Raw genomic sequence first — 72,089 nt, 5'->3', positions numbered from 1 at the left:
TTTATGCAGGTCAAGAAGAAACAGTTAGAACAGGACATGGAGAAATGGACTGGTTCCAAATTGGGAAAAGAGTACACCAAGGCTCTATATTGTCACCCTGCTTATTTAACTTATTATATGCAGAATACATTATGTGAAATGCTGGGAAGGATAAAGCCCAAGCTGGAATCAAGACCACTGGGAGAAATTTCAATAACCTCAGGTATGCAGATGACACCACCCTTATGGCAGAAAGTGAAGAGGAACTAAAGAGCTTCTTGATTAAAGTGAAAGAAGAGAGTGAAAACGCTGTCTTAAAGCTCAACATTCAGAAAACTAAGATCATGGCTTCCAGTCTCATCACTTCATGGCAGATATATGGGAAAACGATGGAAACAGTGACAGACTTTATTTTCTTGGGTTCCAAAATCACTGAAGAAGGTTACTGCAGTCATGAAATTAAATGATGTTTGCTCCTTTAAGAAAAGTTATGACCAATCTAACCAGCATATTAAAAAGCAGATACATTATTTTACTGACAAAGGTCCATATAGTCAAAGCTACAATTTTTCCAGTAGTCAAGTATGGATGTGAGAGTTGGACCATAAAGAAAGTTGAACGCCAAAGAATTGATGCTTTTGAACTGTGGTATTGGAGAATACTCTTGAGAGTTCCTTGGACTGCAAGGAAATCCAACCAGTCCATCCTAAAGGAAATCAGTCCTGAATATTCATTGGAAGGACTGGTGCTGAAGATGAAGCTCCAATAATTTGGCCACCTGATGTGAAGAATGGACTCATTTGAAAAGACCCTGATGCTGGGAAAGATTGAAGGCGGGAGAAGGAGATGACAGAGGATGGTTGGATGGCATCACCGATGTGAAGGACATGAGTTTGAGCAAGCTCCAGGAGTTGGTGATAGACAAGGAAGCCTGACGTTCTCCAGTCTATGGGGTCACAAACTGTCGGGCACAACTGAGTGACTGAGCTGACTGACCATATGCCAAGACTTTCCTGGTGGCTCAGTCAATAAAGAATCTGCCTGCAATGCAAGAGACCTTGGTTTGATCCCTAGGATGGGAAGATCCTCTGCAGAAGGGCATGGCAAACCACTCCAGTATTCTTGTCTGGAGAATCCTCATGAACAAAGGAGCCTGGCAACATGCAGTCTATGTGGTCACAAAGAGTCAGGCACAACTGTGTGACTCAGCACACACACCATATGCCAGGTACTAAGCACTACTTAATATATTAGTGAATAAAACACTGTTTCTTTTTTATTACAGAGCTTATAGTCACAAAATGCAGTATCCAGAACCAGGGAGGTGATCAACAGTAAATATGTAAATTGACCAAATATTAAATTATTCCAAATCAGTCACCTAGAGCTAGACATGTTAGAGTGTGAAGTCAAGGGGACCTTAGGAAGCATCACTATGAACAAAGCTAGTGGGGGTGAGTGAAATCCAGCTGAACTATTTCAAAAGCTAAAGATGATGCTGTTAAAGTGCTGCACTCAATATGCCAGCAAATTTGGAAAACAGCAGTCTCCACAGGACTGGAAAAAGTCAATTTTCCTTTTAATCTCAAAGAAGGGCAATGCCAAAGAATGTTCAAACTACCACACAATTGCACTCATTTCACATGCTAACTAAGTAATGCTTAAAATCCTCCAAGCTAGACTTCAACAGTGTGTGAACCAAGAACTTCCAGATGCACAAAAGTGAAAGTGAAGTCACTCAGTCATGTCCGACTCTTTACGACCCCGTGGAAGGTAGCCTACCAGGCTCTGCCATCCATGGGATTTTCCAGGCAAGAATACTGGAGTGGAAAACCAGAGATCTAATTTCCAACATCTGTTGAATCATAGAAAAAGCAAGAGAATTCCAGAAAAACATCTACTTCTGCTTCATTGACTACACTAAAGCCTTTGACTGTGTGGATCACAACCAACTGTTGAAAATTTTTCAAAAGATGGGAATCCCAGACTACCTCATCTGCCTCCTGTGAAACCTGTATTCAGGCCAAGAAGCAACAGTTAGAGCTGGATGTGAAACAATGGACTGGTTCCAAATTTGGAAAGGGGTATGTCAAGTCTCTATATTGTCACCCCACTTATTTAACTTATATGCAGAGTACATCATGCAAAGTGCTGGGCTGGATGAAGCATGGACTGGAATCAAGATAACTGGAAGAAATATCAATAACCTCAGATATGCAGATGACCCCACCCTTATGCTAGAAAGTGAAGAGGAACTAAAAAGCCTTTTGATGAAGGTGAAAGGGGAGAATGAAAAAGGTGGCTTAAAACTCAACATTCAAAAAACAAATAGCATGGCTTCCAGTCTCATCACTTCATGGAAAATTGACGGGAAACAATGGAAACAGTGAGATACTTTATTTTTGGGGCTCCAAATTCATTGCAGATGTTGACTGCAGTCAGGAAATTAAAAGACACTTGTTTCTTGGAAGAAAAGCTATGACAAACCTAGACAGTGTATTGAAAAGCAAAGAAATTACTTTGCCTACAAAGGTCTGTATAGTCAAAACTATGGTTTTTCCAATAGTCGTGTATGGATGTGAGAGCTGGACGATAAAAAAAGTTGAGCACTGAAGATTTGGTGTCTTCAACCTGTGGTGCTGTAGAAGAGTCTTGAGAGTCTCTTGGACAGCAAGAGATCAAACTAGTCAATCCTAAAGGCAATCAACTCTGAATATTCATTGGAAGAACTGATGCTGGAACTGAAGTTCCAATATTTTTTCCACCTCATGTGAAGAACCCACTCACTGGAAAAGACCCTGATGCTGGGAAAGATTGAAAGCATGAGAATATGGAGATGACAGAAGATGATATGGTTGGATGGCATCATCCACTCAATGGACATGAACTTGAGCAAACTCAGGGAGATGGTGGTGGACAGGGAAGCCTGATGTGCTGCAGTCCATGGGGTTGCAAAGAGCTGGACATGACTTAGCAACTGAATAACAACAGCAACAGCAACAACTGTGAAGGAAGGGCTTTCCAGATAGTTCTAGTGGTAAAGAACCCTCCTGTCAATGCAGGAGACACAGGAGATGCCAGTTTGATCCCTGAGTGGGGAAGATCTCCTGGAGGAGGGCATGGCAAAGCACACCAGTATTCCTGCCCAGAGAATCGAATGGACAGAGGAGCCAGGCAGGCTACAGCCCATAGTGTCAGGAAAATCAGACACGAGTGAAGCAATTTAGCATGCATGCAGACACTATGAAGGAAATCAGTAAGATTTTTAAGGTGTGAGAGCAAAAGCATAAGGACAGCTACTTTAGCTTGGATTGGAAGGGAGGATATTCCATGAAGAGGTTATTTCAAGTTAATACCTTAGAGCCAGAGGTGTATATAGTTCATCTGACTAGGGTTAATAGCCATCTGGAGGCAAAATAGTATGCAGGAATGGCACTAGATGCAACCTGAGGAATCCCTTTTAAATGGCACAGAGAGGAACTGGCATGTACTAAGTGTCTACTATGAGCCAGGCAGGAGCTAATCTCTTTCCCATATGATTCTTTTTAATTTTGTTCAGTCTCAGCATTCTCATCTGTATAAAAAGGAAGTGAAGATATTTGTCCTCTCAGTTCAGTTCAGTTCAGCCGCTCAGTCGTGTCCCACTCTTTGCGACCCCATGAATCGCAGCACGCCTGGCCTCCCTGTCCATCACCAACTCCTGGAGTTTACTCAAACTCATGCCCATCGAGTTGGTGATGCCATCCAGCCATCTCATCTTCTGTCATCCCCTTCTCCTCCTGCCCCCAATCCCTCCCAGCATCAGGGTCTTTTCCAATGAGTCAACTCTTCACATGAGGTGGCCAAAGTATTGGGGTTTCAGCTTCAGTATGAGTCCTTCCAATGAACACCCAGGACTGATCTCCTTCAGGATGGACTGGTTGGATCTCCTTGCAGTCCAAGGGACTCTCAAGAGTCTTCTCCAACACCACAGTTCAAAAGCATCAATTGTTTGGCGCTCAGCTTTCTTCACAGCCCAACTCTCACATCCATACATGACCACTGGAAAAAACCATAGCCTTGACCAGATGGACCTTTGTTGGCAAAGTAATGTCTCTGCTTTTTAATATGCTATCCAGTTTGGTTATAACTTTCCTTCCAAGGAGTAAGTGTCTTTTAATTTCATGGCTGCAATCACCATCTGCAGTGATTTTGGAGCCCAAAAAATAAAGTCTGACACTGTTTCCACTGTCTCCCCATCTATTTCCCATGAGGTGATGGGATCAGATGCCATAATCTTGGTTTTCTAAATGTTAAGCTTTAAGCCAACTTTTTCACTCTCCTCTTTCACTTTCATCAAGAGGCTTTTTAGTTACTCTTCACTTTCTGCCATAAGGGTGGTGTCATCTGCATATCTGAGGTTATTGATATTTCTCCCGGCAATCTTGATTCCAGCTTGTGTTTCCTCCAGCCCAGTGTTTCTCATGATGTACTCTGCATACAAGTTAAATAAGCAGGGTGATGATATACAGCCTTGATGTACTCCTTTTCCTATTTGGAACCAGTCTGTTGTTCCATGTCCAGTTCTAACTGTTGCTTCCTGACCTGCATACAGGTTTCTCAAGAGGCAGGTCAGGTGGTCTGGTATTCCCATCTCCTTCAGAATTTTCCACAGTTTATTGTGATCCACACAGTCAAAGGTTTTGGCATAGTCAATAAAGCAGAAATAGATGTTTTTCTGGAACTCTCTTGCTTTTTCGATGATCCAGCGAATATTGGCAATTTGATCTTTGCTTCCTCTGCCTTTTCTAAAACCAGCTTGAATATCTGGAAGTTCACTGTTCACGTATTGTTGAAGCCTGGCTTGGAGAATTTTGAGCATTACCTTAAGGACTCTTAAAGATCGGAGATATTAACTAGTCCGTGATCCCATCTTTCTGCTAGAAAGTGAAACCTGTTGATATGGACCACTTTTGCCTCAGGTTGTCTGATGGATAAGTACATCATTCTTCAACCCTAGGTCTGATCAACTTGGGCTGAGACAGTTTTATCTGAAATAAAAGCTAAAAGGGCACTTCAGGCTCTTGACACTGTCCAGGAAAAATTTGTGCATGGGGGAACTCCAACTTGGATGCAGAGGGAGGAAGTCATCTGTGAGTCCATTTACAGTATGGTTTTAGCTTTGAATGACAGCAAAGCTTTTCTTAGTGTCAGATATTTCCAGTAAGAGCAGAAACTGCAGTTCAGTGTTTTGTGTAGATAAAACTTATCCTGGTTGTGGCAGACGTATTGGAAGAAGGTTAGATATTAAGTCCAAAACCTTTATGCTTTCGTGAAAAGAGATCTGATGAAAATTTCAAATGTATTTTCATTTCTTTTCTATAGCTCTCTTTTTTTCTTTCTCCTCCTCCCCATCATGCTTCTGCTTCTCCTCCTTATTGCCTTCCCCTCCCCCTCTATTTATCCCAACTCCCAGATTGAAGGAGAGGATAGAAAAAGATAAAGAAGAGGGAAGAAGAAGGAAAAAGAAAAAAGGATGAGAAGATGGGAAAGAAATGAGTAGAAACAAAAAAGTAAAGTAGAGGAGAGCAGTGCAGGGGAAAGAAGAAGAGGATAACTTCTTCTCTTTGACTAGTATGCCCACCGATCCTGTCTCATCATGAAAGTAATGTCAGTGAAGCTTAGGGCTTTCCCCATGAAATAGTATTTCATCTCGATAACAATGGGCTTCCCTGGTGGCAAAGAATCTGCCTGCAATACAAGAGACTTGCAGGAGACATAGGTTCTTCCCTGGGTCAGGAAGATCCCCTGAAGAAGGAAATGGCAATGCACTCCAATATTCTTGCTTGGAAAATCCCATGGATAGAGGAGACTTCCAGGCTACAGTCCATGGGTTGCAAAAGAGTCAGACATGACTGAGTGACCGAACAATAAACTTGATAACAATGCAACACTTTGGTTACCAAACTTCTCAAATCAATAACCTCAACAGAAATAAAGTGCATCTGAAAATTCTCTCTTCCAGAGTCCCTTGAACTCCCTCCAATTTCTATCATAGGAGAGGGTGTATCTCTTTGTACATAGGAATATGGACAAAGTGAGATCCTCTTCCTCTTTCCCTCTGCCCAAAGGAAAATCTCTGCTCCTCTGGGATTTTGCCCAGTAAAATCAGCATGTAATAGGTCACAGTAAAATCAGCATGTAGTAGATTACATGGAAAAGTCTTTAAGGGGAGAGAGGCTCTCACCAATCCATGTGGGAAAGAACAGTGCCTAACAGAAATCAGAAACCTAACTAAGGTGGAATCTTAAGAGGTCTGAAAAGTGAAAGTCGCTCAGCCGTGTCCTACACTTTGAGACCTCACGAACCCCATTTAGTCCATGGAATTCTCCAGGCTAGAATGCTGAGTGGGTAGCCTTTCCCTTCTCCATGGGATCTTCCCAACCCAGGGATCAAACCCAGGTTTCCTGCATTGCAGGTGGATTCTTTACCAGCTGAGCCACAAGGGAATCCCAAGAATGCTGGAGTAGGTATCCTATCCCTTCTCCAGCAGATCTTCCCAACTCAGGAGTTGAACCAGGGTCTCCTGCATTGCAGGTGGATTCTTTACAAACTGAGCTATCAAGGAAGCCCTAAGAGGTCTGATGGGATATTAAAAGGAGGATCATGGTTACTCATTTCTTTTCTCTGTCCCTTAGACATTACTATGGATAAAATGACCACTTTAAGCTCTTGGTTCTGTTGTGTTTTGTTTTGTTTTTTTCCCCAGTGTTCATACAGAATCTCCACTTACCCCTCTGGGTTATTTCTGCAGATGAGTTAATCTTGTTGATGAGGGGGAAATCAGCTATTTAGGGATTATATTTGCTCTAGAATTAAAAATATAACAAACAAGCAAACACAAACCCCTTTTTATTACATCCATTCTCTGTGAGTTTGGCTTGCATGAGGTAGTTATAGACTATAGTCAAGTCAACTCCAGGTGTTTTCTCAAAAATGGTTTTTAGAGGTCAGGCAAAACTGAACCTTGTGCCCCAAAATGATAGGTCTCTGCTTAAGAAGTGTATGGTCAGGCCACTCAAAGTGGCTGTTCTCTTGCTCTCTATACATCCCCAGCTTGACCACTGCCTGCTCTAGCTACACCCTACTCATATGATTGACCTTCCTATATACTTGCCCCATGTCCCAGTTAGTGATTATTCTTATCAAAGAGGCAGAGAAGTATGTGCCCATGTTCTAGTTTCCCTGGTAAATGATGAGCGGACCTGACATAAATGCCTCCTACAACTGACAGACTCTCTTCCCCACTAGGGCTGAGCCTGAGACTCTGACCTGCCTACCTTCCACTCCACATGGTGGGGTGCTGCTCCAGGACCTTACTTCAGACATGTAAGATCTTTCATCTATTAAACCATTGATGTCTCTGTCGTTGACTTTGGGCTCTTTATTTGGTCTTGAAGCTGTGCATGCACAGAGGCTTGTAGGCCTGTGGAGTGTAACCTAATAAGAAGAAAGACCTTATCCTTGGAAAGCATTTTTACCCCATTCTATAATGTCAAGAAACCAATTTATTTGTTTTGCAAATAAGGAAAGATAATTGTTTTGCAGATAAGGAAAATGGAGCCCAGACAGGCTAAGAATCTTGCCCAAATGGGTCAATGACAGAGCCAGGATCTAGGTTTAGGTCATAACCTTGTTCTACCTTGGCTCTTGTCCTATACCACTCTATGTCTGCATTCTGTAATCTCTCTCTTACCCTGTAAATAAGAATCAGGAGTTCTGTGAAATCTCAGAAAAGTAATCATTGAATTAATTGAACCTAGTTACTTTTCTGTTAAGTGGCCAGGAGAGAGAAGTTTATTTATAGATTTTCTCCTTTGTCTTTATATGATAGATATCTTCCTTCTCCTCTCTACTGGGGTTTCCCTTTCTCTTGGATTTTAATTTCCTTCTCTTCCTTACTTAAGGTGACAGAAATGTAACCCTGATTGAAACTTTGTTCAATTCTTTTCCAATTTTCTATCAGTATGTCCATAGGAAGAAAGTAGATATTTGCAAGAAAACCTAATTGCTGTATAATCTTATCTTCACCTTCAGCCAGAATCTGATTCTAGGTCTTTCATTAACAGCCTACAGTGTGTTAGATGTGGAGCCTAAGAAAAGAGACAACCCTGCTATTTGAAGAGATTTTTGACTGGGGTAGGATTGCAGTTGGAAACTGAACATGTGTGGAAAGGATCTTTCAATAGTTATTTTAATCAGATTTAGCAAAAATTTACAGAAAGTCTGCTTCATGCAGACTTACCCTAAGGTTCTGGGAATCCCGAAGCAAATAAATCAAGGTCCCTGCGTGATTTAATCTTAGGTATGTTAACAGATAACTTAAATGTAATGTGATCAGGCAATAACTGCAAGATCAAACCAGTCAATCCTAAAGGAACACAACCTTGAATATTCTTTGGAAGGACTGATGCTGAGGTTGAAGCTCCAATACCATGGCCACAAGATGCAAAGAGCTGACTCATTGGAAAAAAATTCTGATGCTGGGAAAGTTTGAAGGCAAAAGGAGAAGAGGCAGCAGGCAAACTCTGGGAGATAATGAGGGACAGGAGACCCTGATGTAATGCAGTTCATGGGGTTGCAAAGAGTCAGACATGACTTAGTGACTGAACAACAATATGTAGTATAGGAGACTTCGTCTATGGAGCCAAGAGTGGTTTCCTAAAGATAATAATTGAGATAAGCCTGAAGAATAAACACAAGGCCACCTTCCAGGATATATGTGAGGGGGCCAGGAAACTTTTCAGGTCTATAGAGAGGCATGTAGAAAGGTCAGAGATGTACTGCTAGAGTATAGGGGATGTGATGTTGTAGTTAGACTACAGGATAGGTGGATAAGGATGAAGACATAGGTTGTGGACAAGTTGTGAAGGGTCCTGGCTAACTGGTTGAGTAATTTTCAACTTTTAGCTTCAGGCAATGGAAAGCCACTGATCCTTTTTAAGCACTGGAATAAAAGACCATCCTGACAATAAATTCCAAACTTTAAGGAGAAACACATCATTGACTGAAAATAAGCATCATATTCATATGTATATTTTTGTTTTCATCTTAATCATTAAGAACAAGATTATCCTCCCCCTTAAACAGGCACTATGGGAGCTGACCTCATTACCAGGTATCATTTCCTAAATAGTAACTTACTTTGTGCCTCAAACTGAGGATACAGAAATTATCCAAGAGACCCTTATCCTTGAGGGAACTCCAGGCTATAATGAGAGAAAGGCAGGGGCATGAAATGTCATGATAAAAAGAAGTGCTCAATGAGTATTAATAAAAATTTATAATTATAGTCAAAGAAGACTGATCTCTCTATCTTGGATTCCCTTTCATAGGGATATGGATTCCCTTCAGGATTATGAAAAGGTTTGAGGTATAGGGTCAGGGATATGAGGACTTTGGCATTCAGGGGGATATGCTCAATATTCAATTGAATCTACTAATGTAGAAGTGGGGGAGATTTAGAGTGGGCAAGCTGTAGACACAGGCACATACACACAGAGAAAGATACAGCACTCAAGGAAACACTTAACATGTAATAAGGAGCAGGAAAATAAAGGAATTCATAAAGAAAACCAAAAAGAGTGGTCAGGAAGATAAACAAGTCAGAGAAAGGTAGGCATGCCAATTCAACTATTCTCATTGAATACTACTCTGGATTGGGTGCTGGGTTAGGCAGCAGGGAAACAAATGAAGAGGACAGTACCTGCCATAAGCTATGATCTTCTGGCAGAAAGTTGATCTTTATATCTCATCTGAACCATGCTTGTGTGACTTTGATGACAGAATTCATTTTGAAGAGGGAGGTTAACTTATAAACCACAGGAATTTGAGAAGAAAGGAATGGCTGACAGCATCATCAATTGCAAAGACATTGAAGGGAATGGGAGCTAGTAGAGAGGCTTTTGGCTTTGTTGAGAAAGCATTTGTGGTAATTTGGTGACACCAGATAACAGGGTCAGTGCAGAAATGGGGATGGAAAAGAAAAAGCTAAGTTATAGTGAATTAGGAAGATAAACAATGAGACAATTTTTTTAAACTACTTAAAAAAAACTTTATGTAAAGTGAATAATGATGAGGTGAGCATTTTTTAAAAGTTGACTGTGATCAGCATATGAAACACCAAATAGAATGGCATCTGAGAAGAGGCCATTGGGTTGGTAAGCTTTGTGTAAGCAAAGTCAGTGGAGTAATGGAAGCAGGTAAAGTGAGAGTGGCCTTAATCTGAGTTCAGAAACCACTTTGTTTGGCTTAAGAGTCAAAGTGGGAGGTTCAAAAGGGCATAAGAAGTTGGAGACTTGCAACACAGGGACAAATATTTGGAGGAGAAGTAGGATAAGGGGAGAGGAAGTTGACTTAAACCACAACAGGCATGGTTCAGATGAGATGAGAGGATCAACTTCCTGCCAGTGGAGCATGGCTCATGGCAAAAGAAGTGAGAGAAACTATATATTTCCAGTCCCCTCCCCAAATTTATAAATAATTCTCCCTATACTTTGCAATAAAAATTGTTACTATCCAACCGGGAGGCAGTGGAAGTTACAGAAGTTACTAAAATGACTCTTCCAAGAGGCATTTGGTATAGAAGAAAGTAAGAGAATTGGTTTGATCTTCAAGTACTCAGCTGCTAACTGAGACTTGACATGAATCATTTTGAGCACTCTGAACTTCATTTTTCTCATTTATGGGAAAGGAAGAACAATTCCTACCTCCTAGAATGATTGTGAAGTTTACATGAGAGGATGCGCATAAAATATCCAGCACAGTGCCTCAGACATAATAGCCATTGCCCAACTGTTAGCTCCCCTCCCCCACTTCTTCTGTTTCCCTAGTCCTATCAACACAGCGCTGGAGTCTCCAGATGCTGCTCCCCCTTTCTTCTCCCTATTTATATTTGATAGATAATGAAAACATGAGAAAACCTGTGGATGCTGGGAATCCATGCCACAATGTACAAGAGCTGAGATGTCTTGGATAGAGTCAAACTATCCAGAGGGGCCCACAGAGCACCCCTCATCCCACCTCCTTTACCAAGCATTGAGACAAACCAGGCAGCTTTCCAAGATATCTGAAAGCATTAGTGGGTCAGAGAAGAGGGCCTAATTAGTAGTTAGAGACTCTCAGGCTTCTGAATAGGTCTTTGCCTGTCAGACAGATGGCATTTGCTTTACACTACTAAAAGTAACAGCAGATCCCCCTACAAGTCTCATGGAGGCTCAGGTTGAGCCTCAAAGGGTCCTAGAGTAAAGTTCCAAAACAGGTCCAGAGAAATCTCCAGCCACATGAAAAATGTCATCCCTCACATTCTTAGTATCATTTTACAGTTTAGAAAACTTATTTCACATGTTAGGTTAGGATTTATGTGTATAGGTTTGTGTTTAATATAAATATTGTTTATAATAAAATTGTAAATTATGTAATATATATATAATATATATAGTAAAGAATATATACATGAGATAATTCATTTTAATGTATATGTGTATATTAAATAAGGACTTCCCAGGGGGCTCAGTGGTAAAAGAATCCTGCCAATGCAGGAGACACAAGAGATTCCAGTTTGATCCCTGGGTCAGGAAAATCCCCTAGTGGAGGAAATGGCAATCCACTCCAGTATTCTTGCCTGGAGAATCTCATGGACAGAGGAGTCTGGCAGGCTACAGTCCACAGGGTTGCAAAGAGTCAGATATGACTGAGCAGCTGAACACATACACACATGTATATTAAATAAACAAAACCCAGAGAACTTTACTTAGTCTGGGTCATCCTCGAGATCTCAGTTTTAGACAGTTTGGAAGGAAGACTTACCTAAACTCATGCAGAATGAGATTTACTATTATTTTCTCTTATAAGGCTCTATATTTATCCTACATAAATCTTGATTTTTTACTGTGAGGTTGTTTGGTGAGTGCCTTTTTCTCTCACTAGAGCAAGAATTCTGGGAGTGTAGTGCCCTGGTCAATTGTATTATCTTTGATATCTCTATCACTCAGACCATTTGACAAACTCACAAATGAGAAAAGAGGGTTCTTGAAGACCATATGTGCTTAGTTGCTCAGTCACGCCAGACTTTTGCGACCCTGTGGACTGTAGCCTGCCAGGCTCCTCTGTTCATGGGAATTCTCCAAGCAAGAATACTGAATTGGGTGGCCATGCCCTCCTCCAGGGGATCTTCCCAACCCAGGGATCAAACCCAGGTCTCCAGCACTGCAGGCAGATTCTTTACTGACTGAGCCACCAGGGAAACCCTGAAGATTATCTAGTCTACCAAATTTATAAACAAGAGTAAAGAAGGGAATTCCCCAAGTTCATACTAGAAGCCGTAGCATGGTTGAGCCTGGAACTCAACTCTCTTGCCACTGTGTCCAGGGCTTTCTTCAACGACTCTTTAATCTTGATTAAAACCCCAGGTCATTAGGGTCAAGGGATGGTCAAGACATTCAGTATTTACATGTCACCTCATTTTCAGGCTTGTGCAACAGAAATAATTATTTTCCATTAACAAATATTTATTGAGCATTTACTATAAGCAAGACACTAGAGCTATAGCTGTGAATAAGTTAAAATCACTGCCCTCCTAGAGTTTGGTAGAAGACACATACAATGAACAAAAATATAAAATGTTAGAAGCAAGGTCAAAAGACAAATGGTAAACTATTGAAAGCATCTGCAATTCTTATTACATACAAAGGGAGAAATCTATCTAATATACAAAGAACTCTCAACCACAGGAAAAATAAGTCAGCAACTTTATAGAAAACTGGGTATTACAGAGACGGTTCTTGACCTCAGGGAACTTGTAATCTAGTGAGAGAACCCTCTTTTCTTAAAGGTTAGGTAGAGTGGCTGGACTGCATGGTTTTAAGAGACCAAAGGAGATGGTGAGCTTTGAGTAGCCCTTCTCATGTTTTCTTAGGTGCACATCTAATAAGACTCTAAACCTCAGCTCTGTCACTTACTAAATATGTGACTCTAAGGAAAATTGCTTAATTTTTTTTTGAGCTTCTGTGTCCTCATTTTGTGAACAGGGAATGATTCTAATTCTACAAGTTTGTTGACAGGAATGATAAAATAGATGTGAGAGTATGAAGTATATAATAAGCACTCAACAATACTTTTTTCCTTCCATTTCCCACATCTCATTCTGCCTAGAACTGAGAATAGAGGAGCAGTGCCTTTTCTTCCACGAATATTTAGCTTCTTTTTCTTCTTACCTTGTAATGTCTGGCCTTGAAGTAATTCTCAGCTATGTCATTCTACTGAGTCCCATGAAGTACCTATTTATTAGTTCCATTTTGAGATGGGGAAATGCATAGTCAGAAACATTAGTAATTTACCCACAGCTGTAAAGTGGCAAACTGAAGTTCAAATCCAGGTCTTTGAACTTCAAACTCAATGCTCTTGTCACTATAGTACAAAGCTTTGGGTGACAATCTGCAATGCCTGCCACCAATCGAGTGCCCACTTTTAGCATCTTTGTTATTTGTCACTTAATCTAACTGTAACACTATCAGCAAAGACATTTGACCATCTACATTATAGCACCTTTGTAGGGGTTAGAAAATTTCAGGATATACTTTGTAGATTCTGAACTACCTATTGCCATACTAATTGCTGACTCTCCTTAGATGAGCCTGTGGAAACTAACATGCCAATATAGGACAGGAACAATAAGGAAAAGGGTTCATGGTGATTATTAGCTGTGGTGTAAGCACAAAGGTTTGGCCTAAATTCTTTTTTTCCCCCCACAAATGCACCATTCTTGCCCTTTGTTTAGTCAGAGGAAACACTAGGAAGATGAAAATGGGATGAACATGGTTTGCATGCCAAGTCAGTGATACCAGGGGCACCCATCCCAGTCTGAATTTAGGGAATATATATTTTAAAGAAATGCAATTTTATTCCTTCCAAATATATGCAATGGGCTATGACAAGTTTTTCCTCCTTCCTTCCTTCACTGTCCACAACTGTTGCCTATGGGATTTTACCTTTAGGTGAACCATTGTAGGAAATAGGGGTATTTGGCTAGTTTCTTCAGATAGTTTTGTCATAAATGGAAGCTTCTGAAGAACTCTGATTGGTGGTAAGGTATCATCACAATAATGTAAAGTAATTATCCACCAATTAAATTAATTAATTAATTTTAAGAAGAAGAAGTGAAGAGTACAACCAACTTGCTTTTCTAAGTCTTAAACAACTCTCTAGAACTCTTATATTATTTATTTTTTTTGGCTGCACTGCTTGACTTGTGGAGTCTTAGTTTCCTTTTCAGGCATTGAACCTATGCCCTAGTCAGTGAAAGCATGGAGTCCTAACCACCAAACCACCAGGGAATTCCCATTCATACATTTAGTTTTTCCTTTCCAAGAAGCTAAGCAAAGGTCAGCTCAGACCCTTTAATAGTCATAAATTGGAAATTAATTGAGATTTTTCTGGATAAGACTACCTTGTAGACTGAGATGATAACTGACTTGAGTTTGCTGTTTGTCAACCAGAGCCATATTAAATATTTTTGTAGATTTCTTTAAAAATCTCACCCTTCATAAATTGTCACATAGCCTTTGGGCAAGTGACATGACCTTGAACTTCAGCTCTTCATATGTCATATGAAGTTAATTTTAGTGTCTTCCTCATAAGGTTGTTAGGATATTGCATAAACTAATACATACAAAGGGCTTTAGACAGTGCCTGGCACTTAGTGAATTTTCTTGGTAAGTACAAGGCCTTTGCCTTGTTTCTCCCAGAACATGTTTGACAGTTGGACAGGCTTTGCGGCTGCTCTTATTCTAGTACATCTATAGATATTCAAGGATATTCTTGGGCTATATTTACCCTGTTATATCAGTGGTCCCTCCGTTCATACAAGCTCACCATGTTCTTTTTTACCTCTGCAATTTTGCTTGTGTTCTTCTTTCTGCCTGGAATGTCCTTCTCTGACTATTGATCTTAGTTATCTTTCAAGGCTCTTTTATTTTTATTTTATTTTTACTGTTCACAATATTTTTTCTTTTTTCCATTTATTTTTATTAGTTGGAGGCTAATTACTTTACAATATTGTAGTGGTTTTTGTCATACATTGACATGAATCAGCCATGGATTTACATGTATTCCCCATCCCGATCCCCCCTCCCACCTCCCTCACCACCCGATCCCTCTGGGTTTTCCCAGTGCACCAGCCCCAAGCACTTGTCTCATGCATCCAACCTGGGCTGGTGATCTGTTTCACCCTTGATAATATACATGTTTCGATGTTTTTCTCTTGAAACATCCCACCCTCGCCTTTTCCCACAGAGTCCAAAAGTCTGTTCTGTACATCAAGGCTCTTTTAAAATGCTGCCTCTTCTGTGAAGTCTCTAGTCCAAGCAGTTGGAATTAATTTTTCTTTCCACACCCTTGACTCCAGAGTTCCTTGTCTTGAAAATGAAAGAGTACTGCACCACCTGTACCTTCTCTGGTTTCTCATGCTTCATTAGATAAGTTTCAAACTCTCAACAGTATATAAGGGCTTCTTCAGTTTGATCTCCTCTTTGCTTCTCTTACACTGCTCTGAGCTAGTATTTCCTTCCCTTACTCTATTCTTGACCACATCAACCTCCTTATCTTCTTGGAATATGCCACATATTTTCCCACCTTAGAGATTTTACATAAGCTGTTTCTTCTGTCTAGAATAGCTTTTCACAATTATTTGCTTGGCTCATTCCTTCTTATTCTTCAGTCTCACTTCAAAAGTTACTTCTTCTGAGAGATTTTCTTGACCTATCCAAGCCTTGTGCATTAGGTTCCATGTGTCCTAACTTTCTGAGATTCCCCATTTCTTGTCATATTTACCTGTAACTATTTGTTCAACAACTATTTTTCACCACACTGACAATGCCAAGAAGGGAGGTGTGTTATGTGTCTTGTTCTCTGTATTCTGAGTGCCTCGCATCATGCTTGATATTAAAAAAAAAAGCATAGTTGTTGAGTGAAAGAATATAGTCCAGCCTCATTTTAGATAAGGCTCATAGAGAGAGAGGGTTTTACTCAAGATCACATAAAGAATCAGTGGCAGAGAAGACTGTAGTCTACACCTCCTGACTTCAGGTGCAGTGCTCTTTTCCTTATATTCACTCCACTATAATACTTGTTCTTGGTATGAATCTGGATCCTAGGATAGGCTGTAAATTCCTTGAGAGCAGGGACTACATCTTGTACTTTTGCTGTCCAAATGTGATAGCTACTAACTACATGTGGTGATTGAATATTGCCATGAACTGTAAGTTTAAAATGCACACAACATTTTAGAGTGTAGAATACCTCATTAAAACATGTTTTCATTGCTTACTGGTTAAGAAAACATCTTGGATGCACTGGGTTAAATAAAATATACTATCAAAATTGCTTAATCTATTTTTTTTTCAAATTTCTAATGTGGTTATTTAAAAAAAAAGAAAGAAATGTGTGGCTTATGTTATATTTCTATTATATGTATACTACTGCTCTGGTGTGTGTGTGTGTATTGCCCTTGGTACCAACTATAGAGCTTTGCAGCTGATAAGTACTTAACACACGCATGTTGAATAAACTTGAGCTATAGTTGGTATTAATTGCTACCATGTTTCTTGTCACTCTCACTGGGTTTTGGGGAACCTCACAGTGAACCCTCTGCCCTCAAGCTTATGAGTACATGAAGTTCTTCAATCTTGGCCTGAGGGTGTCCTATGCATTGCATCAGCCTTTGGGTTTCCTTTCGGAGGAAGCCCCAGTGCAATCATATACACAATAATCACCAAGGTTGAGGTGGAGTGTGTGGACACTGGCTTCTTGCACAAGAAGTGGCCTCAGCATTGCAACTGTCCCTGGGGCCTTTTCTTGACAGGCTTCCTATAGTGGGTGGGGGTAAATGAGCAGGGAGTTGAACTCAGTGTTGAGAGGGGCTTCTCATTTCTTTTATGGGGGTGATGTAGGCTAAGGAATGTGGGGGTCTTGGGACCCTTCATTTGCTTATGCACTAATGCATTCACTTATTCAACTCACAGTTATAGAGCAACTATTTCGTTCTTGGTCCTGTGAAGAAAGGAGGGGATCAGACATAGTCTCTATTTAGCAGTTCTTGGTCTGGCAAAGAGGCAGGCGAAGCCAGGAACAATTAATTTTGTCAAGAGATGGGTGGTCACAGAAGGCTTTCCAAGGACAGTAATCATCATCATTTTCTCTATCCATCTTTAAAAATATAGGTAAAATCCTTCCTTTCTAAGAAACTTTCTAATCACCACCACCTTCTCACTCCCTGCTCTGGAAGAATCATGGCTTTCTCACTCACTTTTCTGATAGCACTGTGTACCTTCATCAAATCGCTTGTCTCACAAGTAGAAATATTTATTTCCTTGGATGCATGCCTACAACCCTCTCCTCTCTAGCTTGAGAATTCCTTAATATGATGTGGTGGCTGGTGCTAAAACAAGCTGTGCATTATTTTTCAAGGACATATAATTAATGAGTTTCAGAGCTAGATCTATAACCCAGGGGCTATAACACAGCATCTAAGACATAGGAATTCTGACTCAAAACTCAGTGTTTTTTACTTTTTCATTCCAGCACTGAGTGAATAAATGAATGTGCCTCCAGTGTGAGACTACAGCGCCTTCTGCCTGCTCCCCTTATCCACCTCTCTTTCCCCATATCTTGGCTCATAAGTACAGTCAAGCCAAAGAACATCCAGAATGAAAGAATTCTGTCTTTTGGTTGGACAACAGACCTAAAGGAAAAGTCCCTTTTGTGTACTGCTGCAAATTTGGCCCTTCCCAGCATGCTTTGTGTTTGTGAGGTAAATAGAGGCTCTGAGGAGCCCCATGTTATTTGCTGTAATTCAGACCTTTTGCACAGTAGGCATGAGTTGTAGATCTTCCTGACTCTGAACACTCTTTTTTCATGGACCTACTATGAAGCTCAAATTTGCCATCATGCAAAGTACATCATATGAAATTCCAGGCTGGATGAATCAAAACTGGAATCAAGATTGCTGGGAGAAATATCAACAACCTCAGACATGTAGATGATATCACTCTAATGGCAGAAAGTGAAGAGGAGCCAAAGAGCCTCTTGATGAGGGTGAAAGAGGAGAGTGAAAAAGTTGGCTTAAAACTCAACATTCAAAAAAAAAATAAAAATAGCGCATCCAGTCCTATTACTTCATGGCAAATATAAGGGATAAATGTGGAAGTAGTGACAGATTTTATTTTCTTAGCCTCCAAAATTACTGTGGATGGTGACTACAACCAGGAAATTAAAAGACATTTGCTCCTTGGAAAGAAAGCTATGATAAACCTCAGTTCAGTTCAGTTCAGTTCAGTCACTCAGTCATGTCCGACTCCTTGTGACCCCATGAATCGCAGCACGCCAGGCCTCCCTGTCCATCACCAACTCCCGGAGCTTACTCAAACTCATGCCCATCGAGTTGGTGATGCCATCCAGCCATCTCATCCTCTGTCATCCCCTTCTCCTCCTGCCCCTAATCCCTCCCAGCATCAGGGTCTTTTCCAATGAGTCAACTCTTTGCATGAGGTGGCCAAAGTATTGGAGTTTCAGCTTCAGCATCAGTCCTTCCAATGAACACCCAGGACTGATCTCCTTCAGGATGGACTGGTTGGATCTCCTTGCAGTCCAAGGGACTCTCAAGAGTCTTCTTCAACCTAGACAGCATTAAAAAGCAGAGACAACTCTTTGCCAACAGAGGTCTGTATAGTCAAAGCTATGGTTTTCCCAATAGTCATGTATGGAAGTGAGAGTTGGACCATAAATAATGTTGAGTGCTGAAGAACTGATGCTTTCAAATTGTGGTGCTGGAGAAGACTCTCTAGAGTCCCTTGGGCAGCAAGGAGATCAAACCAGTTAATCATAAAGAAAATCAACCCTGAATATTCATTGGAAAGGCTGATGCTAAAGCTGAAGCTCTAATACTTTGACCACCTGATGTGAAGAGTTGACTTACTGGAAAAGACTCTGATGGGAAAGAATGAAGGCATAAGAAGAAGGGGGCAGTAGAGAATGAGATGGTTAGATAGCATCACCGACTCAATGGACATGAATCTGAGCAAACTACAAGAGATAGTGAAGGACCAGAAAGCCTGTCATGCTGCAGTCCATGGGACAGAAAGAGTCAAACATGAGTTAGCAACTCAATAACAACAATTGCTACTTTAATTGAAGATGTTGTTTCCAGAGGGTCCCTGTTAAAAATCTAGGAGAGTACCTTAACTGATAAATGAGAAAAAAAAGAAAAGAAAAGAAAAAGAGTGGGTAGCTGAAATTACTCAATCTCTAGGATATAAGTAGAGAAGAAGGGTCCCTCCCTAGGATGGTGCTCAAGGGACAACCCTGACTCCACCCCAAGTTTTAGTAAGAAACAACAACAACAAAAAAAAAAGGAACTGAATCTTTCTAGAAGATAGATCTGGGGAAACTAGTCTCAAGGACTAAGCCAATAAATTATTCCGGTAGAAAAAAGTTTTCTACAGAGCAGTGTGAATGTGAGTGAATCCCTATTCAAGCTATCCCCTAGAGCCTCTAGGCCCTGCATATGCAGAGAAGACCATAGTGAGAGAGGGGCAGTGATGGAAGGGGTTATAAAGGAACCAGGGAATGTTTGAGTTGGAGAGGCCACCAAGATCATCTAGTTCAATTTCTGTTGGTTAAATAGGAAACTAAGGGAGGGAACAGAGCTGGCAGATCTGGGAGTAGGACACAAAACTCCTGGCTCCCAGGATGTGTTTTTTTTTTTTTTCTCTCTTGAACCTGAATTTATACTACTGTATGTGGCTTGGATAGATTATTCACTGAGCCTTGAGTACTGCAAAGAGTCCTATTTCTGTTCTGTAGACTAAGGACTGAAACTTGGGCACTGCAATCATTGAGAGTGATCATGCAAATATAGCCTGAAAATACAGCAGGAATTGCCTCTATGACATGCCATCTGCCATGTCATCAGGTTTCATGATGTAGTGTCCTGCATAATGGGAATTCAGTCTTCCTGGCTGTGAATGGGGACTGCCCAAGGATTGCAAACAAGAGGATCTAGGAAATCGTTTACTTTCTTCTCGTAACTGTCATGTTCCTCATGAATCCTGAAGGTCACAGTTGAATTTAAGGGTCTGATATTATCCTTTCCTTCTCAAGGTCAATTGCTTTCTTTGTAATCAACATGAGAGAGTAGAAAAAGCCTAATATTTGGAATCAGAAAGACCTGAGTGCAAATTCTGCCTTCTCAATTATTTCCCAGTTTTGTTTCTTTAGGCAAGCCACTTTACTTCTATGTGTCTCAGTTTCCTCACCTATAAATAGGAATAATGATAATACTATACCAGATGGTTGTTGATTAAATAACACATGTAAAATACATAATAAAAGCATTATGCAAAACATATAATAAATGCTTTGTGGGTGTGAATTTTCTTTTTTCATTCTATCTTAAGTTCCCTAGATGCCAGAATGCAAGCTGTGGGCAGAACTGTGCTAGCAAGGCCAGCTTCAAATGTATGTGATCTGTAAAGTTTCACAGGGCCTCATGCTTAAAAAGACCCCAAACCTAGCTTAATGTTCTGCTGTCACCATCTTGATTTTTCCTAAAGGAGCCCTTCATTTTCTGCCTGTAAATTTACCCTTGTAAATTATGTTTTGTGCCAATGGAGTTAAAATGAATGTTTTAGGAATGGGAAACATTCCAACAGAGTGAGAGAATGTATGAATTCGGAATTGACAGAAATAGATTCAAATTCTATGTATGCCACTAATTTGCTTTTTTATATCAGGCATTTCCTTTTATCCTTCAGAGGATCAGTTTCTCAATTTTGACAATGGACATTTTCATTTGATAATGTCTTAGCTTTTACATTTCAGGACTCCTTCAATAATTCTGAGAAAACCTCTCTGGCCATAGGCAGAACCTAAGGCAGCCAGAGCTCTCTACTCTGACTTTCTGAAGCTTGGGGAATTAGTACCTGGTGGAGTTCAGTGGCGGTAGGCAAGAACATGGCAGTGGGGACTGTTGCTGCAGTAGAAGACCCTTTCACAACGGCACTGTTTTGTCATTTTGCACTCAGATTTCCGTTGGCTAACCTCAGCCTTATCTTCCTCATTTCTGTTTCCTCTTGAAGACACCAAAGGCCCTTCAAAACATAGGACCTCCCTGCTCAAAGCATAAAGCCCAGTTCCCTCTGACTTCTGCAGGATGGCTCATCACCAGGGAACCTATGGCTCCTACAAGATGAAGGCACCAGTTCAGAAACAGGTATAGTATCCACTTGCCCTCTCTGTTTGGGTTCCCAAACTGGGGCAGTGTCCATGGCTACTAAAGGTGGCTTGGATCTACTCATCTCATTCTCTTTGGACACTTCTCATGAACCCTGGATCAAGGGTGGGGGAGAAGAAGGGTCCCATTGGTCCCCTTCTGTCCTGAATCCTATAATGGTAATAACGGACAGTTTAGAAGACAGCCAAATGGAAGTGGAAAGTTCTCTGGAACCAGGAGTCAGGATATTTGAATAGCAGTTCTGGTTTTGCTGTTTACCCATTATGTATCTTTGAACAAGTCCTTTCTCTATTCCAGGACACATATTTTTGACCTCTTCTGCAAAAAAGAGGAGGGGGAGGATTAGATGAATTGTGTCCAGAGACTTTTAGTTTTCATATTTCTTATTTTGAAGGTTGTCAGCCCTCTGTTGAGAAGGGATGTGAAAGTGATGCTGAATAAATATCTCTGGGTGAGGTTGAGCAGCGGGTTTAACTATGCCTGAAAAAAAAAATCCATACTGCTCCCAGTATGAGGAGGCCCAACTGGGTCAGTTGCAGGGCAAGTCTTAACTATTTGGTGTGTTAGACCTCCCAGGGTAGGCAGAGAACAGATGATATTTTATGTAGTGTAACAGACCAACAGAAAAGCTTTCAGTGTCCCTCAATACCACCCCATGTAGATATCCACCTCTTCTTCCTATGGGGTTGGCCAGCCTTTCTCAGCTAAACTTGCTTTCATTATACTCTATGGGAGAGACATGGGCTAGAACATCAAAAGTGGAAATAAAACCAACATAGTTTTAGCTCAACTACTGACCCTTTCCATTAATACTGGGACAAAATGGTCTATAAGGCTCCTAAATTTTATGTACTAAAAAGAATCTTTATATCTCTTCATATCTGTCTTCCTTTTGGATGAAGTCAGAAAGGGTGTTCAGAAGGCTGTGGGCACCTCCAGTTTATCCAGGTCTTCTCACAGAAGCTGGTAGTCAATAAGGATGATAATAGAAGAAATGCATCAGTACAGTTCTCTCTCTCTCGGGCCACCCTGAACTCAAACTCTGTTAATCAGCTTCCTTTGCTGGCTTCTCCAGGGACTGAGCTAAGGTGTCCATGAGCTCCTATATGAAAGGCTCTGGAAAGGTCGCCAGACACTTTTACAACAATTTTGCCAGGTAAGTTTTCTTGTTACCATTTCCAGGGGAGACAACTGAAGCTCAAAGGACAACTGAAACCTAAGGGAAAACTTTCCCAAAGCCATGGTTGGCTAATTGGTGCCCACAGCAGCATTAGAATCAAAGTTTGTCTGATTCTTTCCACTATGGCATATCTGGTGATCATGATTGTTGCTTTGGCTGAAAAAGCCACACTTCTGGGTCACTTGGAATGGATTGGGTAGGTAGAGAGGGAAATGATTGGATAGGTAGAGAGGTAGAGAGTGGAAAATACTGTTTAGAGCTTTAAGTTTGAAGTCACTCTCAGATATCAAATTGGAGGAGCATGTCACCCTTTTGAGTCTTCCTGCTGGGGCTAGTGGTAAAGAACCTGCCTGCCAATGCAGGAGACATGAAATGCGGGTTCGATCCATGGGGTGGGATGATCCTCTGGAGGAGGGCATGGCAACCCACTCCAGTATTCTTGCCTGGAGACAAGAGGACAGAGGAGCCTGGTAGGTTACAGTTCACAGGATTGCAAAGAGTCAGACTCAACTAAAGCAACATAGCATGCATGCACACACATCACTCCCTTACCAACATATATTCAGCTGAAAGAGTTAAGGTTTATTTTTTTAAACAAAAATGCACTCTGCTGTTTTATTGACAAAGAAGTCCCTCTGCCTTGTCTTATCTGGGATAAGACCCTCTCATCTCATTGGGCAGTTTTATATTCCTTGGAATGTTTGCAATTTTCATGCCAGTATTTAATATAAGCGAGTTACTTTCTCATAGATCAACTACCACACCTGGGAAGGGGAAGAATTTGACACAGACAACCCAGAACTTTTAGCAATAGGATTTGGGCATTGCTAAGGGAATTCTCTCAGAAGTTCCAGGCATGCATGATCATGCTCCTGGTAGCTTCTTTATTTTTCTGATGACTGTATTGAATGATCCCAGTACCTGACTGCCAAGTCCACTGCCAACAATACTTATACCCATTTTGTGGATGTGGAAAACTAGAGTTCAGAGAGATGAAAAGATTTACCCAAGATTTCTCAACTACCTAATGGAAAAGCCAGAATTCATGCCCACACTTAGCCTAAAAGCCTTTGTTCATAGCCATAACACTGTGAGAACATAACGCACTGAGTAGCACATGTAGCACACATAGCATAGAACACTGTGCAAACTGTGAGAACACTGTGAGAACCATAGGAAGGTGGGACATGGACATTAACTCTGGGACCTGGTCCTGTCCTGCACAGAGAACCTCACTGTAGCTCAGGACCCCTAGAAATGCCATAGCTGTAGGACTCAGGCCTGAGAACCTCCCAACTGGGCACTGGGACTTCACCTGCAGTATCAACTGGGCCTTCCACATATACCATAAAGATCCTTCTTCTGGTTAAAAGCCTTATTGCCTATTTCATTCACTTCCTTGTTCTGGTGATTCACCTAGTCCCTACAGCCTCTGCAGTTTCCCTGGTGCTCAGGGTGTGACTCCTTTCTCTCTCTTTCCCTCCAAGGTCACATCTTCCAGGAAGATCTTGTCTCTCCACCGAAGACCCTGGCCCAACCTCCTGCAGTGCCATGCTCCGTGTATTTGACAAGCTGAGTTGGACACTCCATGTAGTAGTGTCAGTTTGTCAAATACCCCAAGTGTGGCATATGCCTAGCAACTCCAGGCTGGGACACTTGAGATACAACAGAAGAGAGACAGTTGGATACAAGAACACTCAGCAAATACCAACTAAGTTCTCAGAAGTTATTTTCGGTGACTTTGAGGGAAATAAACCATTATATGTGAAGCTGTGGGAGAAAAATGAAGCAGCTCTGCTACACACGGTGGGAGCCCTAGGGGGACACAATAGTCTTGAAAAGGCATTTGGGCATGTTCAAGGGATGTAAGTGTTCTTTGATTCATACTTTCTTCCTTCACATTCCCCTTCCTGAGCCACCTAGCAAGGACATCAGGACTTAGGCACCCAGTTTCTTGACACTTAATCTTGACTTCTAAACACACTTTGACCTTACTTATCTCTCTCCTTTTCCTTATGGTCTTTCTCCTACTGGGAACACCTTCTTTATTTCTCTCTTCTCTTCCAATTCTTTCCCATACTTCCTGGTCCAGCCAAAGTCCTTACCTCCAAAGACTTTTGAAAGTTAACTTATATTCTTTCCTGCTTTGTTCTTCAACACACTCCTTGCCTGGTTGCTTGTATGTACCCATTTATCTCTTACTGCCCAATGGTACCTTTTGAACTGTTAGTGAACTTCTAAGGGAGGTAATTTTTAATCCCCCACTAGATTGTGAACTCCTAGAGAACAATACTTTTTGTGTGATTGCTCTCTCCCCATTCCATCCCTACTCCAACCTCAGCACAGTACTTTAGTTACAGAAAATACTTAATAAGTGCTTATTGATTAAAATGCTTTCCACTAGTCCCTTAGCTTTGGGCCTTTGGGTCAAATGCTACCCAGGAATTTTGTGAAAAAGCAATTAAATTTTGGTAACCACAATGCTAAAGGGTGTGTGAGGTAATTGCCAACATGGAGGGTTTTATCCCTGAGAAACAGGGTCAAGAGTCAGAGGAGGAGGGCAAAAAAGTAGACTCAGAGAGCAAGTAAGTTTTGGAATCACTTGGTAGCAAAAAGGTATATAGATACTTCATTGCAGGATTTTTCAGAAGCTTTAGTATTGAAATATTGCTTTGTAAATCTCCAAGAGAGAGCGATAGAGTAAAACATTTCCCATACCTATCTGATTATGGAAATTTTTTTCTGTGGGCCATTTCCTGGATCTTGTATTTCATGGAATAAAATCTGAGAAACTACCTTAGAGGAACTTTATATTTTTCCTCTCTTCTGGAGATCTTGTCTTTTTCCCAACCAGTTACTTGCCTAAGACAGGTCCAATGTTATCACATCATTTTTGTTTAGTCTATACTGTATATATGGACTAGGTCTATACTTAGGACTTTCTTACTGACTTATTTTGTATGTAAAATATTATCAGGTTTTGGACAGAGATGATCTCTGGAAGTTTCCTGCTGTAATATAGATATGATCCTAGGTCTGTAATTTTATCTTTTGTATGACATTTATCTTTTGTAATATCCATGTTAACTGGCATCATTAAAATAATTTAGATGTTTGCTTTCTTTTTTTTCTACTCTGGAACAATTTATGTAGCGACAACAAAAGGCATACAGGCCCTGGGGATGGAACTACTCCTTGATTCATTACTTTTATTACTGTAAAACAAAGGGCTCCTTGTTCACTTTTGTGTATAATTCTGACTTTTGTAATCAGTGTATGGGAGGCAGCTGTTGGTTAAATCTGAAATGACCTTGGAGTTACATTGTAATGAAAAGTGGTGCATGTCAGCTTCCATAGAGGGTGAAGAAGTTGATTTGCCATGAATTACCTGAGGAAAAGTTGAACTTGCCCAGAACAGGTCTTCACTGAGGAGAATGATTTTAAAAGTACATTGCATGTGCACATATTCAGAAAGATAAACGCACACACACACACACACACACAGACACACACACACGCTCACACTCCTAGTATCTATTCCTGCTTGAGAAGAAAGACTTCCATGCTGTGACTTTCACCCCACATTGTAAGAAGGTGTCAGGAGATAAAGATGACCTATGAAAAGTATAACTTTCCCAAAGATTTCAGGAATCTAGAAAGTAAAAATCCCTGAGGGTGATGCATCCATGCTTTGGAAAGAAGGTGAGCTCTTTATCTTTGCACCCACAGACCCTGAGACAGAATAAAGACTCCTTTTTTTATGATTTCCAATTAACCTGGGAAGAGTCACCCAGGTGGAGCTGGCAGGATGATTAAGAGGAGAATAGAAGACAATTGAGTACTCTTTTACCAAAGATTTATTGTGTTTCAGTGAGCTCACTGCTGAAGTGATGTAAGGATAGCGTGGGTGTGAGGGAAGAAAAACCAAAAAAGCAAAGGTTCTATCCATACTCCCAGGGCCTCAACCATCTCAACTAGTCTCACTTTAATAACTCTTGGTAGGTACTTGAGAGAGGGCCAATATGACCAATGATGTTATTATGCTTAGATATTTATTGAGCATCAAAAGAATACCAGAACACTAGGCACACAGTACAGGAGCAGAACTGAACCCTGGTCTGTTCCACGATAATCTTGATTCAAAGCTCTCTGGCACTAGAGAAAGGGAAGTGACCCTGAACCCAACTCATCCTTTGAGCTGGCAGAGCTGAGCCTCCCTCTGGTCGTTCAGTGGTAAGAGGCCAAAGTTGAGGGGCATCTGGAGACATGGTGACCAAGTCCTAGTGCTATGGATACTTTCTTCTTGTGTTTGGAGAAAAGCAAGGGAAGCTGTAGGTAGCAATACTAGAAGGGTCTAGGGCATGACCCAGCAGCAGGCTTGCTTGAGGTACATATGGCAATTTCTTAGGCAAAACCAGTTACTCTTAGCAACCCCATTGTTGGCAAAGAAGACATGTTGGACTAACCAGGAAGGAACAGCAGGGAAAGGGGCCGTGTAGAATGTCTGGGCTGAATAGGCAATTATATCAATAGACACCAGCCCAGTAGGACATTTTTAGCAGACAATCTTGCCCTTGGTGGCTAGAAGCTCATAGTCCAGGGGATCTGTATGCAGCAGACAAGCATAGTCACTGTTGATCTGGGTGATGATCTGGTACTCCTGGCCCAGGCAAGGCTCATCAGAGTAGTCATTGCCCAGAGTCTGGGAAGCTGGTTCTTCATTGGAACAGCCACTTGCGAAGAGGGCCACCCTCATTGTTTCACCAGAGCCACAGGCCTTCCTGGCACGAAACCTGTGGTCCAAGAGCCCACCACCCATGAGAAGAAACTTGAATCTGGTACCTTGGTTTCCCGCATTTCTGCCCCAGTTATTGACAACTGACCATCAGGCACCTGCCACCCAAGGATTCTAGGAACAGAAGGCTAGTGGACTTGGATTATTTTGTATGTTCACTGGGTCAGGACAGTACCACAGGAGGTGCTTTTGAGAGGGAAGAAAGTTGTTCCCTGACCTTGAAGGCCTCTGGGCTTAATGTTTGGTCTGTACCAAACCCCCTTGCCTCTATGCCAATAACCAACAAACTTGAGAACAAGGAACAGGCCAAAAGATAGAAGATGAGAAGCTATCTTACCTGGCCACTTCATAGACATGATCTAGAAAAAAAAAAGAAGAATCAAGTCAGAAGTCTCCACAGGGCATGGGTAAGGGCCAAACGTGAGTCCTTGTGAAAAGAAAAGGGAAGAGGAGACAGAAAGGGGGATCTCAATATGTCTCAGCCTTCCAACAAATAGGAGCTGTTAAGAAGGTGGGTTGAAATACAGATTTACCTGTTTTCCAACAGATGCAGATTTATTCGGGAAAGGAAGAGGAAGCACACTTGATCACTGTCATCTTTGGCACAATCTGGACATTTGGCTAGAGCTTGGTGAGATGGGGGGAGGGACACTGGAACTGGATCCACTCTCCACCCAGGAGTCTTGTCAAATATCCTTTAGGGAGTCCTTATGAAAAACTTGGCAGCCATTCAGAGCCCAGACAAAAGGGCCTGAATTATCAGTCTGATGCCCAGACTATAGCTTCAGTCATTCTCAAGTGCACTTATTCCCACCCTGCATCCAGGAAAGATCTTGGAATAAGTCACCATTGCCCCCTAGTGTCTGTGGAGGAGAAGTATCTACATTCCATGTAGGCTTAAAAACTCTGTAATCTGGTACAAAGATGGATGTCTCAGTACCGCCCTCTAGGTGCTTGTAATCTTTCAGAGATGCAACTGGGAATGTATACATTAAACCACAATAAAGCAAAAACAGAATGCTGCAGGTCTTTTGTTTTGTGATAAAGCCTTACATTTCCATGTCTTACCTCCCTGATTGGCCCGGCAGCTTTCATACTGTAGGATCTTTTTCATTTTTATATGCCTAGTGCATGGTACATAGTAGGTACTCAGAAGCTACATGTTAAATTGAGATGATGCCCTGAGGCTCTCTCCCTTCTAGAGAGATAGAATGCAGGAATTCTGGAAAGGCAATCCAGGAAGGAAAAAGTATAAAGACATGAGGTGTGTCACCTATTTGCCTGTTTGACTCCAGTGACTGGGAATGAAATTAGGTCTAAGAGAATGGTGGGGGTTGACAAGATAGGCCAGAGCCACATTACAGAGGCCTTCAATGGGGTGCTACATTTTGACCTCTGTCCTCTGAGTCATGGTGAACCCTGGACTGTTTTTGAAAGGGAAATAATCTAATATGGTTACAGTTTATACTCAGTCTCATTGAGGCTATGATGAATGTTTTCCTTTTAGTACTCCTAGGATTTGTGGCAACTTAAGATATCTCCACTTCCAAGTTTAGCCTCACGGATCATAGCCATGGTAATTGGCCAAGACAAGAGTTTTTACTTCAAACCCAGGAGAAGGAGAAACTCAAGGCTTCCTCCTCTTTTTGGGTTGGAGAGACCTCTGGTAGAAATCAGACTATTAAGGAGTAGGAGATACTTCAAAGGAAGAGACACACAAATGCTAGTTAAAATGACTAGTGCAAAAGGAATTGAGGTGTAGTTAGGCTTTACTTAAAAATAAACATTAAGATTCTCTTTTTCCTCTGTTGGCAAACAGATGTTAAATGACCCTGACAACTACACTGTAATCATATCACTGCCTGGCTTAAAATTTTAAGTGATTTTTAATGCAAGCCTTAGAGAAGAAATTCAAAATTCCTTAACCTGTCATTCAAGACTTTCTAGAGTCAGAAATGAATTTATCATTTCCTTTGTATTTGTCTATTGCTTGGCTACATGAAGTTTCTCTATTAATGACTCCAGTCACATTTATCTTTTACAATTTCACCCCTTTATTCATGTAATTTCATGTATTTGTAGAATATTGTCCCCTTTCAATGGCTTTCATCCCCCAAGTCATGATCTAAGTCCGCCTCCTTCTGAAAGCCCTTGATAATTATTCTACCCCTAACTCATTCTCCTATCCTTTGGATCCCTTTAGCATTGATTATCTTCTCCAAACTTTAACTTCATAGCCTTTATAGCTATGTATTGTTATTTATAAACTCCATGACTCTACCTTGATTCCATTAATTAAACTGTAAATAACTTGAGGCAAGTAATTGTGACTTCTCCTCATTAAAAATCCACTATGTAGATGCTGTGCCAGGTTGAGTAAAAAGATTTGTGAATTAACTTTCATATGTTGTACTCTTATTGCATGTCTGTCTCCATGGATTCCCTATCCTCACTTTCAGGATAGGCTGGGGACCCTTTGAAATGCCTAACATAGTGCTTGATACAGAGTTTATGCTCAACTGTACTGCTGAATGAAAGAATAAGCAAAAGCCACCCATTCATATTCATCACTCACCCTGTTGGGATGTCTTCCGGCAGACCATGATATAAGTCATGGTGATGAACACTATACAGCACAAGGAGATGATGAGAATTATGGCAAAGATAGACAGGCCTTTTCCTAGGGGGCAAAACAAGACCAAATGGTATCTGGTTGAAAACAGTCCAGAAACAGAGACTCCAAGGATCAGTCCAGACTAGCTCACAGTTCTTTCTTTTCCATCTTCTCCTAACTTTCTTAGCTAGCCAGAGAGACAAACAAAACCTTGGATCCATGAGAAAGACTTGAGAAAAGCTAGAGACTCCACGTATGTGCAAGTTATTTCAGATCCACTCATTGTTGGCTGATTGGCCTGGGCATTTGAACCAGTACTCCATGCTTTCCATGGGGCCAAGAGGTTTTTCACATTTTCTTAGGAGAAAGTGTTTCCCAGATTCACAAAAACACTACCTTATTGAGATTATGATCAATTACTTCTAGTCACAATGCTTCTTTTATTCAAACACTCTGCCCTAGTATTCAGATTTCTTAATCCTCAAAACATATTTTCACTGAGTCTCCTGGGTTACCTATCTAAATCATGCCTACAAGTTGGAGGAAACCCCTGGACTAGGCTTCTGGTCCTGGATCTGTTATTTATTTGCTGTATGACTGTGGTAGGCAAAACAAGGGTCCTCCAAAGACGTTCATATTCATATCCCCAGTATATTAGTTTACATTGTAGGGAAGAATTAAGGTTATAGATATATTTAGGGTTGTTAACTCATTGACTTTGAAGTGAGGAGATTATCTTGAAATATCTGGGTGGGCTCAATGGAATCTCAAGGGTCTTCCAAAAGTGGAAGAAGGAAAAAGAAGAGGAAATGATAGTGAGATATTTGAAAGTGCTACATTGCTAGTTTTGAAAATGGTGGAAGGTAACCAGAAACCAAGGAAAGAAGGTAGCCTCTAGGAACTGAAAGGAGGACAAAGAAACTGATTATCCCCAGTCTCCAAAAAGCCCAATTATACCTTAATTTTATCCCAGTGTGTCAGACTTCTGATGTCCAGAAGTATAGGATAATACATTTGCGTTATTTTAAGGTGCTAAGTATGGGGTACTTTTTCAGCAGTCCTAGAAGGCTAAATACATAAAAGTCATAGAAGAATAAATACAGTGACTTTAATCGGATTTTTGACTAATACCTTAGTTTCCCCATAAGTTCAATGAAAAGATTGGATGATGTCTAATGCACTTGTAGCTATAATATTCTGAATCTAGGGAGTGAGGTCAGGGGATATGGATGGAGAGGGAAAGGAATCCAAGTATCCTTAGGATTTACTGCTGCAACTGACTTTGTTTTCTTTAGATCCCAAAATATTATATCTTAGAAATCTGGTATTTGTGGTCCTTAGAGCTCTGATTGGAGTTGAGAGAACCCAAGCTATGAAATGATACAGATCAAGGGAAGGTTCCTCATGGGAGAGAGTCAAGTTTTAAAATAATTAATAGAGGATGTAGGACATAAACCCCAAATATTAGAGTATCCATTCCTCCAAAAGTTATTTTCTCATGTTCTCAAATCAACTGCCTTAAGAAGTATCTTCTAGACCCCCTTCTTCTATGGATATTGCCAAAAGAGACATGGAACTATGAAAGTCTTCAAGCCAAAAGTGACACCACAAAAATGGAACACAAAACAAGTTTAAGCTGTGACCTGAGACAACCAAGAAACTCTGCAACCAGGAGGGCAGAAGTACAGAGGCATTAAGTCCACCATCAATGACACACAACCAGAGGATAAGACCAGGAGTGATAGTAATCAAACTATTATGGGTAAAAAAAAAAAAAAAACTATTATGTACCTATCAATCAAAACAGATACCTACTCTAGACCGGGAGTCTTAGAGGTATCCAGGCATCAATACTTTTGTTGCAGGACCATGGGGGTGGTCTAGAGAGTTCTGAGGGATGGGCCAAGGCAGTCAAGGTGATAATGGGAAACAGTGGTTAAAGGAAACATCTAGCATCAACTAGTATTGTTGATGAAATAAAATGATATAAAATACAAGTATTTCATTGTTTTAATAATCAATGTAGTCATACCACTGCATACTAGCTATTAGCTCCAGGTGAAAACCCAAAGAACTTATCTTTGGGGTTTGCATCTCTGAGACTTTGACTTAGCAATCCTTGAAACTTTGAAGGAATCAGAAATCAGCTACAAGCTGCTTGGTGACCTCTGAAGAATAACTCAAGTACTGAAGCCTTGCCACTACCCTTACCTGGTCCAATGCCCGCTTCCCTAGGAGAGCTGGCTGAAGCCATAGTCCCATTCAAATTTTACATAGAATGTTTAGGAAGTATATTATTATGCCAACAGAGAACTAAGAACACATCTATCACTACCCTTAAACCTATTCTGACTTTGACCATCCCTGTATCTGTATCTTTCCCTCTCCATTCTCCATTTTATCCACCTCATCTGTCTCTAGGACCTTTGATCATAGCCTGGCATATAGGAGGTAACAGTTTGTGGAGTAGAATGACATAGAATAGTGTGTATAGTGGAAGGTTTTTGTTTCAAAGTTAAGAGCCAAAAAGGAATAATAGAAGTGTTAACATTTCCCTTACCTGGTTCAGCACTTGTCTTTCCAATATAACCATCCACTTCAGTTATTCTGCCCCAGGATGTATTCACTGTGGATGTTGCTATAACAACAGGATTATTAGGGTCAGAGACCTCTCTTCCAGATAGGAAATTTTAAGATGGAGGGTGGCTACAAAGATTGCAGTTCTTCCTTGGGTATCTGTGCTAAGATTTCCAGAATTCCTGGCCATGTCATTGACCACTATTATTGGGTTGGCCAAAAAGTTCATTTGGGTTTTTCCATAATACCTTAGAGAAAAACTTGATTGAACTTTTTGGCCAATTAAATACAATAATGTGATAGCTTACTTTTTTTTTTTTTTTTTTTTTTTTTACTGCTTTTGGGAAGAAGGGCCATAGAGGAGAGAAAATATACCTAAAGTCCCATAGCAATTCAGACTAGGAGCAGAGCAGAAGTCAGTTTTCTTTTTCCACTTTTCCTATAGGGTTATTCTTTTTGCCTCAGACATTTTTACAAAGATATATATATATATATATATAATTTATTTTAAAATAATAATAATTTATTAATTATTATTTATTATATTTATATAAATATAAATTTATTATATATAAATAGTTATTATATATTTATATATATTTACGTATATATATGTATGATTCACTTCTTCATGACCCTTAAGTCTTTTTATTTCCATGTCTTTATTACTATGTTCCTTATGAAGAACCCAATGACCTCTTATTACCTGTCTAATGGCATTGAGCCTCCTCCCTTGGCTTCCATGACACCATTTCAGACCTTCCCTGTTCCCACAGAACCCCAGTAAAACTCACCTTCCAAGGAGGTTTGCGTGGTTGGAAGTGACTTAGTCTTGGTATCAGGTGGCTTTGAGGAATCTGCAAGGAAAAGGGAGTCCATTCAAGGGTCCTGGCACCCCTGAGTGAACAGTTGAATGCTTTAGGGAAAAAATGGGAAATAAGTAATGGCCAGTCAGATACTTAATTAATCTGGATGGGGAAAATATTTTGTTTTAACTAACTTCCAGTTGAAATTTAGCTACATATTCTCTTGAGAGGGTCTTAGAAGTATTGCAAAGAAGATGGCTGTGGTGAGTTAGTAAAGATAACAGAATAATAACCTTCAAATACTTACTTCACAAAAGCAGTGAAATGACTGACAAAATTTTTCATAACTTTTTTTTCTTTAAGATTTTGGGAAAATAGCCAAAAATTTGAATCAACCCAGGTAGCATTTATGGAAGAAAAACACTCCAGTCTTGTTAAGTACAGCAAGTATTGTTGCATTTTAATTTATCCCAGCTCTATTACCCTGTCCCAGGCCAGTAGTAGCCTTGAAAATAAGCCTTGTTCAAGATACTAGACTGAACAAAACAGATTTAATTCCCCCCAAAATTGTCATTATTTGACTTCTGTGACAATTCCCTGAAAGGCCTGATTCAAAAAGCTTGTCTTTATTGGTCATCCAGTGCTAAAACTCTTTCCAGGGAAAGGGTGTATTTGTCAGACAGATGCCTGGAGCATTAGACAACAACTGAGGTAAACAAGAGACTTGCCAAAAAGCTTAAAAGAAAAAAAAATGTAATTAAATGTTCAGAGACTTTGAAAATCTCTCACACATTCCTGGAATCTGGAAAGCCAAGACATGCATAGGGTTGTGTGCATGCTCAGGAAAGACATGAGAATGTCATATGTTCTTATCTCTGACTAGCCTTGAGGCTCTGCATTAGCAGGAAATGAAGGCTACAGCACAGTTATAAACTTACTGGGTAAGCATTGAAAACAGTTAAACAGGCAACAGAACCCTTGGAGTTTTAATGATTTCAAGTATTTAAAGAAATATCTGTCCAATCAATAGTTGACCACCAAATTGATCAGAGGCTTCAGTGGTAATCCATGACAAAGAATACAAGAGACTACATAGAATTAGCTCAGACAGTCATTGAACAAACAAATAGCAATTAGTACAGAAAGCAGTGACAAAAGCAAGCCCTGGAGAGAGAGAGAGAGACTCAGAATTCTAGATTTGTCACATTATATTTTCAACAAATATGAGACATGCAAAGAAACTAGAAAGTATGGAGCTTCTGGTTCAAGATGACAGAGTACAGCACCATCTCCTTCTGCAACAGAACCAAAATCAAAACTAGCTGTTGAACAATCATCGACAGTAGGGTGCTGGAACCTACCAAAAAAAAGACACCCCACATCCAAAGACAAAGAAGCCATAGCAAGATGGGAGGAGGGAAACAATCACAATAAAATCAAATCCCTTACCCACCGGGTGGGTGACCCACAATCTGGAGAAAAATCATACCAAAGAAGTTTTCCCACTGTTCTGAAGGTTCTGAACCCCAAATCAGGCTCCCCAGCCTGGGGACCCAACAAACAGATTGGGAATACCCAGGGAATCTGACCTTGAAGGCCAGTAGTATTTGATTATAAGACTTCCACAGGACTGGGAGAAACAGAGACTCCAGTCTTAGAGGGCACAAACAAAAGCTTATGTGCACTAAGACTCAGAGGAAGGGAGCAGTGAGCCCACAGGAGACTGAATCAAAACTACTTGCTAGTGTTGGAGGGTCTCCTGTGGAGGTGTTGGTCTGCAGGGGATCACCACAGGGATGGGGTCACTGGCAACATCAGTCTGGGAAGGCCCCCCTTGGTGTAAATTCTCTTGGGTTGCCATTAACCAGACCACAGAGCCTGTAGACACAAGGGCTGGGTCACCTCTGGCCAAAAAACTACCAGGAAGGGAATGCAACCCCACCCATCAGCAGATAATTGGATTAAAGCTTCACTGAGCAAGGCTTTGCCCACCAGAGCAGGACCCAGTTTTTCCCACCACCAGTCCCTCCCATCAGGAGGCTTACACAAGCCTCTTAGACTGCTCCATCAGAAGGCAAACAGAGAAGAGAGAAGAGGCACAGTCTGATGGTGACCAAATTATGGGAAGTTAATCATCATGAAAAAATAGAAAGTTATGTCCCAGATGAAAGGATAAGACAAAATCCGAGAAAAACAGCTAAATGAAGTGGAGATAGGCAAACTTCCAGGAAAAGAATTCAGAGTAATGATAGTGAAGACGATTCAGGATCTCAGAAAAATAACAGAGGCAAAGATTGAGAAGATGCAAGAAATGTTTACCAAAGACCTACAAGAACTAAAGAACAAACAGATGAATAATACACTAGAAGAAATCCATAGCAGAATAACGGAGGCAGAAGAACAGATAACTGACCTGGAGGACAGAAAGTTGAAAATCACTGCAGCAGAACAGAATATAGAGGAAAGAATGAAAAGAAATGAAGATAGCCAGATAAAAAAAAAAAAGATAATTGCAATTGCAAGCCATAATGGGAACATGATTAGCCTAATAATATAAAATTATTACACACAACTCAGGGGGAGGATCAAGCAGAGTGATAAGTGGAAGTGCATACATGCACATATTTTCATCTACTCAGCCAGTTTATGTCTATTGTTTGGTGCATTTAATTTGTTTGCATTTAAGGTATTTACCCTTTACAATTTTCGTGTTTTGGGTTCATTTTCTGTAGGTAGATCTTTTCCTTCTCTTGCTTCCTGCTTGGAGAAATTCCTTTAGCATTTGTTGTAAAGCTGGTTTGGTGGTGCTGAATTCTCTTAACTTTTGCTTGTCTGGAAAGCTTTTGATTTCTCCATCAAATCTTAAGGAGAGAGTCTTGCCAGGTAGAGTATTCAGTTTTTCCCACCACCAGTCCCTCCCATCAGGAAGCTTACACAACTGTAAATAATATGTATAATATATATATATATTTTAGAAAACTTATGAACTTTTGCCTAACTAAAAAAAAATTTTGACAGTTTGATTCCACTTATTTGACTTAGTATGAATAGAATGCTAGATTTATAATTAAAAAAAACAGGCAAGACGTGGCAAAGGTTTACTGTGTAGCATGGGGAAATATAGTCAATATCTTATATTATCCTATAATGGAAAATAATTTCAAAGATAATATATGCATGTATGTATAACTGAATCACACACAAAAATTCTACATTTTGAAATTTAGTATTGTTTGCCAGTTTTTCTAAATGTCCTATGGATATCTAATAGCAGCATATGAGATATAAAATTTTAAATACATTTTGTAGGATATAAAATTCATGTAAATTTATATAAATAGAAATCAACTGTATTTAAATTATTGACTACATCATCAATATGCTCCTATTCTTATATTTTCTGCATTTGATAAAATATTCTCAGAGATATGTTAATATTTCTCACATGATTATATATATTTTTCTTTTCTCTTATATTTCTTCTGAGGTTTTTGCTTTATGTGTCTTTGTTTCTTTGCTGTTAGGTATCTCATGGTTTATGATATCAATCTTTGTGAATTTTGCTTTTTATCTTTAAAAATATTCATCTTTGTTTAATTTAAAAATAAATGAAGTTATTAAAATTAAAAAAAAAGAAACTAGAAAATATAGTCCATCAACATGTTAAGGAAAAAAGCAATGAATAGAAACTTTCTCTGAGGAAGTACAGATACTGGACTTATTAGAATAAAACACTTTAAATCAACTAAATTTGTTATTTAAAAAAAAAAATAAAGGAAACTGTGTCCAAAAACTAAAATAGTGAGGGCAATTCAAACCAAGTTGTTGTTCTGTCACTTAGTTGTGTCTGACTCTTTGTGACCCCATGGGCTGCAGCACACCAGATTTCCCTGTCCTTCATTATCTCCCAGAGTTTGCTCAAATTCATGTCCATTGAGTCAGTGATGCTATCTAACCATCTCATCTGCTGAAATGTTCTTCTCCTTTTCTCTTCAAATTTTCCCTAGGATCAGGGTCCTTTCCAATGAGTCTGCTCTTCCCATCAAATAGCCAAAGTACTGGAGCTTCAGCATCAGTTCTTCCAATGAATATTCCCATTACCTTAAGAATTTTCCATACTTTGTGGGTGTTAATGCACACAGTGAAAGGCTTTAGTGTAGTCAATGAAGCAGAAGTAGATATTTTCATGGAATTCCTTTGCTTTCTCTGTGATCCAACAAATGTTGGCAATTTGATCTCTGGTTACTCTGCCTCTTCTAAACCCAGCTTGTACATCTGGACAGTATCAATTCATGTACTGCTGAAGTCTAGCTTGAAGGGTTTTGAGCATAACCTTACTAGGATGTGAAATGAGTGCAACTGTATGGTAGTTTGAACATCCTTTGGTATTGCCCTTCTTTAGGATTGGAATGAAAACTGGCCTTTCCTGTCCTGTGGCCACTGCTGAGTTTTCTATACTTGCTGACATATTGAGTGCAGAACTTTTACAGCATCATCTTTTAGGATTTTAAATAACTCAGCTAGAATCCCGTCATATTCATTAGCTGTGTCTGTGGTCATGTTCTTAAGGCCCGCTTGACTTCACACTCCAGAATGTCTGGCTCTAGGTGAGTGACCACACCATCATAGTTATCTTGGTCATTAAGACCTCTTTTGTAGAGTTCTGCCACTTCTTAACTTTTTCTGCTTCTGTTAATTCCCTACCGTTTATGTCATCTATCATGACAAACCTTGCAAGAAATTTTCCCTTGACCTCTCCAATTTTCTTGAAGAAATCTCTAGTCTTTCCATTCTACTGTCATCTTATACTTCTTTGCATTGTTCATTTAAGAAGCCTTTTTATCTCTCCTTGCTATTCTCTGGAACTCTGCATTCAGTTGGGTATATTTTTCCCTTTCTCCCATGCCTTTCAGTTCTCTTCTTCCCTCAGCTATTTGGAAAGCCTCCTCAGACAAACATTTTGCCTTCTTGCATTTATTTTTCTTTGGGGTAGTTTTGGTCACTTCCCCCTGTGCAATGTTACAAACTTCAAACCAAGTAGAAAATGTTATTAAACAAAAATTGTAAAACAGGAACAAACTAGAAATCTTGGAGATGAAAGATACAATAACTGAAAACATGCATGCTAAGTTGCTTCAGTCATGTATGACTCTTTGCAATCCTATGGACTGTAGCCTGTCAGATTCCTCCCTCCATGAGATTTTCCATGCAAGAATACTGGAGTGGGTAGGCATGCCCTCCTCCAGGGGCTCTTCCTGATCCAGGAATCAAACTGGCATCTCTTATGTTTCCTGACTTAACAGTTGAATTCTTTACCACTTCCGACACCTGGGAAGCCCCAGCTGAAAGAATAAAACCCACTAAAAAGAAGAATTCACTAAAATAGATTTAAACAGGCAGAAGAAAGAATAAGTAAAACTGGTGACAGTTGAAATTAGCAGATTAGAGAACCAGAAAGGAAAGTGAATAAAGAAAATGACCAGCACCTCAGAGAACTGCAGGGCACCATCAAATGCACCAATATACACATAATGGAAGTTATAGAAGAGGATAGAAAAGTATAGACAAAATATTTTAAAATGCTATGTAATGTCAAAAAACTTTTGACATTTCAATTTTTTATTGACATTTTTATTTTTGTTACTTTTTTATTCTTGTTCAATTGTGTCTGACTCTTTGCAACCCCATTGACTGCAGCCCCATCTGACTCTTTGCTACCCCATTGACTGTAGCACACAAGGCTTCCCTGACCTTCACTATCTCCCTGAGCTAGCTCAAACTCTTGTCCATTGAGTCCATGATGTCATCCAAACATCTCACCCTCTGTCACCCCTTTCTCCTCCTGCTCTCAACCTTTCTCAGCTTCAGGGTCTTTTCCAATGAGTCTTCTTGGCCAAAGTATTGGAACTTCAGCTTCAGCACCAGTCCTTCCAATGAATATTTGGGACGGATTTCCTTTAGGATTGACTGGTTTGATCTCCTTGCTGTCTAAAGAATTCTCAAGAGTCTTTTACAACACAATCATTCAAAAGCATGAATTCTTTGGTGCTCAGTCTTCTTAATGGTCCAACTTTCACATCTGTACATGACTATTGGAAAAAGGATAGCTTTGACTAAAAAGACTTTTGCAGGCAAAGTAATGTCTCTGCTTTTTAATACACTGTCTAGGTTTGTCAGAGCTTTCCTTCAAAGGATAGAATGTCTTAATTTCATGACAGCAGTCACCATCCACAGTGATTTTGGAGCCCAAGAAATTAAAATCTGTCACTGTTTCCATTGTTTCCCCATCTCTTTGCCATGAAAGAGTGGGACTGGATGTCATGATTTTCATTTTTTTTAAATACTGAGTTTTGGGCTAGCTTTTTCACTCTCCTCTTTCATCTTCATAAAGAGGCTCTTTATTTCCTCTTTGGTTTCTGCCATTAGGGTGATATTGCCTGCATATTTGAGGTTGTTGATATTTCTCCTGGCAATCTTGATTCTAGTTTGTTATTCATCCAGCCCGGCATTTCACATGATGTACTCTGCATAGAAGTTAAATAAATACACATACAATGTGTTAAAATGCAGAGACATCACTATACTGACAAAGGTGATACCACTGTAATGGCAGAAACCAAAGAGGAACTAAAAGGCCTCTTGATGAAGGTGAAAGAGAAGAATAAAAAAGCTGGCTTAATACTCAACATTCAAAAAACAAAGATCATGGCATCTGGTCCCATACTTCATGGCAATTAGAAGGGAAAAAAGTAGAAGCAGTTGCAGATTTTATTGTCTTGGGTTCCAAAATTACTGGTGATGGTGACTGCAATCATGAAATTAAAAAACACTAGCTCCTTGGAAGGCAAGCTGTGACAAACCAAGAGAGCATATAAAAAAGTAGAGACGTCAGTTTGCAGACAAGTTTCTGTATAGTCAAAACCATTGTTTTTCCTGTAGTCATGTACAAATATGAAAATTGAACCATAAAGAATGCTGAGTGCTGAAAAATCGATGCTTTCAAATTGTGGTACTGGAGAAGACTCTTGAGAATCCCTAGGGCTGCAAGGTGATCAAAAAGTCAATCTTAAAGGAAATTGGCTCTGAATATTCATTGGAATGACTGATGCTTAAACTGAAGCTACAATACTTTGGCCACCCCATGTGAAAAGACAACTCATTGGAAAAGACTCTGATGCTGGGAAAGATTGAAGGCAAAAACAGAAGCGAGTGGCTGAGGATGAGATGGTTAGATAGCATCATCGATCCGATGGACATGAGTTTGAGCAAACTCCAGGTGATAGTGAAGGACAGGGGAGATTGGTAGTCTGCAGTTCATGGGGTCTCATCGTAAAGATTCAGACATGACTTAGCAACTGAATAACAACATAGCAGTATTATTTTCCATCTGTCTCCTAAAACAAAAGAAACAAAAATAAACAAATGGGACCTAATTAAATCCTTTTGTACAGAAAAAAAAATCAATGAAACAAAAGACTGCCTACTGAATGAGAGAAAATATTTGCAACTAAGAATGATAAAGTGTTAATGCCCAAAATATATAGAGAGCTCATATAACTCAATAAAACAACAACAGCAAAAAATAACTCAATTGGAAAATGGTCAGTTCAGTTCAGTCGCTCAGTTATGTCCGACTCTGTGCAACCCCATGAACTGAAGCACGCCAGACCTCCTTGTCCATCACCAATCCCTGGAGTTCACTCAAACTCATATCCTTTACGTCAGTGATGCCATCCAAACATCTCTTCTTCTGTTGTCCCCTTCTCCTTCCGCCTTCAATCTCTCCCAGCATCAGGGTCTTTTCAAATGAGTCAGTTCTTGGAATCAGGTGGCCAAAGTATTGGAGTTTCAGCTTCAGGATCAGTCCTTCCAATGAATATTCAGGATTGATTTCCTTTAGGATGGACTGGTTGGAACTCCTTGCAGTCCAAGGGATTCTCAAGAGTCTTCTCCAACACCACAGTTCAAAAGCATAAATTCTTCAGTGCTCAGCTTGCTTTGTAGTACGAATTTCATATCCATACACGACTACTGGAAAAACCGTAGCTTTGGCTACATGGAACTTTGTTGGCAAAGTAATGTCTCTGCTTTTTAATATGCTGTCTAGGTTGGTCATAACTTTTCTTCCAAGGAGCAAGCATTTTTTAATTTCATGGCTGCAGTCACCATCTGCAGTGATTTTGGAGCCCACAAAAATAAAGTCTCTCACTGTTTCCACTGTTTCACAATCTGTTTGCCATAAAGTGATGGAACCAGATGAAATGATCTTAGTTTTCTAAATGTTGAGCTTTAAGTCAACTTTTTCAGTCTCCTCTTTCACTTTCACCAAGAGGCTCTTTAGTTCTTCACTTTCTGCCATACTGGTGGAGCCATCTGCATATCAGAGCTTATTGATATTTCTCCCGGCAATCTTGATTCCAGCTTGTGCTTCATCGAGCCCAGCGTTTCTCATGTTGTACTCTGCATATAAGTTAAATAAGCAGGGTGACAATATACAGCCTTGACGTACTCCTTTCCCGATTTGGAACTAGTCCCTTGTTCCATGTCCAATTCTAACTGTTGCTTCCTGACCTGCATACAGATTTCTCAAGAGGCAGGACAGGAGCTCTGGTATTCCTGTCTCTTTCAGAATTTTCCAGGGTTTGTTGTGGTCCACACAGTCAAAGGCTTTGGCATAGTCAATAAAGCAGAAGTAGAAGTTTTTCTGGAATTCTTGCTTTTTCAATGATTCAGCGGATGTTGGAAATTTGATCTCTGGTTCCTCTGCCTTTTCTAAATCAATCTTGAACATCTGGAAATTCATGGTTCATGTACTGTTGAAGCCTGGTTTGGAGAATTTTGAGCATTACTTTACTAGGATGTGAAATGAGTGCAATTGTGTGGTAGTTTGAGCATTCTTTGGCATTACCTTTCATTGCGATTGGAATGAAAACTGACCTTGTCCAGTCCTGTGGCCACTGCTGAGCTTTCCAAATTTGCTGGTATATTGATTGCAGCACTTGTACAGCATCATCTTTTGGGATTAGAAATAGCTCAACTGTAATTCCATGAACTCCACTAGCTTTGTTCATAGTGATTCTTCCTAAGGCCCACTTGACTTCACATTCCAGGATGTCTGGCTCTAGGTGAGTGATCACACTATTGTGATTATCTGGGACATGAAGATCCTTTTTGTATAGTTCTTCTGTGTATACTTGCTACCTCTTCTTAATATATTCTGCTTCTATTAGGTCCATGACAGTTTTGTCCTTTATTGTGCCCATCTTTGTTTGAAATGTTCCCTTGGTATTTCTAATTTTCTTGAAGAGATCTCTAGTCTTTCCCATTCTATTGTTTTCCTCTATTTCTTTGCACTGATCACTGAGTAAGGCTTTCTTATCTCTCCCTGCTATTCTTCGGAACTCTGAATTCAAATAGGTACATCTTCCCTTTTCTCCTTTGCCTTTCACTTCTCTTCTCTTCACAGCTATTTGTACGGCCTCCTCAGACAACTGCTTTGCCTTTTTGTATTTCTTTTCCTTGGGGTTGATCTTGATCACTGCCTCTTGTACAATGTAATGAACCTCCATCCATAGGTCTTCAGGCATTCTGTCTAGCAGATCTAACCCATTGAATCTATTTGTCACTTCCACTGTATAATCGTAAGGGATTTGATTTAGGTCATACCTGAATGGTCTAATGGTTTTCCCTACTTTCTTCAATGTAAGTCTGAATTTGTCAATAAAGAGAGCATGGTCTTAGCCACAGTAAATTCCTGGTCTTGTTTTTGCTGACTGTATAGAATTTCTCCATCTTTGGCTGCAAAGAATATAGTCAATCTGATTTCGGTATTGACCATCTGGTGATGCCCATGTGTAGAGTCTTCTCTGTGTTTGCTATGACAGGTGAGTTATCTTGGCAAAACTCTATTATCCTTTGCCCTGCTTTATTCTTTCGCCCAAAGCCAAATTTGCCTATTACTCCAGGTATGTCTTGACTTCCTACATTTGCATTCCAGTCCCCTATAATGAAAAAGACGTCTTTTTTGGGTATTAGTTCTAGAAGGTCTTGTACGTCTTCATAGATTCATTCAACTTCAGCTTCTTTAGCATTACTGATCAGAGCATAGAGTTGGATTACTGTGACATTGAATGGTTTGCCTTGGAAATGAAAAGAGATCATTCTGTTGTTTTTGAGATTGCATCCAAGTACTGAATTTCAGACTCCTCTGTTGACTGTCATGGCTATTCCATTTCTTCTAAGGGATTCTTGCCCACAGTAGTAGATATAATGGTCATCTGAGTTAAATTCACCCATTCCAGTCCATTTTAGTTTGCTGATTCTAAAATGTTAATGCTCACTCTTGCCATCTCGTGTTTGACCACTTCCAATTTGCCTTGATCCATGGGTCTAACATTCCAGGTTCCTATGCAATATTAGTCTTTACAGCATCAGACTTTACTTCCATCACCAGTCATATCCACAACTGGGTGTTGTTTTTGCTTTGGCTCCATCTCTTCATTCTTTCTGGAGTTGTTTCTCCACTCTTCTCCCGTAGCATATTTGGCACCTACCAACCTGGGGAGTTCATCTTTCAGTGTCCTATCTTTTTGCCTTTTCATACTATTTAATGGCTTTCTCATGGCAAGAGTACTAGTGGTTGCCATTCCCTTCAGAAGATCTGAATGGTCATTTTTCTTTTTCCCAAAGAAGTACACAGAGGGCTAACAGTCCCATGAAAAGTTGCTAAGCATCTTTAATCATCCAAGAAATGGAAATTAGAACCACAATTTGATGCCACTTCACACCTATCAGAATGGGTATTATGAAGAAAATCACAAATAGCAAGTGTTGATGATGATATGGAGAAAGGGGAACTGTAGCACACTCTTGAAGGGAACGTAAAAGTGTTACAGCCACTGTGGAAAACTGCATGGACGTTTCTCAAAAAAAAAAAAAAAAAACTAAAAATAAAACTATCATATGACCCAACAATTCCACTCCTGTGCATTTATTTGAAGAAAAAAAATGCACTCCAATTTTTATTGCAGCACCATTTACAATTGCCAAGACATGGAAAGAACCTAAATGACCATTATTGGATAAATGGATTAAAGAATGTGTGAATGGGGAGAGGAACAGGCAAGAAGGGGTAGATAATTAAGAGTTACAAGCTATTATGTATAAAATGAATAAGCTACAAGGATATATGGTAGAACCCCAAAATATATAGCCACTATTTCATAGCAACTGTAAAGGGTGTATAACCTTTAATATTTGTGAATCACTACATTGTACACCAGAAGCTTAATATTGTACACCAACTATACCACAATAAAATCAATGCAAAAATCCTAAATAAAATATTAGCAACCATTAAAAAAAAGGTAGCTGATTTCTTATTGAAAACAATGGAGGTCATGAGGCAGAGGGCTTACATATTCAAAGTATGTGCATGCTATGTTGCTTCAGTTGTGTCCAGTTTTTTGCAACCCAGTGGACAGTAGCCCACCAGGCTTTTCTGTCCATGGGAGTCTACAGGCAGAAATACTGGAGTGGGTTGCAATGCTCTCCTCCAGGAGATCTTCCCCACCCAGGGATATAACTCTCATGTCTTATGTCTCCTGCATTGGCAGGCAGGTTCTTTACCACTAGTGCCAAATGAGAAGCCCCATTCAAAGTACATATTCTATCAATCAGTAGTTCTATATTCAGCAAAGTTGTACTTTTTCTAGAATTGGAGAATAACACAGAATGTGAAGCATATGTAGGACAGAGATGAATCAGGTGACCAGACTCAAGGAACCGTGTTGAGGTGGAAGAGAAGGCAGGTAGAAGAAGCCAAGAGAAAGTAACTTGGAACAGAGAGCAGGAAAGGACATAACTTCTCTGGTCCTCAATTTCCTTATCCGTCAGTAGAGGTCAGTTGTGAGCACTGCCTAAGAGTTTTATTGCCTGTAAACATGGACTGGAAAAGGAATAGACAGGCTGATTGGTTGTTAGCAAGGTCATGCCCAAATGGGCTAGAAATGCACTTATAGAAAGGTGAGAATGTTCAACTTGTCTCTTTATGAAGCACACACATTTTTTTTTTTTTTTTTTTACTTTCTGGCCATGTCTTTCTCTGCTTGACCAGATTGTCATCTCTCAAAGAACTGGACCAGTGTCCATAAATGTCTCTCAGGATGAGGCTGCCCTTATTCCTTCCTAAACTAACAGACCATAACTTACAGCACACACGTCCTTACTACATCTAAACTTTGGCAAACAAATCCCTGCAGGCCAAACAGGAGTCTCAAACCAATATCAGCCTCCTAACCCAAGTGGAAGGGGACCCAAGTGCTTACTTTTGTTACACCGAGATATCCTCGGAGGATAAAAATTTCAGGAGGCTCTGAGGATAATCTCCTAAAGGAAGTTAGCCCTCAATGTGTTTTGGGAAATAAAAACCTTCTTGGAATAAGTATCTTCCCTTCCAAGGAGATTTCTTGAAGGGCAACAAGATTCATTTGGCCATATCACTGCTGGGCTGTTCATTTAAATCCCAGTCTACAATCTTTATGTACACAGTTTGCAGGTTTCCAAATAATTCTGTAATAAACATTCAAGCCTTGATTAGACGTCAACCAGAACTTGCATTTGGCTTTAGGGAAAAAGAGGGGAGATTTAAAGAAACTATGCAGAGATGAGGGCTTTATTTCATAAAGCAAAACTGAATAACCAACCAACAAAATAAAAACAACAACAGCAAAAAACCCCATCAAAGCACAGCAAAAACAAACCAATAAAAATTATCCCAAAAGGTGCCCAGGAACTGGTATAGGTTCAATCACAAAAGGCAATCAGACATAGTGGAAGAACATGAAATCTGAGTACAAATCCTTCCTTGAACTTCCAAGCAGTAAGCCCCTGGACAAGTAGATTTCCCTTTCTGACTTGTAGTTTCTTCTTCTGTAAAATAAGGGTAAAGATAGCTATCTCATGAGATAATTGTGGGATTCAATGAGAAAACATGTGCCAACTTCTTGTGCATTGTATAGGGCAAATAAGGGTACTTAGTAAATATTACTTTTCCCTTTACCATCTTCATCTACTTAACCTATATCATGACAGGCAAAGTCTCCAGTGTTATTGTGCCAGTCCAGAATTTTTCTTTAGTAATTGAACAACCCAGGACTCCCTCCCCACTCTGCCCCAATCGATTTTCTCTGGGATAAGTACATTATGTTGATATATCTCTGGAACAATTTAGTCCACTGAGATTCTCACCAAGAAAGAATGTTGCTCACATTTGACCACAAATTTCACAGTGTTACTGTGCTGCTCAAAGCCTAACCAGCCCTTGACAGTACAGAAATAGGAACCTGAGTCATCTACCACTGCAGACTTCAAAAGTAAGATACTGAAGATTCCTACTTTGATGGGTACTTGGTTGCTAGTCTATTCCTTGTATAAAACATTACGTATAAAACATAAAACATTCCTTGTATAAACATATAAAACATGATCGGGGGAGAACCCCAAGCCTGGCATTGAAGGCTAATCCTCATTCCTTTGGGTACTGTGAAGCCATAGCCACTGCCAGTCATCAGTGTGGGTTTAGAAACAGATACTGCAAAGGGAAGACAAAAGAGGAGGCTCTGGGAAGTTACAAGGATATGAGAACACAAGGCTGTCATCCATGTTGAGTCTAGGGTTATGAATATCTCTGCAAAGGGAACTAAAAAGGGCTGCTGATGTGGGGAACAAAAGGGAATAAGACAACTTAAATAAAAAGAATTTCCTTGGAAAGAGTAGGTATCATTTTGTATTATCTGGGGATTTGCGCTATCTGGAGTTAAAAAAATCAACTGACTAAAACAAAGCCCAAACAGTTTTTTTGTTTTGGTTTGGTTTTTCATTTTGCTCTGTTTGCTTGTTTTTGTTCAGAGTTTTTGGTTTATCTGAAGTTTTGGATTAGCAGGGGTCATATTTTGTAAAATTGTCAAGCTGGCTAAGCTTATCTTGACTAATCCATGCATAACCTTCCGCAGAATTTCTCTGCCAACATTTATCCATTCTCTGATAACCTTATCAGATATACTTATTTTTATGAGTTTTAAGAGAGTCCAAGGATACAATCAGGCTATGGGTGCTGGAATTTCTGGGACACTTGAAGGAGTAGAGATCTGAAGGCCAGAAAACCTTCCCAACATTTATTAAATTCTGCCACGAGAGTGATAACCCTGAGAATATCCTGTTCACTACCTCTGATTAGCACATATCATTGAAGAGAGACTATGTAGAGGTAAACTAAGGACTCTGGGTTTCTCAGGATTTTCTAGGATTATAGTCCTTTATTGAGTCTTTGCTTACCAGTACTTTCTTAACACCCACAGTGACTCACGTTTCTGGACCCGGAGTTCAATGATCTTATCTTTCACAACTCGGTTGCCATCACGGGTCTGCCAAGTGACTTCACATGTGTAGTGGCTCCGGTCATCCATCTCCAGGGTATTCAGTTGGAGGGACACATCTCCTGGAACCTCATGATTTACACGCAGGCGGCCCCGGTACTTTGCTTGCAGGATATGGTCTCCGGAGGGGTCACGTAGAAAAATGGTGACTGAGTCAGATCCACGTTCTACCAGCCACTTTACTAAGACTTGTGTATAGCCTTGCAGAGGACCATAGGTACAGGGAATATTTACATCCCCTTTCCAAGGCCCTGTCACACTCTGAGGCACTTCCAGGATGGGATGTCCTGAAGAACGGGGAAGAGAAGAAGGAAGAAGACACAGATGGTACACTCATCTGAGAACTAAGATGGCAGTGACAGGCTTCAAGAGGGTTCTGAGAAACACACCCTTAACTCATACATTCAGATTTCCCATGATCTTTTGTTCTCTGCCAGCTCTCTCATCAATCAGAACCAGTCCTTAGAAGGAAAGCCCTAATGTTTTTTTAGCACTTGTGAGTTTCAAGTTCTTTTCCTGTCACTGCCTTGCTTTGAAGTGACCCTGTGTAAGTCAATTTACACCATGGTAGACCTATTTTTTTCATGTATTATATAGAAATTCTGATTGGAATGATCGCTAAGTATCCTACAAACTCTAATATTCTGTAAATCCATGAAAAAAATCTCTTTCAACATTTTCCAAAAGAAGTATGGGAGCAAACGCTGAGCAATCAGGTCTGAGCTATTTTACTGCATGTAATTATGCACTTGGAGAAAAGCGGTGGCTTCAGGGTTCAGAAAGAAAGGACTATCTACCCTGCTTATTCCTCACTGCTCCCTCAGAAATGCTCAGTGATTGGGTCCTTGCATTAAAATTATTTTCTGGAAGGGAAGAAAGAGGTAGGCAAAGGATAATTCTCAGGGTGGAAACTTGTATAAGATGCATTTCTGTTTAGCGAAATCATTATTGTTAAATGTTAAAAACATGCAATTTGTAAGCTTGACATTTTTTCTGATTTCTATCCTTTCTTTATCTTCCTTTTGGTTTCTCTGAGATCTCAGAAAAAGTACATTGGAAAATTTTATTCTGAGGAGGAATGGAGAGGAAACTATCTGGAAGGGAAAAGGTTCTGAATATAATCCTAAAGTTGACTGGTAGGAATGGAGGTAGGGCCAAAGGGTGATTTTTTTCTTGGCTTGCTGGGAAAGGAAACTAAGAGGGAAATGTTGGGGGTGTTGAGAGAGACACCACATTCCATCAACAATTTCCATCCATAAGCTCATATCTTGAAGATTTTGTGTTTTATTTAACTGGAGTCAGGAACGAGGGATTGCATTTAGATATGTCTTTATATCTCTCTTAGGAGAGGTAGTTTCAAAGTGTAGAAAGTAAAAGAGTTAGTCACTCAGTTATATCTGACTCTTTGCAACTCCATGGAGTGTAGCCCACCACGCTCCTTGGTCCATAGAATTCTCCAGATAAGGAACTTGGAGTGGGTAGCCATTCCCTTTTCCAGGGGATGCTCCTGACCCAGGGATCAAACCCAAGTCTCCTGCATTGCAGATAGATTCTTTACTGTCTGAGACACCAGGGAAACCCTCAACAAATAAAAGATTTTTATATAACCTAAGATTCCCAGGCTTTAATCAAGCAGATGAAAGAGAGAGTGGGGGCATGTGTTCTAGCTCCCAGAATGTATTACCAAATACCAGGGCTTCTATCAATGGGAATGCTAAAGTCTAGCCTTTGGTCTGTGCCCTCAAAAGAGACTCTAGTACAACTCCTTTAAAACCTGCTGGGACCTACCAAGTTATAGACAGGTAATAGGTCATCCCTTGGTTGTAGGGAAACTAAAGAGGACACTTTAGCAACAAGGCAGCTTGTCAGCCAATGTGAAATGTAGGTCAAATTAATAAATACTCATCACTTTCCTGGAAAGTTGGGTAGGGGAAAATCTGTTTCAGGAAATTCCCAACTCTTGGGGAAACACTTTGCCCATTGTGTATCCTTGCAAACCACCAAATGGTGAGGTATTTGGTACAACAGGGTTTGAAGTACCAGGCAGGATGGAATTTGGAGACTTCCAGTATGGCATAGTTCGAAGGGCTTTTGGAATCCATCTAGTCATATTCCCTCATGGTACATATGCACAAGCTGAGGCTCAGTGAAAGAAAGATGCTTACTCAAAGTTATACAGAAAGTAGGGGCACAGCCAGGCCTGGAGGACTAGAATGAAGTCTTTCAGATGCCACACTGCCTCCTTACTTTTTAAACTGATTAATCTATAGTCACAACTGAAACCAGAACCTTGTTATCTGGGCCTATTTGATATGGTTTAACAGTGCTATCCTAGGGCTGGAAAATATCCTCCTGACAGCCTAAAAAATAATTCTCTCATCTGCCATCTGCTTTCTGAGAAATTTTTTCCAGAACTTCAGAGCTTAGCTCTCCTCCCTCAGGAGACTGAATATTATTCAAATATTTCATCCCTTCAGAAGAAAGAAAAGGGCTGGGCATTGACTCAAAGGGCTTTGTGGGAAAATGTTTTGACTTGAGAAAGAAGGGCTAGTACTGGGGCCCACACTAGTCCTGGGACCTGGATTTAAGAAGTAAAGAGAGCTGTGGCTTGTGTGATGATCCTAAAGCAAGGAAAGGCCTGGTTTGGGTGGGAGGTTAAGCCCCTTTATGAGTTCCATTATGGGCTCCATTTAAAATTTTCTTCCTCATATCATCAAACAGGCAGTGAGATCTTCTGATGACCCTGAACATCTGTGCCTGGCCTCTCTCCCCCTATTAGAATGCCCACTCAATAGAGGATTAGCTTACATAACAGATACTTGAAAAATGTTTATAGTGTTTATAAAATGCAAATGTTAGGATTTATTTTTATTTTTTCAACATATGTTTTAAATCGAGCGGCTTTTTAGAAATGAAGCCACAGTCCTCCAGAGCTGTCCACTTGGCAGGGTGTTTTGAGATCAGCCAAACTGATCTCCTCACTATATAGATGAGCTGGGGACACTGAGATTAAGGGAGAAGGAAGGTGTTATTGGCCATTCAGTTTGTTCCCAGTCTCAGGTCTGTAGTGTAAGACTCTCAACACAAATGAGAGACCTGCTTCTAGGTCTAAATGACCTCCACAAGCTGTGGAGGGAACAATACACACACACACACACACACACACACACACACACACACACATGATTTACATTTAACATTTACAAAATGGTCCTCTGAGCTCTGGTCCTGTCTCTTTAATTCCCAGATCAAATCAACTGATTTGGAGAAAGTAGAGAGGTGCACTCTAAAATGTATTAGAGAGTGAAAATATTGTATTTGTAGAAAGAACACTAATTTTTAGGAGCATTAACTCTGCTGCTAATGCTCTGTGGCCTGGAGCAAGTTATTTTCCTTCTTCAGTGACTTAATTCAGTGTCTCTTCTAACTCTGAGATTCTAGAATTTGATGGATGACGGAGCTCCAGGACAAGGTGATTTAATCTGAGTCATTTATGGAAAGTTGAATTCTTTCTAACCGCACAAATAGCACCAAGTTAGCACTCATCTAGTCTCTCCCTCTAAGGATATGGAATAAGCAGGGATGAATCAAGGATACTTTTACCTTATTTACCTTCACTTAGCTATTACTCAGGCTTAGTTTCCTAAAGGGAGAAGGAAATGGTAACCCACTGCAGTATTCTTGTTAAGAGAATCCTGTGGACAGATGAGCCCGGTGGGCTGCTGTCCATGGGGTCGCACAGAGTCAGGTATGACTGAAGCGACTTAGCATGCATTGGAGAGGGAAATGGTAACCCACTCCAGTATTCTTGCCTGGAGAATCCCAGGGACAGAGGAGTCTGGTGGGCTGCCATCTATGGGTTCACACAGAGTTGGACATGACTGAAGTGACTTAGCAGCAGCAGCAGTTTCCTAAAAGGCTATTTCAGTTCTCAAGGGTATAAATGAGGATACAGTAGGATTTCACAAAATAATGCTGTTATGAGACAGTCAATCCTCTTTTGGTGTATAAGTCCAGCATTAAGCTGGGCACATTACCCTAGACAAATTGGGCCATGTCCACAGGGAAGTGAGTCATCCCAGGAAATGGTAAGAATCCAAGTCCCATGAAGAACAGTTGAAGGAGCTAAAGCTGTTTAACTTGGAGAAGAGATGAATCAAAGGAACATGGTTTATGTCCATAGCATTCTAAAGACCTGTCACAATATGAAGAAGATATATTCTTTGTGTCTCCAAGAAATAGGGCTGGGATTCTTTGATAGAAGCCACAAGGGAATTGATTTAGTTCAACACAACGAAGTATTTTCTAACAGTTGATTGGATAGACTATATGGTCTGGACAGGTAGTGGATTCTTAGTCACTGCAAGTATGTGAACAAATATTCTGAGTACTTGTTCATAACACTGAATGGTGGATCTAGGTTACTTCTAAGGTCCCATCTAGCTCCTAACAACATTACTTATCCAGAGGCTGTATATCTTAACAAAGATCCAAACCGGGGCACATAGAGGTAAACGTATAGTGGTAGAATTTCAGGTGAAGGGCAATAAATGGGGAAGGGAAATGAGTGGTGTTGGGAACATTTTTAATGTCCCTGAGATACAACAAATACTAGAAAATAACATGTATGTTTTATAGGAGAGGATCCTTTCCAGTTTCTACCCAAACTTATCTCCTGGCTTCTTCAATAACCTCCAACCACCTCCCTCCCTTCTGCCCAAAACTGAGAGAATCTGGAGCATTGGCTGAGAACAGTCACTCATTTAGCAGGAGTAGGCTTTCCTCAGTAGGCATTCAGTCCCACCTCTCCCCACTCCCCCATTTTTGCCTGTGCCAAAAGTGGCAGCCAGCCCCCCCTTTTGCTACTTTACCATATATGACCACCAGTAGGTGGCTCAGGAGCAGCAGGCCCAGTAACAGCCCCATCACAGCCAGAGCCACTTCTGTCCTTTCTTCTGGTCTCCTGATATTAAAAAGATGAACTCCTGATGGCTTCCAGAGTCTGTGCTTGCTTACTTCCTTTTCTTCCTTATATTTCTCACACGGACTCCCAGTCTCATCTAACATTCCCCTTCCTTCCCTATTTCAGTACCAGTCCTTCCCTATTTCAGTACCAGTCACATGAGCACCCCCTCCCTACCCTGCCTGGGGGTGGAGTTTTAACTGTGAGTGAAGCAATTCTTCCCCTTGCTAAAGTATTGACTTGACTTTCCCTGGAGCCAATAGGAGTTTCTGGTCTTTGATTTCCCAAGCTGTGTTTATTTTGTGTTTCTTCAACAAGATGAAGTTGAGGAATAACATCTGGGATGAGTGTGCTCCCTCCACTATGGGAGTATTTTCCTTTCTGATGTGCCCAGGTAGAATAGGTCAACTTTGCTGGCCTATGCAATATTTAGCAGTCATACTGTTAACCCCTGTCTACTCAGTCTATGCAAATAAACAAAGGGTTGGAGATGGGTATTTATGGGCCTCAGAATGCAGGCGATTAAGTTTATGAAAGATATTTGTATACATCAGTGCTTACATAATTTGTAAGCTCATGAATAATGCTGTTATGGGGGAATACACCCCTGCATCTCCTATAGGGAAAGCTTTCTCTGATAGCTCTGCCTCTTTGGTGGTAAGGGTAAAGTTTCCATTACTGCTCATAAGGAACCTTTTATTTATTTATTTAGTTGAAAAGTTAGGTCTGGCATCCAGTGTACTTGTCAATTGATTTGACAGTGGTATGCTCTATTAGATTGACCTTTTTAATGGTTTTACACTGGTACATACACCTGACCCATAAAAGAGAGATATTAAGCCTTATGAGAAGCTTAATTACTTCTCTTCACAGGCTTCAGGGTGACTTTAAGTCCACCAGAAGTTTGCCTCTAGGTTTGGCACTGCTAACAATTCACTAACCTTTGAAAATATAAACACTTCCAAGAGGAAAAATACACTCAACAAATTCACACTGAAGTGGGTCTCCAAAGAGAAACATTGTCTCCATTCCTGTGTGTAACCACCCCAGTGCCTGTCAAGGAGTGGTTACATACAGGTGATTTGAGGCTGGACAAGGGCTAAGAGGAGACTCCAGCATTTCAGATTCTGCCATTATCACATGGGATTCTGTTAAGTCCCCCCCCCCCCCCGCCTGGCTTCCAAATTCAGTCCCCCTTGTCTGGCTGTCTCTTGCTTTTTGGTTACTTCCTTTAGTCTACCTCACTGGAACTTTTAGTCATTCTTTCCCATCAGGTCCTCACTCAGGGAACCCTGAACTTTGGAGAAACCTGCTTTTGTATTTTCCAACCAACATCCTACTACCATCACCACTATTCACACACATACACACACACACACACACCTCTTCACCTACACAGTCTTTTCCTGATGAAGAGCTGAAACCCCATGCCCCCTTGGACTGGTGTCAATTTCTGTATGGCCTGGTGATTGCATTATTGAATTGCCTCTTGCCTCTTGTTAGGATCTCCTAGATCTGAACATAAATAAATGTCCTCAAGAGCATGCACAACATTTCTCTGGGGAAGACTTCCAGTCCTGCAGTAGGCTCAGTAACTCTGTTGAGAAAGAAGGACATTGAAGGGAACTTAGAAATTCCATTGAAGGTGAAGTTAGAAATTCCAGAGACAAACCTGACTCTGCATCTTTCTGAGACTTTAGACAAGTTAAATCTTTCTGTGCCTCAACTTCTCCAACTATAACATAAGCACTGCTAAACTTGATATTTGTATCTTTTCTGATCTTCAAAAATCAAACTATAATATACTTACAGTAACAAGTATAATAATGACAGCTACTGTTTCTTTTTTTTTTTAATTTTTTTATTAGTTGGAGGCTAATTACTTCACAACATTTCAGTGGGTTTTGTCATACATTGATATGAATCAGCCATAGATTTACACTTATTCCCTGTTTCTTAATCATTTGCTTTTCCAGGCACTGTACTAAGCACTTAGTGCAGACTATTTCTTTGGGTATCTACAATCTCCTAGGTAGGTATTTTGGTATTATTGTACTCACTCTCGTGTCTCTTTTGTAACTCTATTCCTCCTCATGCTATTATTCTTTTTCTTTGTAGAACTTGCCAATACTTGGCAGATTGTATATTTATAATCTGTTGTCTGTCCTCCAATCTAGAATGTAAACACTATGAAGACATGTTTGCTACAATGTCCCCAGTGCCTAGGACAGTGACTAGCACATAATAGATACTCAATAAAGATTTTTTGTGAATGAATTGCACAAGTCACCATTTTAAAAATGAGACGGAAGCCCAGAATAGTGATATCAGTTACCTGTGTAGAGCTACCTAAATAAGATTCAAATGCATATCTGTATATCTCCAAAAATGATGTTGTTAAGCACAGTGTGCACGAGTACCTTGGGTTTGACCAAGCTGGAAGGAAGCAGTGGTGCAAAAAGGAAATCCACACAGGTCCTGCTCAAGAACATGCATACATACAAACCCATAAACCCATAAATATCATATAAAAACATAGATGCATATACATAAGGACAAATACATATATACATGTGTGTATGTATATATATATATGTGTGTGTGTGTGTGTGTGTGTGTGCGTGTGTGTGTGCTAAGCTGATTCACTTGTGGTCAACTCTTTGTGGAACTATGGTCTGTAGCCCACCAAGCTCCTCTGTCCAGACAAGAATACTGAAGTGGTTTGCCATGCCCTCCTTCAGGGGATCTTCCTGACCTAGGGATCAAATTGGCAACTTTTATGTCTCCTGCATTGGCAGGTGGGTTCTTTACCACTAGTACCACATCAATTCACTTCAGTTCAGTGGCTCAGTCATGTCCAACTATTTGAGACCCCATGGATTGCAGCACACCAGGCCACCCTGTCCATCACCAACTCCTGGGGTTTACTCAAACTCACGTCTATGAGTCGGTGATGCCATCCAACCATCTCATCTTCTGTCGTCCTCTTCTCCTTCCACCTTCAAACTTTCCCAGCATCAGGGTCTTCTCAAATGAGTCAGGTATTCACATCAGGTGACCAAAGTATTGGAGTTTAAGCTTCAGGGTCAGTCCTTCCAAGGAATATTCAGGACTGATTTCCTTTAGGATGGACTGGTTGGGTCTTGTAGTCCAAGGGACTCTCAAGAGTCTTCTCCAACACCACACTTCAAAAGGATCATCTTCGGTGCTCAGCTTTCTTCATAATCCAACTCTCACATCCATACATGACTACTGAAAAACCATAGCCTTGACTAGATGGACCTTTGTTGGCAAAGTAATGTCTCTGCTTTTTAATATGCTGTCTAAGTTGGTCATAACTTTTCTTCCAAGGAGTAAGCATTTTTAATTTCATGGCTGCAGTCACCATCTGCAGTAATTTTGGAGCCCAAGTAAATAGTCTGTCACTGTTTCCACTGTTTCCCAATCTATTTGCCATGAAGTCATGTGACCAGATGACATGATCTTAGTTTTCTGAATGTTGAGTTTTAAGCCAATTTTTTTCAGTCTCCTCTTTCACTTTCATCAAGAGGCTCTTTTATTCTTCACCTTCTGCCATAAAGGTCGTGTCATCTACATATCTGAGGTTATTGTTATTTCTCCTGGGAATCTTGATTACAGCTTGTGCTTCATCCAGCCCAGCGTTTCTCATGATGTACTCTGCATATAAGTTAAATAAGCAAAGTGACAATATACAGCCTTAATGTACTCCTTTCCCGATTTGGAACCAGTCTGTCTTTCCATGTCCAGTTCTATCTGTTGTTTCCTGACCTGCATACAGATTTCTCAAGAGGTAGGACAGGTGCTCTGGTATTCCTGTCTCTTTCAGAATTTTCCAGAGTTTGTTGTGGTCCACATAGTCAAAGGCTTTGACATAGTAAATAAATCAGAAGTAGATGTTTTTCTGGAACGCTCTTGCTTTTTTGATGATCCAGTGGATGTTAGCAATTTGATCTCTGGTTCCTCTGCCTTTTCTAAATCCAGCTTGAACATCTGGAGCTTCATGGTTCATGTACTGTTAAAGCCTGGTTTGGAGAATTTTCAGCATTACTTTACTAGTGTGTGAGATGAGTGCAATTGCGTGATAGTTTGAGCATTTTTTGGCATTGCCTTTCTTTGAGATTGGAAGGAAAACGGACCTTTTCCAGTCCTGTGGCCACTGCTGAGCTTTCCAAATTTGCTGGCATATTGAGAGCAGCACTTTCACAGCATCATCTTTTATTATTTGAAATAGTTCAACTGGAATTCCATCACCTCCACTAGCTTTGTTCATAGTGATTCTTCCTAAGGCCCACTTGACTTAGCATTCCATGATGTCTGGCTCTAGGTTGGTGATCACACCATCGTGATTTTCTGGTTTGTGTATAGTTCTTCTGTGTATTCTTGTCTCCTTTTCTTAATATCTTCTGCTTCTGTTAGGTCCATGACATTTCTGTCCTTTATTGTGCCCATCTTTGCATGAAATGTTCCCTTGGTATTTCTAATTTTCTTGAAGAGATCTCTAGTCTTTCCCAATCTATTGTTTTCCTCTATTTCATTGCACTGAGTGCTGAGGAAGGCTTTCTCATCTCTCTTTGCTATTCTGTGGAACTCTGTATTCAAATGGGCATGTCTTTCCTTTTCTCCTTTGCCTTTTGTTTCTCTTCTATTTACAACTATTTGTAAGGCCTCCTCAGACAACCACTTGGCCTTTTTGCATTTCTTTTCCTTAGGGATGGTCTTGATCCCTGCCTCCTGTACAATGTCAAGAATCTCCATCCATGGTTCTTCAGGCACTCTGTCTATCAGATCTAATCCCTTGAATCTATTTGTCACTTCCACTGTATAATCATAGGGATTTGATTTAGGATGTACTTGAATGGTCTAGTGGTTTCCCTACTTTCTTCAATATAAGTCTGAATTTGGCAATAAGGAGTTCATGATCTGAGCCACAGTCAGTTACCAGTCTTGTTTTTGCTGACTGTATAGAACTTCTCCATCTTTGGCTGCAAAGAACATAATCAATCTGATTTCAGTATTGACCATCTGCGGATGTTCATGTGTAGAGTTGTCTCTTGTGTTTTTGGAAGATGGTGTTTGCTATGACCAGTGCATTCTCTTGGCAAAACTCTGTTAGCCTTTGCCTTGCTTCATTCTGTCCTCCAAGGCCAAATTTGCCTATGCTGCTGCTGCTAAGTCGCTTCAGTCGTGTCCGACTCTGTGCAGTCCCATAGACAGCAGCCCACCAGGCTCCCCCGTCCCTGGGATTTTCCAGCCAAGAGTACTGGAGTGGGTTGCCATTGCCTTCTCTGAAATTTGCCTATTACTCCAGGTATTTCTTGACTTCCTACTTTTGCATTCCAGTCCCCTATAATGAAAATGACATCTTTTTTTGTTGTTACTTCTAGAAGGTCTTGTAGGTCTTCATAGATCCATTCAATTTCAGCTTCTTTAGCATTACTGGTTGGGGCATAGACTTGGATTACTGTAATGTTGAATGGTTTTCCTTGGAAACGAACAGAGATCATTCTGTTGTTTTTGAGATTGCATCCAAGTACTGCATTTCAGACTCTTCTGTTGACTGTCATGGCTATTCCATTTCTTCTAAGGGATTCTTGCCCACAGTAGTAGATATAATGGTCATCTGAGTTAAATTCACCCATTCCAGTCCATTTTAGTTTGCTGATTCTAAAATGTTAATGCTCACTCTTTGCCATCTCCTTTTTGACCACTTCCAATTTGCCTTGATCCAGGGGTCTAACATTCCAGGTTCCTATGCAATATTAGTCTTTACAGCATCAGACTTTACTTCCATCACCAGTCACATCCACAACTGGGTGTTGTTTTTGCTTTGGCTCCATCTCTTCATTCTTTCTGGAGTTGTTTCTCCACTCTTCTCCCACAGCATATTGGGCACCTACTGACCTGGGAAGTTCATCTTTCAGTGTCCTATCTTTTTGCCTTTTCATACTGTTTATGGGTTTCTCAAGGCAAGAATACTGAAATGATTTGCCATTCCCTTCTCCAGTGGACCACATTTTGTCAGAACTCTCCACCATGACCCATCTGTCTTGGGTGGCCCTACACGGCATGGCTCATACTTTCATTGAGTTAAACAAGGCTGTGGTCCATGTGATCAGATTGGTTAGTTACCTGTGATTGTGGTTTTTAGTCTGTCTGCCCTTTGATTCAGAAGAGTAAGAGGCTTATGGAAGCTTCCTGATGGGAGAGACTGACTGAGGGGGAAATTGGGTCTTGTTCTGATGGTTGGGGCCATATTCAGTAAATCTTTAATTCAATTTTCTATAGATGGGTGGGGCTGTGTTCCTTCCCTGTTATTTGACCTGAGGCCAAACTATGGTGGAGATAATGAAGATAATGGCGACCTCCTTCGAAAGGTCCCATGAATACATTGCTACACTCAGTGCCCCCAGCCCTGTAGCAGGCCACCACTGACCCACACCTCCACCAGAGACTCCTGGACACTCACGGGCAAGTCTGGGTCAGTGTCTTGTGGGATCCTGGTGCACACAAGGTTCTGTTTGTACCCGCCAATAGTTTGCTTCCCAGTCCTGTGTAAGTTCTGGCAGCTTCATGGTGGGGTTAATGGTGACCTCCTCCAAGAATGCTTATGCCACACCCAGGCCTGCTGCACCCAGGTCCCTTGCCCCTGCAGCAGTCCACTGCTGACCCATAGAGTCTCTGTGGGGTCTCTGGGTCTTGGTGCACATAACGTTTGGTTGAGCCCTCTGAGCATTTCTGGCGAGTATGGGGTTTGATTTTAAACGTGATTTTGCGCCTCCTACTGTCTTGCTGGGGCTTCTCCTTTGTTCTTGGACATGGGGTATCTCCTTACAGGTGTTTGAGCACTGTGCAGCCACCACTCCAGCACCTACTCTCTTGCTGGGGCTTCTCTGCCCTTGGATGTGGGGTATCTCTTCACAGTCGCTCCCACACTGCACAGCTAGCACCACATGGGAAGCCCCATATATGTATGCATATATATGTATACATATGAGTATGTAATGAGCATAAGTGTAAATATTAATACATGGACACAAAACACATGAAATATACATGCAGACAAGAACAACATACAGACACATAAAACAGTCATGTAGACGCACAAATATACACAGACATACACATGGACACAAAAACAAGGGTTGAAACACAGACCCATGTGCTGTGCTGTTTTGTCAGCTATGTCCAACTGTTTACGACCCTATGGATTGTAGTCTACCAGGCTTCTCTGTCCATGGAGACTCTCCAGGCAAGAATACTGGAGTGGGTTGCCATGTCCTCCTCCAGGGGATCTTTCCCACCCAGGGATTGTACCCGTGTCTCCTGCAGCTTCTTCATTGCAGGCATATTCTTTACCACTGAGTTCCCAGGGAAGCCATAAACCGTAGGACAACCTAAAGACTTTCAACCCTTTCAAAAACAAGCATTGAAACACAGATCCATATATCTAAGCAAAACAGAAGACAACAGCAGAAGCATGTGCATACATATGCAAACACTCACACACACATATAAAACATAACTCAAACATTAACCAAAGAAACATAAAAAAGAGGGGGATTCATTTAAAAGTAAACTAACAACAGGCCTCACATACTAAATGATAAGGGAATGATAGAAATTTATTTGTACAGTGGGTATACAGAAATGGTAAAAATTTCTATGGACTTCACTGGTTTAAGACTTCTGAGAATAGCTGAAATGTGGACTGGAACCTGAGATTTTGTTAGCATTAGCTAGCCAAAGAGGATGGAGAAGGAATTATTGATTTCAGTCATAGAAAAAAGCTTTGGAATCAAGCAAATCTGGGCTATAGTTTCAACTGTGCTTGATTCCAAAACTCTTTCTATGACTGAACACTTAGAATAGAAAGGACAAGGGTATATAAGAGAATAAGAAGCTAAGCAAAATATTTCTGAAAAGCCCAGAAGAATTGTCAGACGTCTCTTGGAACTAAGGAGAAACCCAAAGTTCAAGAGGGAAAAACCATTTTGGAGTTGATATATCTGTACCTTAAATGTGGGTATGTTATAAACACACACACAAGACTAGATTCATTGATTGCATGTATGTACAAAGAATGCAAAGCAAACAAAAAAATAAAAAATGAAGCAAGTATTAATATATGCCACCAGTTTTTTTTTTTTTTTTTTTGACTGAACAACAAAAAGCAAAGTTTCTCTTGCTCTGATTCTTAAAGTGAAAGAAAAAAAGGAAGTGAGACATGTGTGCTAAGTGGGTGAATGTGATGTATACACACTGTCCACATTTCATGCACTTGCTACTTCCATTCATTTTACCCACTGACTTGGAGAGTTGAGCAAGAAACCCTGACATCCTATTGTCTAGGAAGATCCCTGACAGTCTGGGCCTGCCAATCTTTCCCTTTAGTTCTGTTCAGTTCAGTCGCTCAGTTGTGTCTGACTCTTTGTGACCCCATGAACCACAACACGCCAAGCCTCCCTGTCCATCACCAGCTCCCAGAGTTCTCAAACCCTTGTCCACTGAGTCGGTGATGCCATCCAACCATCTCATCCTCTGTCATCCCCTTCTCCTCCTGCCCTCAATCTTTCCCAGCATCAGGGTCTTTTCAAATGAGTCAGCTGTTTGCATCAGGTGGCAAAAGTACTGGATTTTCACCTCTCTCGTGAATGGATTTTCAATTTAAGCCCAATTCATTTCACTAAAATGTTTGATTACTGACTTGTGTCAGGTTTGTCTTAGGTTCCTTACATGGATTGTGTCCCTTATTTAACCTTAAACCTTAAGGTTATGAGGAAGGTACTAATTTTATTCATATTTTACAAGTAATCAGGGCAAAATGTCTACATTGTGGAATGTAGATAGCTTTCTTGAGGCTTTATAGCTAATTTGAATCAGAGTTGGGAATTGAACCCAAGCAGTCTGTAGTCAGAGTCCGTATTTTGAGTTACTCTTATCAATACTGTGTCTTGTACTATGAGTATTTTTTAAGTTTATTTATTTTTAACTGAAAGATAGTTGCTTTACAATATTGTGTTGATTTCTGCTGTATTTTAACATGAATCAGGCATAGGTGTACATATGTGCCCTCTCTCCTGAATCTCTATAATTCTGGGCCCAGCCAAGTGCCTGGTATGTACCAGACGCTTAGTGTCTAATAGGTTTAACAAAATTGAACATAGAAGGTGCTATAACTAAGAGTTTAAAATACTATAAAGTCATAGCAGGATGAGAATTAAATCCCCCAAAGATTAGGAAAGCTTTTGAGCAGAAGGTGGTGACATTTGAAATGAACTTTGAAGACATGATAGATCTTCTATAAGAAGAATTGGGGGGAATGGTGGTTTGTTTAAGCTCAAGTTCAGGGTGGAGCATGGCCATTTTTGCATGAAAAAATGACTTCCTCTTCAGCACTTCTACCCTTGACTAACATGCTAGATTTTAGCCTTCAGATGTGAGAAGCTATTTTGCCTTCAGACAGGATTTGACCAATGACACACCAAAAGCTACATAATTGCACACCACATGATAACATTTCTACTGTGCCAAGCATAAGTTCACATTCCCTAAGCACACATCATCTGGAGGATATTAAGAAAATATCTGTACCTATGTTGGTAGGTAGAAACAAATAAGTCATTATTAAAATTTCATTAACAAATAGGACAATATACAGAGTCAGAAGATAGATTTATTTGTATCCTAGGATTGGGAAATAAGGGAAGGGATAAGGAGTGACTGCTAATAGGTAAAGTTTTCTTTTGGGGGTTATGAAATATTCTAAAATTGATTATGATCATGATTATACTACTTTGTGAATATATTAAAATGATTAAATTGTATACTCTGAATAAGTAAACTTCATAGTTTGTAAAATAGATATCAATAAAGGTGTAAAAAAGTTCATTATAGTTTAGGAGAAATTTTTAAAGGTCTAGGAAAAAATTTATAATTTAATATTAAGCAATGAAGTGTAGTATGAAACTGTAAATAAGTTATGATCTTAATTAGGTTAATTATATGATGTACTTGCCTATATTGATTCAAAAAAACTTTAAAGTTATTTTTTTTAATTTTCCCATTTTTCCTGATGATCATGTATTTTCTTTAATAATTTTTTGTAATTATATTAAGTGGAAAATAAGTTTCAGATATTAATATTTGCTTTTAGGTGGTGGGCTTAAGTAAGTTTCCTTTTGCACTTGTTACTTTTCATAATTTTCTGAAATTAAAATGCATTATTTTAATAAACAGATTTTTAAAAAGTATTTTAAAAAAACATAAGATACCCATTGTATATAATAATATCTACCAATAAATAAAAATGATTTGAGTTACAGCAGCTTTAAAGGTGGAGCCATTGTCACTCTGAGTTTAAGATTCTGCTCATATCATGAGAAGTCAGTACAGTAAGTTTTCACCCATTAGTAAGTTTCGGGCACTAGCAAAACAATAGAGGCTACAGGCTGTTGGTGAGGCCCTTGGGGTTGCGTCAACACTCCCAATGCCATACCTTTTCTTTCAGTAACAAACAGATTAAACTCTGACCCTGTGGGTAAGCTTAAAGCAGGAGCTTGTAAGAGAGCAGCTTGAAGAGTCTTAAAAGCCTTTTGAGTCTCTGGTGACCAAACCACCTTTTCAGTCTTGGCCTGTTGTGTTTCAGTTAGAAATGTATATAAAAGCCAGGGAAGTTCCCCATAACCTGGAATCCAAATGTGGCAATAGACTGTAATGTCCAAGAATCCTCTTAGTAGTCTTAAAGTCATAGGTAGAGGATTATTTAGTATAGGTTTAACTCTAGAAAGCATCCTGCAAATCAATGACTGAAAAATATTTGGTTCATTCAGGAATTTCAGACAATAAAGTATAAGGGTTAGGCACTTATTATTCATATATCTTGAACAAGTCTCCACTAATCATTTGACTATTTTACACCCAAGGTAATAGTGTTGCATGGACTGTCACAGAGAATTAATAGCCCTTGTTCTTTTAAATTTTCGATGATGAGTTTTCACCCATCCTAAACCTCGGGCTTTAGTGGATACTGCTTTTGATGTGGAAATAGGTGAGGGTCTTTGAACTTGATACCCATAGGAACAGCATTTTGTGCTCTACCCACAGTTTTTCCATCAGTCCATGCTCTAGGATTTACATTTTGTTCAATTAATGGGAGAAAGAGTAGGCTCCATATTCATGAGAACAGAGGCCTAAACCTTGCTCAGTATATCCCTCCTCAGAAGGAGTGAGGGAGACTCTGGCAAGATTAGAAACTTGTGAGAAAACAACACAGAGTCCAAGTTTCAGCTTAGAGGACAACTGAAATAATAATGTTTGGCTCATCCAAACAGCCCCATTATGGTAGTGGGTCAGGAGAAAAGTGAACCAGGGGCTTCACTGAGCACAGAAAATGTCCCAGTGTCCAAAAGGAAATCGGCTGATTGTTCCTCCCCCCACAGTTATTAATACCCAGGGTTCCTCAGGTGTAATTAGGATGGTAGCTTGTGTCCGGACCCCCAGGCACCTTTAGTTCTGATTTCCTTGAGAGTCCGATCCCTGGGGCCTATGCTCACCTATGGTTTTTCCAGTAGTTATGTATGGATGTGAGAGTTGGACCACAAAGAAAGCTGAGGGCTGAAGAATTGATGGTTTTGAACTGTGGTGTTGGAGAAGACTCTTGACAGTCCCTTGGACTACAAGATCAAACCAGTCAATCCTAAAGGAAATCAGTCCTAAATATTCATTGGAAGGACTGATGCTAAAGCTGAAGCTCCAATACTTCGGCCACCTGATGTGACGAACTGACTCCTTGGAAAAGACCCTGATGCTGGGAAAGATCGAAGGCAGAAGGAGAGGAGATGACAGAGGATGAGATGGCTGGATGGCATCATTGACTCGATCAACATGAGTTTAAACAAACTTCAGGAGCTGGTGATAGATAGAGAAGCTTGGCATGCTGCAGTCCATGGGGTTGCAAAGTGTTGGACACAACTGAGCAATTGAACTGATATGAACAAATGAAAATTTTAGCAATCGTTAGAGGACAAATTCACAAGAAGTAATGCATTTGGCTAGCTAACACATGGAAATATGCTAAACCTCACCTGTAATAGACAGAAGATAAAAACAGTTGTTATTGCCCATTGTTGGTGAAGGTGTGGGGAAAGAGGCAGTCTCCCGTGAGGATGGCCAGAGTGTAGACGTGTGCCACTATTTTGGAAAACAATATGGGCAATATCTATCAGTATTAAAAAAGCATATTTACTGAGCTATTGATTTTTTTAATTAATTTTAAGACATCATTATACAGAAACATTTGGACATGATACAATGAAATACAAAAAGGATGCTTATTGCATCATTCCTTATAATAGGGAAAATTAGAAGGAACAAATCAATATACAAGTGAATATGTCCACTGATTCAAATTATAATTTAGAATTGTTTAAATAATTTAATATAATTTAAATAAATTGCATTTTATCAGTATAATAAAGAATACATGAGGATATATATATATATATATATATATATATATATATGAAAAGAAAAGGGGGATAAAGATATCTCCACATAGCAGTGTTTAATACTTAATAATGGACACAATGATTATTTGCTCATATTTACACTTCTAAAGCAAATATCTAGTGATCTAAATTTCAAACAACAAAAATATACTATTCACACAGTCCGCTGAACACAAGGTAGGCAAGGCTCAAGCTAAGAGGCTGGAAGAAGACGCAAGGAACCATGGGAAATGCAAAGACATTTATTCTCTCCTGGCTGGCATGGCAGCCATAACACAGCCTCTCTCCTTGCTGATGCAGCAGCTGTAGCAGCAGTCATAACATAACCATAATGTAGCCATTGCGTAACCTCACATAACATAAGCATGGTGTCACTCCAATGTAGCCCCAAAGCAGCAGCAAAATCTTCCCAGATGGTGCCCATATAAGTGTACTGCACAAGGAAGCCCATGACCAAGTGAGTACCTTGTGATGCACATGCGCAGTGCTATATGTGATCTCAGCTGTTACAAAGTCATTGTTTACAGAACATGGAGCTAGAGGGTGTGAGAGTGTGGAGAAAGAGATCCTGACTGAAGCCATCTTGTTAATTTTTCCCCCACCTAATAACTAAAAAAAATAATAAAATGAAAGGGGTCAATTCTATATGTGCAGATACAGAAAGAGGTCTACAATATATTCTTAACTGAATAAAGAGCAACGTTTAAAAGAATGTATGAGTTATTTTATATATTACATGTATGTATATATATGGGGGGCAAATTTTAAACTATAATCTATAGGGTGGATTTACAGGAGACTTTCACTTTGTACAAAGGAGGAAGATTGAGTTTTAATCCTAGATATGCTACTTACTAAGGCCTAGGACCTTATGCAAATCACTTCATCTAAGCTCAGTTTTCTCATATGTAATAGAGAGCTAAAATCTGTGCATATTTCATAAGACTGTGCTGAAGATAACATGGAAAATGCATATAAATACTCAATAAACATCAGCTATTTCTGCTTTGTGTTATTCTGATTTTTAATAATTTCATGCATTGTTGCTGATATCAGAGAAAATGGTGAAGAAAAAAATAGACAGCCTACATTCATAGAATGGTTTGGTGGCTTTGTCAGAGTATCCAGTAAAGTCAGCAACAATTTAAAAACTTCCCTATGAGGAAAAGTATCTGGTAACCTAAAAAAGTGCACACTAGATGGTAAAGCCTTAGATCTCTATTCTTAAGGATTATTGGAAACTGAAATATTTTTACATCATTTTCCAAACTCTATCTGTTGTTATTATCACTCTATATGATACAGAGGCTCTTAAGTTTAGTAACTTGATCACGGTCAAACATAGTGGAACCAGGAATCTAAACCTGTTCCTTGCACCTCCAAGTTTGTGCTTTTTCATATTGTATGACACTGTCCAGATTAGTTCAAGTGGAGAGCAAGTAAACTTTCCCTGGTGTATCCCCTTAGTCCCTTGCACAGCCATCAACTTTCACACACTAAGATTATTTCTTTGCTTTGGGGACTAGAAGGTGGAAGTAGAACTCCCTATGTTCTGTTTTGAGCTATTTCTGAACTGAGCCAAGAGTATGTCCTACTAGGTCATGGGCTTTCACTGACCACAGAAGTTGAAAACTCTTGAGCAAATCAGTTTCTTCTGTCTCACTGGTTTGAAAGCAAAGCAGAAGTGGCAAAAGCTGACAAAGCTCAGCTGGAGCACGGATGTTGAAATGGACAAAAACAACATGCCCTCATGATCAACAGACATGTTCTAAACAATTATTTTCCAATGCTTATACTTACTATTTTATCCCTAATCTTAGAGGTAGTAGGTACTCTTCCTTTTTCTTTCCTCTCCTTTTCCAGGTGCCTCATTGTGCTACTATCACCTTTTTATCCTTATGGTCAAATTTCTTATTGAGGTTCTGTGTAGCTCACTGTTGGTCTCTTAACCCTTTCTCCTCATGGACATAGCTATCTCAAATTTATCTTTAAATCTACAAGAAATAACTTTTTACTATCTTTTCTCAGTCTGCAAAGCTCCTCACCAATTTATCCTCCACATCTGGCTTTTATTATCCAAGTCCTTAAATATAAATTTAATTATCCCAAATATTCGAGCAGAAGGCAGGTGTTAGACACTCAGTCATGTCCGACTCTTTGCAACCTCATGGACTATAGTCTGCCAAGCTCCTAGGTCCATAGAATTCTCCAGGCAAGAATACTGGAGTGGGTTGCCATTCCCTTTTCCAGGGTACTTTGCCGACCCAGGGATTGAACCAGGATCTCTTGTGTCTCCTGCATTGACGGGTAGATTCTAAAATTTATTATCTGCTAGAATGTGTACTCCCTGAGGCAGGGATATTGTGTATTATGTTTACTGATGTCATAAGTTCCTAGAACAGAAACACTCGGGGGTTAATAAATATTTGTTGAGTGAGTAAATGTATGAATATTCTAAGATCTTGTTCATTCTCTTCCTGGCTCAAACATGAATCAAACCTGTATCTATAGCATTTGTTGTCGTTTAGTCACAAAGTCATGTCTGACTCTTTTGTGACCCCATGGACTGTAGCCTGCCAGACTCCTCTGTTCATGGGATTTCCCAGGCAAGAATACTGGAGTGGCTTGCCATTTCCTTCTCGAGTTGATCTTTCTGACTCAGGGACTGAAACTGGGTATCTTGCATCTCCTGCACTGGCAAGTGGATTCTTTAGCACTGAGCCACCAGGGAAGTCCACAGAGGCTATATATTCTAAGGAATAAGACTCTATATTTTCTCAAAAACTACTCACTGCTGGATTTTGTTCTTCTGTCCATGTACTCATTCAGTTCTTGAGTACCTACCATGTGCCTGAACCTAAGCTGGTGACAGAATTACAAAAGTGAATAAAAAGTATTCATGTTTTCAGGAAACAGAGAATATAAAATGAGACATAGACACAAAGACCAACTAGAGGTGTAGTTCAGTTCAGTTGCTCAGTCATGTCCAACTCTTTGTGATCCCATGGACTGCAGCACACCAGGCTTCCCTGACCACCTCCAACTCCCGGGACTTGCTCAAACTCATGTCCATCAAATTAGTAATGACATCTAACCATCTCATCCTCCATCATCCCCTTCTTCTCCTGCCTTCAATCTTTTCCAGCATCAGGGTCTTTTCAAATGAGTCAGTTCTTCACATCCGGTGGCCAAAATATTTGAGCTTCAGTTTCAGCATCAGTCCTTCCAATGAATATTCAGGACTTATTTCCTTTAGAGTTGACTGGTTTGATCTCCTTGCAGTCCAAGGGACTCTCAAGAGTCTTCTCCAACACCACAGTTCAAAAAAATCAATTCTTTGGTGCTCAGCTTTCTTTATGGTCCAACTCTTACATCTGTACATGACTACCAGAAAAGCCATAGCTTTGACTATATGGACTTTTGTCTACAAAGTAATGTCTCTGCTTTTTAATATGCTGTCTAGGTTTCTCATAGCTTTTCTTCCATGCAGCAAGTGTATTTTAATTTCGTGGCTGCAGTCACCGTCTGCAGTGATTTTGGAGCCCAAGAAAATAAAGTATGTCACTGTTTCCATTGTTTCCCCATCTATTTGCCATAAAGTGATGGGACTGGATATCAAGAGTAACGATAGCCCTATATGGAAAACAGAAAAAGAGACACAGATGTACAGAACAGACTTTTGGACTCTGTGGGAGAAGGCAAGGGTGGGATGTTTCGAGAGAACAGCATCGAAACATGTATATTATCAAGGGTGAAACAGATCACCAGCCCAGGTTGGATGCATGAGACAAGTGCTCGGAGCTGGTGCACTGGGAAGACCCAGAGGGATCCAGTGGAGAGGGAGGTTGGGGGGGGGGGGGGCGGAATGGGAAATACATGTAAATCCATGGCTGATTCATGTCCATGTATGGCAAAAACCACTACAATATTGTAAAGGGATTAACCTCCAACTAATAAAAATAAATGGAAAAAAAGATCTTAGTTTTCTGAATGTTGAGTTTTAATGCAGCTTTTTCACTCTCCTCTTTCAATTTCATCAAGAGGCTCTTTAGTTCTTCTTCACTCTCTGACATAAGGATGGTGTTATCTGCATATCTGAGGTTATTGTTATTTCTCTCAGCAATCTTGATTCCATCTTATGCTTCATTGGGCCCACATTTTGCATAATGTACTCTATATATAAGTTAAATAAGCAGGGTGACAATATACAGCCCTGACATAATCCTCTCCCAATTTGTAACCAGTCCATTGCTCCATGTCCGGTTCTAACTGTTGCTTCTTGACCTGCATACAGATTTCTCAGAAAGCAGGTAAGGTGCTCTAGTATTTCCATGTCGTGAATAATTTTTCACAGTTTGTTGTGATCCACACAGTCAAAGGCTTTAGCATAGTCAAAGAAGAAGTAGATGTTTTTCTGGAATTCACTTGCTTTTTCTATGTTACAACGGATGTTGGTAATTTGATCTCTGGTTCTTCTACCTTTTCTAAATCCAGCTTGAACATCTGGAAATTCTCAGATCACGTACTGCTGAAACCCACCTTGGAGAATATTGAGCATTACTTTGCTAGCATGTGAGATGAGTGGAATAGTGTAGTAGTCTGTACATCCTTTGGCTTTGCCTTTTCCTGGAATTGCAATGAAAACTGACCTTTTCCAGCCCTGTGGCCACTGCTGAGTTTTCCAAATTTGCTGGCATAATGAGTGCAGCACTTTTACACAATCATCTTTTAGGATTTGAACTAGCTCAACTGCAATCCCATTACCTGCACTAGCTTTGTTCGTAATGAGGCTTCCTAAGGCCCACTTGACTTTGCATTCCAGGATGTTTGACTCTAGGTGAATGATCACACCATGGTAGTTATCTGGGTCATTAAGGTCCTTTTTGTATAGTTCTTCTGTGCATTGCCACCTTTTCTTAATATGTTCTGCTTCTGTTAGGTCCATACCGTTTCTGTCCTATATTGTGCACATTTTTGCATGAAATGTTCCCTTGGTATCTCTAATTTTCTTGAAGATATTGTTAATCTTTCCCATTTTATTGTTTTCCTCTGTTTCTTTGCATTGATCACTTAAGAAGGCTTTCTTAACTCTCCTTGCTATTCTTTGAAACTCTGCATTCAGATGGATTTATCTTTCCTTTTCTCCTTATCCTTTTGCTTCTCTTCTTTTCTCAGCTATTTATAAGCCCTTCTCAAACAACCATTTTACTTTTTTGCATTTCATTTTCTTGGGGATGGCTTTGATAGCCACCTCCCGTACAATGTTATGAACCTCCATCCATAGTTCTTCAGGCACTCTGTCTATCAGATCTAATCCCTTAAATTTGTCACTTCCAGTGTATAATCATAAGGGATTTAACTTATTTTCTACCTGTATGATCTAGTGGTTTTCCATACTTTATTCAATTTAAGTCAGAATTTGGGAATAAGGAGTTCATGATCTGAGTCATAGTTAGCCCCTGGTCTTTTTATTTTTTTGCTGACTGTATAGAGTTTCTCCATTTTTAGCTGTAAAGAATACAATCAATCTGATTTCAGTATTAACCATCTGGCTATATCCATGTGTAGAGTGGTCTCTTGTCTTGTTGGAAGAGGTTTTTTGCTATGACCAGTGCCTTCACTTGACAAAACTCTGTCATCTTTTGATCTGCATCATTTTGTACTCCAAGGCCAAACTTTCCTGATGCTCTAGATATCTCTTGACTTCCTATTTTTGCATTCCAGTCCCCTGTGATGAAAAGGACATATTTTTTGGTGTTAGTTTTAGAAGGTTTTGTAGGTCTTCATACAACTGTTCAAGTTCAATTTCTTCAGCATTAGTGGTTGAGGCATAGACTTGGATTACTGCAATATTGAATGGTTTTCCTTGGAAACGTATAGAGATCATTCTGTCATTTTTGAGGTTATACCCAAGTACTATATTTTGGGCTCTTTTGTTGACTATGAGGGCCACCCCATTTCTTCTAAGGGATGGAAATGGGCAAATTTAACTTAGATGACCATTATGTCTACTACTGTGGGTTAGAATCCCTCATAAGAAATGGAGTAGCCTTCATAGTCTAAAGAAGAGTGTGAAATGCAGTATTTGGGTGCAGTCTCAAAAATGACAGTGTGATCTCTGTTCATTTCCAAAGAAAACCATTCAATATCAAAGCAATCCAAGTCTCTGTCCCAACCACTAATGCTGAAGTTGGAGACAGGAATGGCAAACCACTTCAGTATTCTTGTCTTGAGAACCTCATGAATAGTTCAGGTCAGTTCAGTCGCTCAGTCATGTCCGACTCTTTGAGACCCCATGAATCGCAGCACGCCAGGCCTCCCTGTCCATCATCAACTCCCGGAGGTTACTCAAACCCATGTCCATTGAGTCGGTGATGTCATCCAGCCATCTCATTCTCTGTCGTCCCCTTCTCCTCCTGCCCCCAATCCCTCCCAGCATCAGGGTCTTTTCCAATGGGTCAACTCTTCACATGAGGTGGCCAAAGTATTGGAGTTTCAGCTTCAGCATCAGTCCTTCCAATGAACACCCAGGACTTCTGTCCTTTAGGATGGACTGGTTGGATCTCCTTGCAGTCCAACACCATAGTTCAAAAGCATCAGTTTTTCGGTGCTCAGCTTTCTTCACACCCCAACTCTCACATCCATACATGACCACTGGAAAAGCCATAGCCTTGACTAGATGGACCTTTGTTGGCAAAGTAATGTCCCTGCTTTTTAATATGCTATCTAGGGTGGTCATAACTTTCCTTCTAAGGAGTAAGCGTCTTTTAATTTCATGGCTGCAATCACCATCTGCAGTGATTTTGGAGCCCCCAAAATAAAGTCTGACACTCTTTCCACTGTCCCCTATCTATTTTCCATGAAGTGATGGGACCAGATGCCATGATC

General features: G+C 40.1%; 1 protein-coding gene and 1 long non-coding RNA gene across 4 annotated transcripts; one reads left to right on the top strand and one right to left on the bottom strand.

The window, feature by feature from the left end:
- Positions 1-16,514: 16,514 nt before the first annotated feature.
- VSIG4 (V-set and immunoglobulin domain containing 4) lies at positions 16,515-52,751 on the bottom strand. 3 transcript variants are annotated; one of them, XM_043897107.1, is made up of 7 exons: positions 52,583-52,750; positions 47,642-47,998; positions 33,265-33,327; positions 32,454-32,531; positions 29,855-29,959; positions 27,617-27,638; positions 16,515-17,064 (listed from the first exon to the last, which is right to left on the bottom strand). In XM_043897107.1, the coding sequence occupies exons 1-7, from the start codon at positions 52,635-52,637 to the stop codon at positions 17,037-17,039; spliced, it is 708 nt and encodes a 235-aa protein (XP_043753042.1). In that variant the 5' UTR covers positions 52,638-52,750; the 3' UTR covers positions 16,515-17,036. The 3 variants fall into 3 exon arrangements, with proteins under 3 accessions (XP_043753042.1, XP_043753041.1, XP_043753040.1); XM_043897106.1 differs by lacking the exon at positions 16,515-17,064 and adding an exon at positions 19,066-22,267 and having other exon boundaries at positions 52,583-52,751; XM_043897105.1 differs by lacking the exon at positions 16,515-17,064 and adding an exon at positions 26,518-27,277 and having other exon boundaries at positions 52,583-52,748.
- LOC122690122 lies at positions 21,197-24,117 on the top strand. Its single transcript, XR_006339981.1, has 3 exons — positions 21,197-21,283; positions 22,380-22,460; positions 23,972-24,117. It is a non-coding gene; the product is annotated as an uncharacterized LOC122690122 (long non-coding RNA).
- Positions 52,752-72,089: the final 19,338 nt, after the last annotated feature.

Source organism: Cervus elaphus, chromosome X, assembly GCF_910594005.1.
Source record: "Cervus elaphus chromosome X, mCerEla1.1, whole genome shotgun sequence".
In the NCBI taxonomy this organism is placed as follows: domain Eukaryota; kingdom Metazoa; phylum Chordata; class Mammalia; order Artiodactyla; family Cervidae; genus Cervus; species Cervus elaphus.
The sequence above is the reverse complement of the archived record's forward strand: the minus strand, read 5'-3'. Positions and strand labels throughout refer to the sequence as shown.

What these genes read in the sequence shown, in the direction of transcription:
- VSIG4 (XM_043897105.1), bottom strand. Translation starts at nt 52,637, where the DNA reads ATGGGGCTGTTACTGGGCCTGCTGCTCCTGAGCCACCTACTGGTGGTC. An exon ending in CACGCAAACCTCCTTGGAAG is followed by an intron (nt 32,532 to 33,264) that starts GTGAGTTTTACT and finishes CTGTTGTTATAG; the next exon opens with CAACATCCACAGTGAATACA. An exon ending in CCGGAAGACATCCCAACAGG is followed by an intron (nt 27,639 to 29,854) that starts GTGAGTGATGAA and finishes TTTTTTTTCTAG; the next exon opens with ATCATGTCTATGAAGTGGCC.